The sequence below is a fragment of the Coenobita brevimanus genome, chromosome 96 (assembly GCF_032717465.1).
Source record: "Coenobita brevimanus isolate Jiangsu-jjx chromosome 96, ASM3271746v2, whole genome shotgun sequence".
Lineage (NCBI taxonomy): Eukaryota > Metazoa > Arthropoda > Malacostraca > Decapoda > Coenobitidae > Coenobita > Coenobita brevimanus.
In genome coordinates, this window is record NC_137049.1 from 13,348,320 (window position 1) to 13,420,408 (window position 72,089).

Sequence of the window (72,089 nt, forward strand, 5' to 3'; positions counted from 1 at the left end):
TGTAGTCTAAACAAACAATCAACTGACTGAGGCATTCTTTCGCTACTCGGTTCTCTTTTCTGTTTGAACAAGTCTTATTTAAACTTCTAATTTTTTTTTTTTTATAATAAAAAACCATTTAACCTGGTACAGAGCTTGACTCATATAAAGATACTAATTTAGGTAATGCCACTGGCCGTTCTGGCTCGGTATGGAGCGCTGTCGGCCCACGTCTGCTCTCCTTGGTAGCTACTGTGTGTGTGTGTGTGTGTGTGTGTGTGTTTTACCTAATTGTTCAAATCTAATTATATCTGTTATGCAAGGTGTTTTTAGGTCAACTTCTCGTCCTAGCAACACCAGTTATGGAGTCGGGGTCCTCTTTCGTGACCGGAGCTAGAACATACAAGAAGAAGAGCAAGACAAAAACACTGGAAAACAACCTAACACGTGTATTATCTAAAGTACAACCTTCATGCAATATGGATGGGAGTTATACACGATACACTATTCACTATCAAATTTACTAGACAGACTAGAGGGCTCTGACTGGTCTGTGTGGTATTGGTATCACGCAGTGTTATGCTAGGTGTTTAGGGGTCAGTTTCCCGTCCCTTGAACGCCTATACTGCAGCTGGGTTCCCTTTTTCAGACCGGAGCTTAGTAAACTAAGAGAGACACAGGGCACAAAAACTCAGGGCAATTAATCTTACATGTATATTAGTAATTTCTAATGTGGAACAGGTAGATGTCACAAACAGGAATCTAGGCAAGTATATAACACGGACTGAGATCGGGAGTAGCAGTATCTCGCAGGATACTGTTGAGACAATAGTTCAGGATAAAAGTGTGTAGTACAATGAACAGCACTTAAGGTGTTGGGCAGGGGAATCAGACACTGTAACTTTGAGGGAAATTTACACTGTGGTTGGAATAGGTAGCATGGATATAGGTCTTATGTCGTGGAAGTATTATATTACTAGAACCGAGTTACACATTCACACAAATCACTGTAATCACTGTTCGGCTTCTTTTGCCCTGTCACTGTTTCACTGTTGGCTTACACTCCCGGGCTTGTGACACTGATAGAATTTGGGCTTAGTTTCCCTCTGGTATTCTAACACCCGGCCCGATGTTTTAGGTCACTGTTTCACTGTTTATCTATACGTCCGGTATTGTAACACTGATAGGATCTGGGCTTCTGACACACTGCCCGGTGTCTATATCACCGTTTCACTGTCAGTGCACTTCCACTGTCACTCACTGTCGGGGCTGGGTAGGGTGGCGGCGTTGGCGGAGGGCAGTGTGAGAGCTTACAGCCCGGCTCCTGATGGGGGCTAAGCTCTGCTGGGGGCCTCCGTATCCTGCGGCCACGGGATCATACATAGGAGCGTCCTCTTTCGTCCGGGGCTGCGTGCAGTGAAGGGCCCCACACTGTCGGGGCTGGGAACTGGGGTCCGGCCCTTGGGACTGGGGCTGAAGAGTTTCCTGAAGTGCTCACTCAGGCGCCTGACGGAGGACGAGTGTCGTCTGCGTTGGGGTGGGGAGAGGTTTCGCCCGGGGGTCCTGGGGGCGGCCTCAAGGGCCTGTTGGCTGTGATCTGCTGTCGGGGACACTGTCAGGAGTGGGCTGCGGCGTCAGCCTCCGTCGGAGTCTGTCAGGTAGAGTCCCTCTGGAGCTGGCTGCACAGAGAATAGCCCTGGAGATAGTACAGGGCCTCTCCACAGATCCTCAAGGCTGAGACCTCCCTCCTGAAGGTTGCCTCACTGGTGGTGGAAAGTAGGGTCATCTGCGCCCCAGCCGGTTGGCAGGTCTGATGGCAGAACGCCCTCTAGCAGTGGAGTCACAGGGGGAGAGGGGCTTTGGTGCTCCTCCCCTGCACGGCTGCCGGCCATCACTGGGTTCCTGTGGACGATGAAACAAGAGCAGCTACTGGCCGTCCCTTCGTCGTAGGTGCGGCTTACCGGCCGTCGCCTGGGCCCGACTCCCTGATGGGGATGCAGGTGAAGTGTGGCCGTCACTTGCTTGCAGGCACTGCTACTGGCCGTCACCTGAGCCCCGTATAGAGGACGACGTGCCAATGAGGAGCTGCTTCAGGCTGTCTCCTGCTGACAGGTGTGGCTACCGGCTGTCGCCGTGTCCTGTCCTCTGAGGCAACTACAGGAGGAGAGGGGACGTACCCTTCTCTCCCCAGCGTGGCTACTGACCATCACGGGTTCCTGTAGGGGATTTTAGCACCTGTCAGAGGAACGGCTACTGGCCGTCTCCTGCCGTGGGGCTCGGCTACAGGCCGTGGCCTTTTAAGGGCATGGCTACCGGCCGTCACCTGAGCCCGGCTACAGGCCGTGGCTCTTAATGGGGAGTGGTTACTGGCCATCTCCTGAAGGGAAGAGCGGCAACTGGCCGTCTCTTGAAGGCCTTCTGAGCGGCTACTGGCTGTCTCCCCAAGGGCTGAGTGGCTACTGGCCGTCCTATAAAGGGCACGGCTGCTGGCCATTGCTGAGGTGCTGCTTGGAGCTAAGGAAGTAGCTCCAGCCCGATCCTGCCAGGGGTCAGCGTGCCACAAGGTAGTCTCCGTTTCCTGCTATGGTGGCGGCAGGCGAGTTCCAGGTCATTGGGGCATGCAGCCTGGGTGGACTTATGTCCCTGTCGCCCGGGGTTGGGTCACATTATTTCTGCCCCTCTGTAGGCTCCTCCTGGGGGTGTTGTGCTGCCCTCAGTAACTATCCCCGGCATTTTACCACCGTCGTCGGGGAAAAACTCACGTCCCTGTGACTGGAGGTGATAGACTTTGGTGTTGTTGGTGTGGTACATGGGTTGGAGATGTTGGAGGAGTGCATTCCATGCTGTGGTGGCTGGGTTTTCGTCCATTTGGGTGTTGCAGGTTATGAAGAGGGTGGACGGGTTGGTGGTGGTGCACAGGAGTCGCAGGAGGTGGAGAGGGCCACAGACGTGATGTTTATGTCCAAAGGGCGTGCCCATGTGGCTCGTTGGATTCTCATGATGGTAGGTCTTGTCTCCTTCAGAGAGCTGTGCTGAATGCTGGAGATTGCCAGGGTGTGTGGGGTTTTATGACGGGGCAATGCAGCATGGTGTCTCTGGGGAGCGGTAGTGGCTGGGATTTGTGCTTGGTGTAGCTTGAGTGTGATGGGGCTCGTGTTAGGAGAAGGAGTGTGGTTTTGCGGTGAGGTGGGTGGTGTAGGGGTGGGGGCATAACATGTGAGTGGGCGGGAAAGGTGGCCAGAGCGTGTGATGGTGGTTTTTAGGGCGGGTGTGGGTGGTGAGTTGGGTGCGTATGGGCAGTGTGGTGGAGTTGAGGGTGTTGGGGAGGTTGACGGAGTGCATGGGGGCAGAGATGTGGCGACGAAGTTGGGAGTGGTGATGGGCAGTGGGCAGGGTGAAATGTGAGCAGGTGGAGAAGAGGTTGGTGCGTGATTGGGACACGTGGCAATGGGCATGGGGGATGGGGAGGCAGTTGGGGTGGAGTGATGGTGACGGGGCTGGGGGCAGTAATGGGTGGTGGGCGGGGTGAAGGCTGGGCTGGCAGAAGAGAGGTTGGTGCGTGGGCGGGACGTGGTGGCGGGTGTGGGGGATGGGGAGGACAGCAGGGGAGGGGTGGGGCAGAGGCCGGGAATTTGTGAGGTGTGATGTGGCGTGACTGGGGGAGGAGTGGGAGAGGACAGGGAGGGGGAGGCAGAGAGGGAAGGCGAGGGGGATATGTAGCGGTCGTAGGAGGTAGGGGGAGGCGGGCGGGCTTGGTGGGTGACGTGGGGCACGGGGTACGGGTTGGGGAAGTGGGGGCGTGGAATGGGCGCACATGGCAATTCCTGAGTGTGCGGGGAGTGTTATGCCAATTGACCGTCATTTGGTAGGGGTTGGGGACGTTGGTGATGGTGTGGGGTCCTGTGAAGTGAGGTGTAAGCTTGTGGGGTGTAGGGAGTTGTGCTATCACAATGGTGTCGCCCGGCTTGTATGGGTCGGAGGCGGTGTTAGGTTGGAGGTCTAAGTTACTATGTAGGTGAGAAAGCCGCCTTTTGAGGTGGTGAAGGGGGTCAAAGGTAGGGGAGGTTGCGAGGGGTTGTAGGTGTTGGTGCACTGGTAGGAGGAGAGGCACTTCCCCAAGCACAGGTTCGTAAGGCGAGACGCCATCCTCTTGTGGGCAAGAGTTTATGCCCCATTGCACGATCTTGACGTGTGTGAGGCAGTCATTGTTCTTTGTTTCTTCTATCTGGGTGCGGAGCTGGTTCATCAAGGTATGATGGCTTCGTTCGCAGATGGCGTTGCCCTGTGGCCAGTATGGGGATGAGCGGGAGATGTGATACCCGAAGATTTGAGCTAACTCCTGCCAGATTTTACTGGTGAACTCCGGGGCGTTGTCGGAGTGGATGTTGAGGGGTAGGGCGGGAGGTCAGAAGGTGTCGTATGAGTTGGATGTCCCTGTCCAGGTCTCCTGTCGGGTCGTGGATCGTGAAGTGCTCCTTGACCATGCTGGGGAGGACTCTGAGGAGGGTGTTGAAGGTGTGTTGCTCCCGGGTTTTGCCATCTGCCTCCAAGTAGGCAGCAGTAACCAGGCATCTGGCCTGGATTAAGGTATCATCCAAATTGCCATATGTCAGGCTAGCCAACTGGGATAGTGCTACCACTTTCCTAGTGAGGGTGTGATGCTTTGGATCACAAGCTTCGTGAAGTTTTGCCATGTGAGCCCCGGGACGATTTCTTGCATGATATTTGCTGCCACTTTATCCAGTTGTGGAAGTGTAACTGCTATTTTTTGTCATCCTTGAACTCGATATCTAGTAATGGTTTAATAATTGCTAGATACATGTGGATGTCATATTGTTCTGGGTCGAATTTAGGCAGTTGTACGTGAGGTTTGGTTGCCATTTTGCCGGTATTCCCTGAGTGCCTCTCTCGTATGCCCGGGTCAAGAACCACCGTTGTCCACCAGTGTCATGTTAGGTGTTTAAGGGTCAGCTTCCCATCCCTTGAACGCCTATTCTGCAGCTGGGGTCCCTTTTCTAGACCGGAGCCTAGTAAACTAAGAGAGACACAGGGCACAAAAACTCAGGGCAACAACCTTACACATATATTGGTAAATTCTAATGTGGAACAGGTAGATGTCACAAACAGGAATCTAGGCAATCATATAATGTGTACTGAGATCGGGAGTAGCAGTATCTCGCACGTTACGGTTGAGACAATGGTTCAGGATGGAGTTCCTGTCTGGCAGCGGTGGTGGCAACAACTCCTGTCTTCCCAGCGATGCCTTCTCCACCCGCCTCGGCCTACGACCCGTTGAGGGGGCCCACTACAGGCAGGGAGCAGTTGCCACAAGCTGAGATCATCACAAGGACTGTGAAGTGGTATAACGTGAGGGTGGGGTACAGATTCATCCAGCATCAAGACACCGGCGCCGATGTATTCATGCACCCCCTTGGGATTGTTGCTCCCACTTCACGGCGCCGACAGCGTCCATTAGGCAAGGGCGAGACAGTCGTTTTCCAACTCCACCAGACACCGAAGGGTCACGAGGCTAGAAACGTCACCAGACCTGGGGGTGCGGCTGTGCAAGACTCTGCCTATGCGCGGCGGTGCCCCAGGGCCCAGGGGCGCTGGCCTGGAGATCGCCGATGTACTGGTGGAGTGGATACAATCATCGCTATGTGCATCGCGACAATGAAGTCATTCTGTGGTGACAAGGCTGCAATGCTCGTTTTTTCCCCTCAGTTATTCGAGATGAACAAGTTGCTGCGCCTTGTTATCCCACAGAGCTTTGCCAGTGATTCACAGCCTGTCCCTCATCAGGAGCGTCGAGTCCCCACTCTGCAGCCCCGCACAACACCATGGAAAAGGCTGCAGCTCGACCCACCTTTAAACAGAGTGACTGCTTCCATCACCACTGTGCCACTTCACCAATGGACAGCACAGACAACCAGGCTCACCACACGCCGACAGTAACTAGAGAAAGGTCCCATTCTCCCACCATCTCGATCCATCAAGACGAGGATAGTCCCTCCCCCTCATCCACCTGTCTGCCAAGATCTACCACCTACTGACGACAACCTTCAGTCCTGTTCATCTCCCTCACCACCACCGATATCGAGGAAGGAAGAGCAGCCAAGACCACCGCCTCCAGCTGAGATGGACACTGAAGACTGCACCCTCACTTCCACAGTCCGCATCCATACTCTCCTGCCTCGCAAGAACATCAACAAAGTAGATATCGACGACATCATTAAGACAACCTTCAACCCCGATAAACTTTTAGGACGTCTCAAAGAGACTGACCCAGATCTCTTTTCAAAATTAACCAGCCCCAGCAGTTCCTCGTAGAGGATGCTCCACTCATAACATCTGACAACTCTGGTGGGCTCTCCACCCTGAGCCCGGGTCCATACTATTTTTAATAGTTGGACAAATCTTAACAGCAACAACGACAGTTCAGGATAAAAGTGTATAAACAATGAACAGCACTTAAGGTGTTGGGCAGGGGAATTAGACACTGTAACTTTGAGGGAAATTTACACTGTGGTTGGAATAGGTAGCATGACTATAGGTCTTATGTCGTGGAAGTATTATATTACTAGAACCGAGTTACACATTCCCTCAAGTCACTGTAATCACTGTTCGGCTTCTCTTGCCCTGTCACTGGTTCACTGTTGGTTTACACTCCCGGTCTTGTGACACTGATAAGATTTGGGCTGTTTTGCTCTAGTATTCTAACACACTGCCTGGTGTCTGTATCACCATTTCACTGTCACTGCACTTCCACTGTCACTCACTGTCGGGCCTGGGTAGGGTGGCGGCGCTGGTGGAGGGCAGTGGGAGAGCTCACAGCCCGACTCCTGACAGGGGCTGAGCTCTGCTAAGGGCCTCCATATCCTGTGACCATGGGATCACTTGAAGGGGCGTCCTCTCTCATCCAGGGCTGTGTGCGGCAAAGGGCCCCACACTGCCGAGGCTGGGAACTGGGGTCCAGCCCTCGGGACTGGGGCCGAAGAGTTTCCTGAAGTGCTCACTCAGGCACCTGACGGAGGACGAGTGTCGTCTGTGTCGGGTGGGGAGAGGTCTCCCCCGGGGGTCCTGGGGGCAGCTTCAAGGGCCCGTTGGCTGCGGTCTCCTGCTGTCTGGGATGCCGTCAGGAGTGGGCTGCAGCGTCAGCCTCTGTCCGAGTCTGTCAGGTAGGGTCCCTCTGGAGCCGGCTGTGCAGAGAATAGCCCTGGAGATAGTACAGGGCCTCCCCACAGATCCTTGAGGCTGAGGCCTTCCTCCTGAAGGTTGCCTCGCTGGTGGTGGACAGTCTGTGGTCCAGCCAGTCGGCAGGTCTGATGGCAGGACGCCCTCTAGTAGTGGAGTCACAGGGGGTGAGGGACTTTGATGCTCCTCCCCGGCGCGGCTGCCGGCCGTCACTGGGTTCCCATGGGCAATGAAACGAGAGCAGCTACTGGCCATCCCTTCGTCATAGGCGTGGCTACTGGCCATCACCTGGGCCCGACTCCCTGATGGGGATCCAGGCGAAATGCAGCTACCGGCCGTCGCCTGAGCCTCATATAGAGGATGACGTGCCGACAAGGAGTGGCTGCAGGCCGTCTCCTGCCGATGGGAGCGGCTGCCGGCCGTCACCTGTATCCTGTCCTCTTGAGGCAACTACAGGAGGAGAGGGGACTTACCCTTCTCTCCCCAGTGTGGCTACCGGCTGTTGCTGGTTCCTGTAGGGGGGTATAGCAGCACCTGACGGGGGAGCGGGTTACCAGCCATCTCCTGCCGTGGCGTCCAGCTACAGGCTGTGGTCTTTTAAGGGCGCGGCTACCGTCCGTCACCTGAGCCTGGCTACAGGCCATGGCTCTTAATGGGGAGCAGTTACCAGCCATCTCCTGAAGGGCAGAGCAGCTACCGGCTGTCTCTTGAAGGCCTTTTGAGTGGCTACCGGCCATCTCCTGAAGGGCTGAGCAGCTACTGGCCGTCTCACAAAGGGCGTGGCTGCTGGCCACCGCTGGGGTGCTGCTTGGAGCTAAGGAAGTAGCTCCACCCCGATCCTGCCGAGGGTCAGCTCGCCCGCAAGGTAGTCTGTTTCCTGCTATGGTGGCAGCAGGCTAGTTCCAGGTCATAGGGGCGCATGGTCCAGGCAGACTTAAGTCCCTGTCGCCCGGGGTCAGGTCGCTCTCTGTCTGCCCCTCCATAGGCTCCTCCTGGGGGTGTTGTGCTGCCCTCAGTAACTATCCCCAGCATTTTACGAGGATACTATCCAGTCATAAGGACACTGAATGGACACTGTACAACAAGTGATGGTAGATCTCACACAGTTCGTTCCTTGGGCACTAGTATCAATCTGAATACAAGTGTCTCGCCATATATTAGGCAGTGGTAGGAGCACTAGTAAAACACAGTACACAATATGGATATAGAGGTACACTACATAGTCACTAGAGCATTAGTTTGGCACTGTATAAATCACGAGCACTAGTTGCAATATGTACTGGGCAGTCACTGTTACACTGGGCAGGCTCAAGGACTCCGGCTAGGCTGCAGGAGCCGGGTGGTCCCCAGGTGTCGGCCAGATGTTGGAGGCATTCTGCCTGGTGTCCCATCTCTCAAGGGCCACAGGATAACCCTCAAAGGTGATGTTGTCTGCTGCGGTCTCCGGTAGGGCATGTTGAGAGGCCCTCTACTCATGGATTTCTGGCTGGGCAGTCTGGTTCTCAAGGCTCAGGCCAAACAGCACGAGTAGGCACACTTGTCTGTGCCCACTCTGGGGAGGAGGTAGCCATCATCTAGCGTTGGGGAGGTCATGCCCTGGGGTTACAGGGGCGCCGTGGGGAGTCCAGCGTCTCCGCTCTCCCTCCCGTCAGGCCACCATCAGGATCAGGCTGCAGCGTCACTTCTGGCGGGAGTATATCAGTTGGTCGTCTCCCATGGTCACTGGCTGAATGGCACACACTCTCGGGAACAGTACAGGGCCTCACCACACTTCTTCCAGGCAGGAACACTCCTCCTGAGGGCTGCCTCTGTGGAGAGGACCAGAGGAATGTCCCGCTCAGCTACAGGAGGGTGAGCTGAGCAAGGGTCGTCCTCTGCTGGGGAAGTCTCAGGGGGTGAGAGGCTTTGGTGGTGGTGTCTCTCCTTGGCGTGACTAGAGGCCATCATTTAGGTCCTGTGGGCGACAGGGAGAGGGCTGCTAGAGGCCGTCCCTTCCCTGTCAGTGCGGCTGAAGGCCATCACTGGGGCCTGACTTCCTACCAGGACCATAGACAAGGTGCAGGTGGAGGCTGTCATCTGACCATGGGTGCGGCTAGAGGCCGGGGGAGTGACGTGAAGCCGAGATTCGGGCGGAGGCCGTCACCTGCCTGCTGGTGCAGCTGGAGGCTGTCACCGGTGTCCTACTCCCGGAGGCAGCTGCAGAAGGAGAGGGGACATACCTTACTCTCCCCGAGTGTGGCTGGAGGGCTTCACCGGTTTCTGCAGGAGAAGGGGGGTCGGCAGCACTTGAGCACTAGAGGCCATCTCAAGGCCATCGCTTTTATTGTGCGGCTAGAAGCCGTCACGTTTTGTGTCTGGCTAAAGGCTGACACTCGTTTTGATTGGCTAGAAGCCGTCATGGGGGTGTTGCTCGGGACTGAATCTTCAGCCCCACCTCGAAACTGATGAGGGCTGGAGGGTAATGCCCTCTCACTGAACAGTCCCCACTGGGTCTGTTGCGGGGAATAAGGGCACAAGGTAGTAGGGGACATATCCCATACTGCCTGGATAATGCGTGTGCCCTCAAAGCCCATCCATGGTCTCCTCCTGGGGTAGGGGTCGTGACGTCTTGGTGGTGTTCTGCTGCTACATCGGGTATTTCAACATCTTTACAGGAATGAGTCAAGTTCGTACTGTCCCGTGTATTAAACCATTTTTATCATACATATCCTTAAATTTATGAATAATTTTGGCACACACTATCTCATTCGGTAGTGCATTCCACTGATCAGTTGCCCTATTTGGGAAACTGAATTCCTTGCATCTTTGTCACCTCTCTTTTTATGCAGTTTTTTTTATAGTGACCTCTTGCTGATGCTTCCCCATAGGTTATATATTCATTTATGTCTATGTTCTCTTTTCCTGAGATGCATTTACAGTATATAGCATAATCATGTCTCCTCTTTTCCTTCTCTCCTGTAGTGTTGGTAGAGTCAGTTTTTCCAGTCTTTCTTCGTTGCTTAGATCCCATAAGCTCGGTACTCATCTTGTAGCTGTTCTTCGTACTTTTTCAATCTCATATATGTGTTTTTTGCGGTGAGGATTACAGACTACTGATGCATACTCTAGGGTTGGTCTGATCAATGATGTTATTATCTTTCTCACAAGTCTTTATTTATTTAAGTGAATGCTATTCTCATAGTAAGCAGTGTATACTGTACGTACCTTCTCACTGATGTGGTCAGCCAGAGACCGTCTGTTACTGATAATCAATCCTAGGTCCTCCTTCCTTTCTGATATGTGTAGGGTTGATCTTCCTAACTTATAATCCCAATCTGGCTTTCTTCACTTTTAACAAAGTTAATTACGTGACACTTGTCCACATTAAGTTCCATTTGCCATTCATTGCTCCGTTCATGGAGTTTATTTAATTCTTCTCGTAGCTCTCTGCATGAATCTGTGTTAGTAATTTTCCTTTGGATTTTTGCATCATCCACAAATATATTTAAATAGCTTTCATTTCCACTGTGACTGTCTATGTCATTTTATATATACTAAAAACATAATTGGTGCCAGCACTGAGCCCTGTGGAAGTCCGCTAGTCTCCTCCTTCCATGAGTAATTTCCCCCATAGTACTGCTCTCACTTCCTTTTGTGATAAAATCCTGCAACCAACAGTTCAGGTTGCCTTGGATACCTCTTTTTGCTGGTACAGTTTCCATAAAAGTCATTGGTGCGGTACTCTGTCAAATGCCTTCTTGAAATCTAAATAGATACTGTCCACCCATCCTTCTCTTCTCTGTAGTGTGAAGATGGTTTATCCGAACTTTTCTTATCAGCTTTTCTAGTACCTTACATACAACACTTGTCAGTGTTACTGGTCGGTAGTTGAGTGGATTCTGTCTATTCCTTTTCTTGAATAGGGGAACAATGTTTGTATTCTTCCAAATATCAGGTATGGTAATTTACCTTGACCTAAGGATTCCTTGAATATTAAATATAATGGTCTGCTTAACTTTTCTGCACATTCATGTAGCACCCAACCTGAAATTTCATCAGGACCATATGCTTTTCCTTTGTCTAATTTACTTAACTTTTCCTTTGGATGCAAATATCATTAGGACAGCTCAGGATCAAAGACAAATTGGGGAGACGGCCAAGAAGCTAGAGAAATCTGTTCGTGAGAAAGTTGACGAGAAAAGGATGAAGGCCCCATCCTGGGATGTACCAGGACTAAAAGGGCCAATAGTCTTTGACCACTCCACAGAACAAAATGGGGATGAAAACCTGACAGATAGCTTTCAAGCCAGCAGAACAGATTCAAATACCCATCCCAGCGGGAGACCACAGAAGGGGTGGCGCATCACCCACCCCATGGAGGAGCCACGGACAGGGTGTCACAACACCCACCCCAGGGGGAGACCACAGGGAGGCACATAGGGTGTGCAAAGGGCCCCCTCAAGATGGGCCTATGTCCCCTACTACCTTGCACCCCTCTTCCCCTTAACAGAGGCAGATGAAAGAATGCTGCCCTGTTGACAGCCACCATCTTCACCGGGGGGAGATCGGCCACCATACGTCTCCCTGCTGAGACCCCAGAGAAGGGCAGAACCATGGCGACAGCCATCATCTGTGTCGGGGAAGGATTGTCCACCGTCCGTCCTTCATCTGCCACCTCCTCATGGAGCAGGACCGTGGCAACGGCAACCGCCCACGCCAGGGAAGGGTCGGCCACCATACGCTCTTCACCTGCTGTCCCAGGGGCACATAGAACCATGGTGACAGCCACCATCTGTGCCGGGGAGGGATCGGCCACTGTACGTCCCTCGTCTGTTGCACCTGTGACTACCCTCACGGAGGACGTCCCTTGCTTACCTCACCACCCACCCAGAGGCCGAGCAGGACACCCTTCTCTCCCCACAGAGACAGTTCCCAGGTGCGGTTGCAGCTGGAGGAGATCTGGCGAGGCCCCATGGTGAGTCTGGGGATCTGTGCCCTGCAGCCAGCACCCTGGTGACACCCCTCGCTGTCAGACTCCAGGAGGAAGGGATGCCACAGGCAGCCTCTGATGGCGACTCAACCCGAGCGAGACTGCAGCCCCCAGTCACCCAGGGATGCCCCAGGACTCAGAGGCGTGACCTCCCCAGCCCCATCGGCAAGCAGTCCTCCAGGAGTGGGAATAGACAAGTGTGCCTGCTCACTCTGTTCGGCCCCAGTCCTGAGGGCCACCTTCCCCACCGAAGCCCCACTAGGGAAGGGCCTCCCTCCACACTCCCCAGCAGCCCACTCTGGACGCTTCATCCCCTGGCAGTGGTCCCATGCCTCCTGCGGGAGGGCACACCTGACGAGGTTTCTCCCACACACGGACGACACCTGTGAGCGGCCCAAGTCCACAGCAGCCCGAACCAGAGTCCACCTTTCTTATTGTGACTCATACTTGTACAGTGTGTAATATCAAAATTGTTATGCAACGTATTCTGGGTCCAACTCCTTACTCAGATATGGGCACAGATTTGGGTTCTTTTATTTAGGACGGGGCTAGAGCATGCAAAAAAGGAATAGGGTTCAAACACAGGCTAACCAGTCTTACATGTATATTATCTTACAAACAAATACAGTGGACTTTACACAATTAGTACATGAGGCAACACTATATATGGGGCATAAGTATAGAGTATCTCACAACACTATATATAAAAGGGTGCAAGTATGCCACAGAGTTATGACACTATAGATGGGCTCAAGTATTACACAGGGTTCATGACACTACAACTGGGGCACAAGAACAGTATTACACAGGGGTCATGGGACACAAACATTACACGGGGTCTATAACACGCAGAGTCCATGATGCTATAGAGGGGTCACAAGTATTACACAGGGGTCATGACACTATAAATGGGGCACAAATATAGAGTCCATGATACTATAGAGGGATCATAAGTATTACACAGGGGTCATGACACTATGGAAGGAGCACAAATATTACACAGAGTCCATAACACACAGAGTCCATGATTCTACAGAGGGGTCACAAATAGTACACAGGGGTCATGACACTCGGGATGGGGGTACCAATATCACACAGAGTCTGTAACACTATGGACGGGACACAAGTGTTGCACAGAGTCGATAATACCACAGGGGTGGCAATGAGGTGCACAGAGTCTAAGTCGCAAGTACAGTAAGTGCAAGTAACAGCCTGGTGTGGGAGAAGGGCCTTCGGGAGTGCGCTCTCAACAGAGGTGCTGGTCTCGGGCTGCGCACTCTGGGATCCAATGTAAGCTGGAGGGTGGCATTGTGGGCAGCCCATTCCTGGTGGGGACCTTAGGAGCGTGGTGGCCCTCGGGACTGGGGCCAAACAGGGCTAAGAGGCCTTGGCCATTGTGGGAGTCCTGGAGGAGGGTCTGGGCTGGTCCAGGCCTGGGGTCGGCTGCAGGGCGCCCCTTGAGGTCCGAGGGCTGCGGTCTTGCCGGGAGGGGAAGGCCTTCAGGGGTAGTCTTCAGCCGAGCGCCTTTGAGGAGTCCGTCAGCTGCTGGGGGCTTTGGGGGCTGGGCTCCAGGGACAGGACACCCAGGCTCACAACAGGTCTGCTCCAGACACTCTCCAACAGGAGTCCTGTTGGGGAGCAGACTCCGCCCTTTGTAGAGGAGGGGGAGCAGGAGGGGCATCTTGCTTGGCCTCTGTAGGGGCGGGCTGGGCCGGAGATGACACCCTCGTAGGGAACCTCCGGGGTAGTGGAGGAGGAACGACCGGTGGTCTCTCCCTCAGCCTGGCAGGTCCGATGGACTCCATCAGAACTCCACCCTGGGGCAAAGGAAGGAGGTCCGGTGGACTCTCCTTCTGCCTGGTAGGTCCGATGGACTCTACCCAGGCTCCCTCTCGGGGTAGTGGATGAAGGAGGTGCAGTGGACTCTACCTCGGTCCAACAGGTCCGATGGACTCTGTTGGGGAACCACTCGTCTCGGAGACAACTGGAGGAGGAAGTCCAGTGAACTTTCTGGCTCCCGCAGCAGGTCCAATGGACTCTACCACTCTCCTGCTGCCAGGGGAAAGTTGCAGCTGGGGGACTTCCGGTGGTTTCTACCCCTATGGCAGGTCCAATGAACTCTACCATGGCTCTGTTTCCTTCCCTGGGACTGCAGGTGAGGGTCGTCTGGTTGACAGTCCGAGACGCCTGCTCCCGAAGGTAGGTGGCAGAAGAAGGAGGTCCGGTGAACTCCCCTTCTACGGCAGGTCTGATGGACTTTGCTGTGCCGCTGCTCCCTTGGGGATAAGTAGGACTATGAGGATAGGTGGTCTCTGCCTCTTGGAGTGACAGGTCCGGTGGATTCTGCTATAGAGGGCCTACTTGGGACTGCATGGAAACAAGTCCCACCCCGAATCTGGTGAGTGCTGTCCTTGTCAGAGGGTAATGCACCTGGCCAATGCACTTCCCATGGGTCTGGCTGGGTGGAAGAGGGACATAAGGTAGCTGGGGACATGGGCTGGTGTGGCATTGGACACCTGTAAGCCTCCTCGTGGTCTCCTCTTGGGGTGGTGGTGTCGGGGCCGCTCCGTCGGGTGAGTATTTCAAATATTGTATTCAGTTTTGTGTTGTAACTAAGGCAATATACAGTACGTGTAAGGTTGGTTGACCGGAGTTTTTATGCCCTGTTCCTCTAGTTGCATGCTCTACTGTAGACCTGGTCTCGAAGAGAACCCCAGCTTAGTAGCTCGTGTTCAGAGGACAAGAAGTTGATCCTAGAACACGTAGCATAACACAGATAGTCAGAGATACCTAGGTAAGAAAGTTTATCATAGATGATTTGCCAGTTTGGGACATTGAAGGCAGCTACTATGGTCCTTTCGCAGCAAGAAGTCCGTTCAGGGTGTGGCAGAAGTTGGGATTTCCCCGAGTGCGACGTTGCCAATTTGACCACCAATTATCGGATTATCACTCTGTCTCCCTACCTACTCCCATCACACCTGTTTCTCGTTATATATATATATATATATATATATATATATATATATATATATATATATATATTATATATATTGTATATATTTATTATTTATTTTCAATTTTTTTTCCACACCACTTATGAGGTGAAAGTCTAGGCGCGTTTTATTTTTAAGAGGTTTCCCCTGTAGGCCTAATCCTCTCTCTGATCTTTAATCATAATCTTCTTCGTTATCAGAACTTTCTGTTATATTGACGAGAGAGAGAGAGAGAGAGAGAGAGAGAGAGAGACAGGTGGGATGGGGGTAGGTAGAGAGCTAGTGATAATCCGATAATTGGTGGTCAAATTGGCAACTCTAGGGCGTGGCAACATGGGAAAGAAGCTCTGCCACGTGTCATAGAATTCATTCAAATCGTTGTTATAATTCTAAAAAGTGATACTCAATGTACTATATAGCTTCCTTTACTATATACAGAATATAAAAAACAATTTCAAATAGCACATAGATGGGAAATAAGAGAGAGAGAGAGGCATGTACTACGGTTGATTTGGCAGCATTGCTAGAGGTGATTCACCAGGTGGGCCCCACCCTGAACGGACTTCTTGCGGTGAAAGGACCATAGATCATTAAAAGCAGTACAAGAAGTGGATGGAAAGCATGAGAACAGCTGCAGCCTGGGAGGAAACCCAATAGATGACGAGAGAGTTGCTTCCTAACAAGTTCCCAGTGCCCAGCAGTGTAGCTAGGATTTAAAAAGTGAGGTGACCATGGGTTGACCAATCTTTGTTAGAATGACCCAATGAGAACTCTTCAGGGATGTCTGGGGGTATGTCCCCAGAAAGCTGGGGTGGCCACTTGGTTACTCATGCATATTTTAGGGGTGGCCACTTGGTTACTTATGCATATTTTAGGAGTGGCCACTGCCTTACCAGCCACCTCTCGGCTCCACCTCTGGTGGAGCCTAGCTAAAAGAATTCCCTCTAGGACTTTGTATATGAAGGAAGCGGGGAACATATGACAGAAGTCAGAGGAATCAGTCTTACGGAATAGCATTCAGCCGAGTTAAAGAAGCCACAGTATTAACCTTTGTGCTGAGGTGGGTCTACACGGAGAAACAGCCGAAGAGAGCAGACGTCCCAGCCATGCTGCTAACCTTAAGTAGTTTCAGGAATTTTGTCTGTCCTGTCTCCTAAGGTCTTGTTTTAAATTTAAAATAATGAAAGTTAATAGACTACCAAAAATGTAAAGATTTATTGGCTAGACTGTACATGAATGTTTGTAGTTTTTTTTCGGTAACAGTTGTTTTGGTATTTAACCAAAATCAAACATGGCCGAAAATGTAAACAATGAGGGACTAGAATTTCAAGGATTTGATGCAAATACCAATGTCATGGACCTGGTTAAAACATTAATTATGAGGATTAGTGAACTTGAAAAGAAAGTAGAGAATCTAGTGATAAAGGATGTGTCTGTTGTTACATAGCCTATGATTTCATCATCCTTTGTGTGATTTTTAACGCACAGTTGCTGCATGTTTGATCACGAGCGTGTTCTGCCTCAGTCCCCCCCTTCTACCGTTATAGTAGAGTAAGTCGTTCTCTCTGTTATCCAGAGCGGGATTTTCAGCTCTTTGTCCCCATGGCTTCATTTGCGCGTCCTTCTTACGAGTTGTATCATGCTCTCCTGGCCCCTATATAATGAGCTCAGTCTCTGCATCATTGCCACTTAGATCTGCTCCTCACTTTGTTCGCATCTCTGTCCTCCCCTGTACAGATATTATTATTGTGAGTGCTCAAGAAATCTCCAAACATCTAGCAGCTGTGTGTAATTTGAGTATAACTGTTGTATTTTTTTCTTGTGCTGTGTAGCATAGGGTTAGTTCTTAGGCCTAGTGAGGTCTTGGTGATTGGTGTTGGGTTTTATGTCAGTCATTTTTGATAATGGTTTGTATCTGTAATAATTTATCTGGCATTCACTGAGTATTATCTGGTATCTCATTTTATCAGGGCTGACTTAGATAAATTTACTCTTGCTAATTTCGTGTTAATAGAGGCTATTGCAGTTAACCATATATTTAACCTGTTTATTTGCCATTACATTATCCTTATGAGTCCTGAATGTTTTGTTGTTAGTTTAAGCATTAAACTTTAACTTGTAATTTTACCTAACTCTTTTGTTTTGAACCTGGAACTTTACGGGACAGTAGTGTCTCTTCGTATTCTCACTTAAAGTGTACATTATCTTTCTCTGTTCCGTAACATAAATTTGGCGACCTCATATCAGGATATTCAGGATATTATCATAAGGATATTGCTTGATATTTTGTGACTGTTACTTATTAATTATGTCTACTATTACTACACTTGATGAAGCCAAAGATTTTTTGTCAAATGTGCAAACAGTGTGTGATATAGAAAACAGGATATAGAAAACAGAACAAAGAATGAACTTAAGCTTGTTGCTCAACAATTGGGAATTGCAGTTCACTCTCATCATTCTAAGGATCAAATTGTTGGCATGATTAATAAAAGCTTGTTTAATGTAACTCCTCCAAATGAGCAAACGCAGATTGAATTAGCTAAGTTACAGCTAGCTCTGCAGGAGGCTCGTGCTAAAGAAGCTGAATTTCAGGCAAATGCTAAGCAGGCGGAGTCTCAGGCTCGTATTCAGGAGGCTGAATTTCAGGCAAATGCTAAGGAGGCGGAGTCTCAGGCTCGTATTCAAGAGGCACAGGTACAGGCTCAGGCACAAATTGAACTTGCCAGGATTCAGGCAGACCATGAGTATCGCATGAAACAAGGTGGAACTGGATCATCTAGCTCTGATGATTTTGATGTGGCTAAAAATGTTAAACTTGTCCCTCCTTTTAATGAATCTGATTTAACCAAGTATTTTCAGTTGTTTGAGAGGGTAGCTACAGGTTTTAATTGGCCTAAGGAGTATTGGCCAGTACTCCTTCAAACTGTTCTCACCGGTAAAGCTCAAGTAACTTATGCATCTTTGCCTCAGGATCAATGTGATAATTATGATGTAGTTAAGAGCTTGATTCTTAAGGCCTATGAGCTTGTTCCTGAAGCCTATAGAGTAAAATTTAGGACAACTTACAAGCAAGATAAGCAATCCCATGTTGAGTATGCAAAAATCAAAGAAGATCTGTTAGAGCAGTGGTTAAATTCTAAGAATGTGGATTCTGATTTTGACAAATTTAAGCAGATGATTTTGCTGGAGGACTTCAAAAGGTGTATTTATAAAGATGTAAGCCTATATCTTGATGAGAAAAGAATAGATAATTTGTCTGATGCTGCAGTTTTTAGCTGATGAGTATGTTCTCACTCACAAGAGATATTCTAAAGAAAAAGGGAAAGCTGAGAGTAAGTACATTGCCTCTACTCAGAGTACAGGTAACAGGAAAGAGAATAAAGATGATGTTTCTCAGGAAGTAAATACCAGCTTCACCTCTAGATTTCAGAAAAGTAAATGTACTTATTGTAGTAAGCTTGGTCATACTACGGAGAGATGTTTCAGGAGACAGCGTGATGTGAACAAAAAGGAGTCTTTAAATATTCAGTCAATTGGTCTAGTGTCCACTCTTGAGAGTTCCCAGAATTCTTTAACTGAGTTAACTGAGCCTGCTTTGAGGGGTAACTTAAATTCTCATGATGGAGCTCCTCTTTTGAGCAGTAACGTGGGTGACACTCTCAAGAGTTCATGTGCTAATTTCCTGTCTGATGGTTTTGTCAGTCCTCTGGACAGTAATGACAGGAAATCAGTTCAAATATATCGTGATACAGGTGCTTGCCAATCCCTTATGCTGACCAGTGTTCTAGGCTCTAATGTTAATTCCTCTGATGAAACAGTAATCTTACAAGGTGTAGGGAATAATTACTTCTCCGTCCCTCTGTGCAGAGTGAATTTAGAGTCTGGTTTTGTTAATGGTTCTGTTATGGTTGGGTTGGTTGAGTCACTCCCAATGTCAGGTGTAACTTTCTTACTTGGAAATGATATTGGTGGAAGTCAAGTGTGTCCAGCTCCTCAGTTGTCTAGTGAGCCAGTGGCTGTGTCCCTGGATTGTGATGTCCCTGATGTGTTCCCTGCATGTGCTGTCACTAGGGCTAAGTCTAAAGTTACTGGTGATTTAGAGGATAATGATGATGATGATGTTATCCTAGCTGACACTTTTCTTGCTAATTTGGACCACTCACCAGATGAGGCAGTACCCCGTAGTGTTGATAATTTGTCTCGTCAAGAGTTGGTTGAGTTGCAGGTTGCTGACCCTGAGTTGAAAGGTCTAGCTAACTCTGCTTGCAGTGAAGAAGAGTCAGCCGGTGCTTCTACTTGTTATTATGTAAAGTCAGGAGTACTTATGAGGAAGTGGAGACCCCCAACAGCATCAGCCGACTGTGAATGGGAGGTTGTACATCAAGTTGTCATCCCTCGTGTTTGTAGGCAGGATATCATTCGAGTGGCTCACGATTCCAGTTTGGCAGGACACCTTGGAGTGAGGAAGACTGTGGCACGCATTTTGAAACACTTCTACTGGCCAGGTATCTTCAGGGATGTTTCCTGGTATTGTAAGTCTTGTCACACCTGTCAAGTTGTGGGGAAGTGTAATCAGACCGAAAAGGTTGCACCTCTAGTTCCCATTCCTCCTTTTGAGGCGCCTTTCACCCGTGTGTTGGTGGATATTGTGGGCCCTCTTCCTAAGACTTCTTCAGGATTTTCTTATGTGTTGACCATGATTGATATGGCTACTCGTTATCCTGAAGCCATTCCACTTAGAAACATCTCAGCAAAGAACGTGGTTAAGGAAATGCTAGGGTTCTTCACAAAGTTTGGTCTGCCCAAGGAGGTACAGTCAGACCGGGACAGTAATGTCATGTCAAACGTTTTCAAGCAGTCTCTGAAAGAGTTGGGCATCACCCAGATCACGTCTTCAGCTTACCATCCCCAGACCCAAGGAGCGTTGGAGAGATATCATCAAACACTCAAATCGATGCTCAAGAAATACTGTTTGGAACATCAGAAAGACTGGGATAAAGGTCTTCCATTCGTTGTGTTTGCCGCAAGAGAATCTCCAAATGAATCACTGGGCTTCTCACCTTTTGAACTACTGTTTGGCCATGAAGTAAGAGGACCCCTTAAGTTACTCAAGGAATGCTGGCTGTCGGAGGAAGATGACGTCAACCTGCTGGAGTATGTGATGAAGTTCAAAGAACGGCTGTCCACTGCTTTACAGCTGGCGAGAGAGAATTTAGGAGCTGCTCAGGAGAAGATGAAGACTTGGTATGATAAGAAGTCCAGGTTACGCCACTTTCAGCCAGGAGATCAGGTTTTGATTCTGCTACCAGTTCATGGGCAACCTCTTCAAGCCAAGTTTAGTGGTCCTTATTTCGTGGAGAAGAAACTCAGTGATGTCAACTATGTCATCGCCACACCAGATCGTAGAAAGAACAAGCAACTATGTCACATCAACATGCTAAAGTTATATCACAGGCGGGACGAAAATAATCCAGTCTGCACTGTAGCTGTTCCACCCGAGTCTGCAAGTGAAGCTCTCCCATGCAGTATGAGCCTGAGTGATAGTTTGGGGAAGAATCCTGATATCATGAATGATCTCCAGACTAAGCTTTCTCATCTACCTCCCAAGGAAAGGCAGGAGTTTTCGGCATTACTGCAGGAGTACCCGCAAGTGTTCCGTGCTACTCCAGGAAGAACCACTGTGTTGATGCATGATGTCGATGTTGGAGACGCAAAGCCAATTAAATTGCCTCCTTACCGTGTGAACCCAGTGAAAGTTCCTCTCATCCAGAAGGAGCTTGGCTACCTGTTGGACCACAAGATGATTGAGCCCTGTCAGATCGAGTGGAGTTCTCCTGTCACTCTGGTCCCTAAGCCAGGTGGGTCACAGCGGCTTTGCATTGACTACAGACGTGTTAATCAGATAACCAAAACAGACACTTACCCTCTCCCTTGCGTGGAAGATTGCATAGACAAGATCGGAAAGGCTAGGTACATAAGTAAGTTTGATTTGTTAAAGGGATACTGGCAAGTACCTATGACTGAACGTGCTAGGGAGATCTCATGTTTTGTAACACTAGGAAAGGCTTTTGCATGTTCTGTAATGCCATATACAGATTGTTTTAGAGTAATAAGAAATTTCCTTTGTAAATTTCTTTTTTCTTTGTGGGGAGGTGTTACATAGCCTATGATTTCATCATCCTTTGTGTGATTTTTAACGCACAGTTGCTGCATGTTTGATCACGAGCGTGTTCTGCCTCAGTCACCCCCTTCTACCGTTATAGTAGAGTAAGTCGTTCTCTCTGTTATCCAGAGCGGGATTTTCAGCTCTTTGTCCCCATGGCTTCGTTTGCGCGTCCTTCTTACGAGTTGTATCATGCTCTCCTGGCCCCTATATAATGAGCTCAGTCTCTGCATCATTGCCACTTAGATCTGCTCCTTACTTTGTTCGCATCTCTGTCCTCCCCTGTACAGATATTATTATTGTGAGTGCTCAAGAAATCTCCAAACATCTAGCAGCTGTGTGTAATTTGAGTATAACTGTTGTATTTTTTTCTTGTGCTGTGTAGCATAGGGTTAGTTCTTAGGCCTAGTGAGGTCTTGGTGATTGGTGTTGGGTTTTATGTCAGTCATTTTTGATAATGGTTTGTATCTGTAATAATTTATCTGGCATTCACTGAGTATTATCTGGTATCTCATTTTATCAGGGCTGACTTAGATAAATTTACTCTTGCTAATTTCGTGTTAATAGAGGCTATTGCAGTTAACCATATATTTAACCTGTTTATTTGCCATTACATTATCCTTATGAGTCCTGAATGTTTTGTTGTTAGTTTAAGCATTAAACTTTAACTTGTAATTTTACCTAACTCTTTTGTTTTGAACCTGGAACTTTACGGGACAGTAGTGTCTTCGTATTCTCACTTAAAGTGTACATTATCTTTCTCTGTTCCGTAACACTGTAAATATGGAAACTACCATACAGAGTCTGATCCAATCCAATGAAACAGCGAATGAAGAGATTAGGAATTTGAAGCAGGAAAATGTTGAATTGAGGAGGAAACTAGAAGAGAGTACTAATAAAACGGAGAAGGTGAGTAATGTATTAGAAGAACATAAGGCAAAGTGGGCACACGTAGAAGAAGAATAGAAAGAAGTGGTCAGCTTAAGAGAGATCATCCAGGAAGAAAGGGAAATGAACAAGAAAGAAACGGAAGAAAATGTAGTGAAAATACTGAAGAAAAAAGAGAAAATAGTGAGAGAAACTGTAGAAAGGAGCAGATGTGTGGTAGTATTTGGAAACAGGGAAGAGGAAGAAAAGGTTAGGTTCGTAAGACTCGAGAGAGACACGAACCTGGTGAGAGGAATATTAGGCAAGATTGACCCCGAAGGAGACAAGTGGGTAAAAGAAATTGAGGAAGTAAGGAGGATAGGGCCTTATAAGAAAGGGGAAACAAGACCAATGAGAGCCAAGTTTACATCAGAAAGTGTAATAAATGAGATACTTAGAGTGACCTGGAAATTAAGCAAAGAGGCAGGGATGGAAAATATTATAATAAGAAAAGATCTGAATGAAGAAGAAAGAGAAGTCTTAAAATCATTAAAGGAAGAAGTAAAGGAAAAAAAATGATAAGAGGACAGAGGAAGAATGTAATACTTTTTTTTGGAGAGTATTGGATATGAAAGTAAGGAAATGGTATTTAAGGAAATAGAAGTGAAGGAAACTAACGGGGATGGTTGTGAAAGATCAGAAGTTGAGGAAGTGGTACGGAAAGAGAGTAGGAGAGAAGAGGGTATTAAAAACGTCAAAAATAATTTGAAGGTGATATATATTAATGATGATGGTTTCATATCGACAAGGATCGAAATTAACGATTTCTTGAGAGAACATGAACATGATGTCATGTGCTTTGTAGAGACCAAATTAAGAGAAGATATTGATGTTCATTTGGGAGATGGTAAATACAAACTGTGGAGAAAAGACAGAAAAGAAAAAAAGGGAGGAGGAGTGATGATAGCAGTGAAGAACAACATAAATGTAGATACTGTGGAAATGGGAGAAGGCAGGGCTGAAGTGATATATATGAAATTAGAAACTGGAGAGAATGTTAAGAGATATGGCGGTTGTGTATGTTCCCCCAAAGACGAGAGCATGGAAGGATGACGAATACCAAAAGATGTTGTCAGATACGGCTAGCTATTTGCAAAAAATAATTGAGAAAAGCAATAATATAATTTTGGTGGGTGACTTTAATTGTAAAGAGGTGAACTGGGAGGAATGGTACTCGGGAGGTGGCGAGGATTCGTGGGACACTATGTTATTAAATATAATAATGAATAATGTGATGACGCAGTGGGTCAAAGAAGAGACACGGTTTCGAGGTGAGGTCACACCAGCAAGGTTAGATTTACTGTTCACCAAAGAACCCAATGTAATAGAATCATTGGAATATCTCTGTCCTCTGGGAAAAAGTGATCATGTGGTCATTGAGTTCCAGATGTTAATAGGAAACGTCGAGCCAAGAGACGAGCTTCATAGACAGGGAAGATACAACTTTGGGAAAGCAAATTTTACAGGATTGAGAAACTTTTTTGAAAATGCGGATTGGAGAAATTCAGAGAAACAAGAGAGATACAGAGGAAGTGGGATATCTTTCCAGACCTCTATAATTTGGGAGTGGAAAACTTTGTACCAAGAGTAAGAGGGAAAGAAAATAGGAAAAAAGGAGAGAGATAAGGCATGGAACAATTGGAGAAAGAGAGGTAACAACAGAACAAAGGAAGAATATAAAAGAACAAGAAATGAATACACAAGAATACGTAGAGAAGAAAGGAATTTTGAAAAAGGTATAACTGACAAATGCAAGGATGAACCCAAACTGTTTTATAGATTTGTTAATGGCAAACTGAAACAAAAGGAAGGAATCACCAAACTGAAAGTAGGAGAGGTCTTTAAGGATGCGGCAATGCAAGCAGAAATAATGAACAAACGTTTCCAGTCAGTTTTCACTAAAGAAAAGGAGCTTGTGGAAGGGGAGGGAGTGATTAGAAATGTTCCGGTGATGAAAGATGTAAAAGTGGAGGTACAGGAAGTGTATAAATTACTGGAAACTCAAGATGTAAGGAAAGCCCCAGGACCTGATGGAATTTCTAATTGGGTACTGAAGGAATGCAGAGAACAACTGGCGGATAAAATTCACAGCTTAATCGTATGCTCACTGGAAGAGGGGAAAGTGCCAAAAGAATGGAAGAGGGCAAATGTGGTACCAATTTACAAGGGAGGAAACAGGGAAGAACCCCTAAATTATAGACCAGTGTCTCTAACCAGCATGGTCGCAAAATTGTGTGAGAGAATCCTGAAAGACAGATGGATAAAATATCTGGAAGAGATGAATATTTTGGCTGAATGTCAGTTTGGATTCAGAAATGGAAGGTCATGTGTTTCTAACTTGTTGAGCTTTTACTCAAGAGCGATTGATGTGGTACAGGAGAGAGATGGTTGGGTGGATTGTGTGTACTTAGACTTAGAGAAGGCCTTTGACAAGGTACCTCATAAGAGACTAATGTGGAAACTAGAATATATAGGAGGACTAAAGGGGAAACATCTGGAATGGATGAGAGACTTTTTGAGAGACAGACAAATGAGGACAGTAATAAAGGAAAAGATGTCTGGATGGAGGGAAGTAACAAGTGGAGTCCCTCAAGGCTCAGTGTTGGCGCCAGTAATGTTCCTGATTTACGTAAATGATATGGTAGATGGAGTGAACAGTTATGCAAGACTGTTTGCTGATGATGTAAAGATCTTGAGGAAGACAGAGGTTGAGGAGGATTGTAAAATACTGCAGGATGATTTGGATAGGATACACAATTGGAGCCGGACGTGGGAAATGAAATTTAATGTAAAGAAATGTAAAATATTGGAAATGGATAAAAGTACCAGGAGACCATCACTGAATTATTTTTTGGGTAATGAATTAATCACAAAAAGGAGAGAAGAGAAAGATTTGGGAGTGCTGGTCCAAGATAGTTTGTCACCAGAAAAGCACATTAACAAGATAGTTGGAAAGACTTATAAACTCTTGACTAACATAAGAGTAGCATTTCATTATATGGATGAGGAAATGATGAAAAAATTGATAGTGGCCATGATCCGCCCCAGGTTAGAATATGCAGCGGTAGTGTGGTCCCCACACAAAAAGAAAGATATAAACAAGATTGAGAGAATACAAAGAACAGCAACCAAGATGGTCCCCAGTCTGACAGACCTGTCATACAGAAAGAGGCTGGAAAAACTGGATTTGCCTTCGTTAGAGGAAATGAGCAAGAGGGGAGATATGATTGCGGTGTTCAGGACCATGGTGGGAGTAGATAAAATTGACCGAGAAGATCTGTTTGTATGGGATAAGAGAGCAACAAGAGGACACGGAATGAAATTGAAAATGTCAAGCTGCTTGAAGGATATCAAGAAATATAGCTTTCCTTACAGAAGTATAGACTTATGGAATAGCCTGGACAAAGAGATCGTCCAGTCTAAAAACTTAAACGAGTTTAAAGCTAAATTCGACTTACTGAGAAACTGCAACGGAAACCCACGAGCATAGTACATTCCGTGTATATCACAATTAGGTATATTAGGTAAATACTTAAATATCTGGAACGACTTAGACAAAGAGGTGGTGCATGAGAAAAACATTCATGTGTGTAAAGGTAGACTTGATAAATGTGGATATGGAGACAGGACAACACGAGCATTGCTCAATTCCTGTATACTACAAATAGGTAAATACAGCACTTGGGTATTTTAGTCAGGCTATGGTTGGAAGATTTTGTTCAACCGAGAAAAATTCCAACATTCATGGGCTTCAAAAACGATCGCTATTAACACTGGTTTACAAAAAAAAAAAAAAAAAAAAAAAAAAAAATCGGGCAAGCATGTGAACAGGTGTTTTTGACTAATTTTGATATGCTTAATTCAAATTTCTAAACAGTTTTGCTCTATCACCTCTAGTTTTTTTTTTGCTTTCACATATCCCGTTTTATTCTTTTTATTGTAATGCATATATTTATAATATAATGCGTTTATTTCATATATTAAAATGACATATTACAGAACGAAACAAATCAGACACAGAACACTGACAGGACTAAATATTATTATTACTTGGATATAAGCATAAATATCCATCATAGTACTACAGTCAGAAGTGAGTTTTGGACGATCTGGTATACTTTGCCTCCGGGATGTCGTGCAGGATCATCCAGCAAAAGTTCCCCATCATGCTGGGGTTCCACTTGCCTTGGTAATTGCTCTCCATCTCAGTAATATCTTGGTGGAACCTTTCCTCATGTTCATCATGTACTGCTCCTAGGTTCTGGGAGAAGAAGTTGAGGTGGGAATGGAGAAAGTGAATCTTGAGAGACATTTGGGACCCCACATCCTGATAAGCCTGCAACAACTTCTCGACACGCTCTTGGTAATCTAGTGTCCGTGTGTTACCAAGGAAGCCATGGCAGTCTGACTTAAATGCTTCCCATGCTCTCGGTTTCTTCAAGGTGAGCTTCTCCCCGAATTCCTCATCCCTCAGCACCTCCCAGATCTGAAGTCCGACGAAGATGCCCTCCTTTAGCTTAGCAGAAATGAGAGCTAGAAACAGAGTGCACAGGTATTGGAAGGCAGTACCATCCTTGTCCATGGCCTTCACAAAATTCTTCATAAGGCCAACCTTGATATGAAAAGGGGGAAGAAGCACATTGTTCATGTCCACCACAGGATTTTCTTGGACACTGTTTCCCGGTGTCATATGCACGGAGTAACTTATGCTGGAAGTTACCGTTCCGCTCAGTGCGCATTCGCCGAGTGGCCGTTTAGCTTCTGTTTTGAAAGTATCCGCATGTTATCTCAAATTTTGTGCCATTTATCAACAACATTGTATGAAATACATGTGCCAGGAAGATAGTTGGATGTCTTATCGACCTGCAGGTAACTATGGGTCGATATATGGTTATATATTAATAAAGATATATATGTATGTTACAGGCAGATTGTGAAATTTGTCATTTCGTGAATTAAGATTAGTTTAATTTAGGTTTATTTAGGTTAGGTTGATCTAGGATAAGGTTAGGTTAGGTTAATTTAGGCTTAATAGAGAAGGGAACGGTAAGTTCCAGTATAAAGTCACTCCGTGCATATGACACCGGGCACGAAAGTGCTCCTAGACCCCCAGTAAGCTACTGGTGTTCCCAGCCACACAATGCACATGTTTGACCTTGTTGTGGTGCGAGTTTTAAGTTCCAAGAAAATAGGACGGTAAATGGATTTCTGGCGAATATTTTGGGTCTAGGCCTATATGTATACATGTCTGTACATGTATACATGTATATCTCAAAAACTAAAGGTGATGGGTGAAAACGGATTTCGAATCTGAAATTAAAATGCCCGCCGCCGGGCCTTCCGCCCCGCCACCCCCCACTCCACCACCGGGCCCCCACCACCCGAGGAAGAGATAATGGGGAGGTTAATGACCCAGGGCAAAAGGGTCACCCAACCACCACTGACCTGTGCCCCTTCTCCCCGCAACTGCCCCAACGCCAGGTGAGCCTAGATCCGCAACAATTTCAACGGCGGGTTGACCATCAACAGCAGTGGGGTGGGACTGATATAAAATCAGTCCCTGGTAGCTTTTTGGTGACGACCATAGTTACACCCTTTAAGGGCAGGAGGTCCCTTGGTGAGCCACGAGGTGTCCCCACCTCTGCCACAGTGAGCCACGAGGGAACACCACCCTCTGCCACAACTCTGGTGAGCCACGAGGGGCTAGTACCCTCTGCCACAGTGAGCCACGAGGGAAAAATACCCTCTGCCACAAACAGGACAGGAGGTCCTTTAGTGAACTACGAGAGAGAAACACCCTCTGTCACAAACAGGGCAGGAGGCCCAATAGTGAGTTGTAAGGGGCCAGCATCCTCAGCCACCCCAAGGGTAAGAGCCCCTTGTATAAAGCCAAAAGTGGGTCCCAGGGTAAACCAACCTGGAGCCATGGCTGTGACGGAGACAGGAGAGAGAGTCGCCTCCGTGCTACCCTCCCTGTATAAGAGAGAGAACACGGTCTCCGTGTGTCTTCTATCTTCAGCAAGCTCCTGCAGGAGTAGCTGGACACCACTCGGGAGAGTTGCCCCGAAGGTGTCGCCGGAGCAGAGACCAAGTCCCAGTCGGGACGTGCCTCCTACTCCCGGGAAATTCTTGTTTCCCCCAGGCACCCGCAGGAGACAAGGCCGCAGCCCACACCTGACGGCGCGTCCCCTGGCAGACCTCCACAGCCCCAGGACCCCCAGGCGAGCCCAGCAGCCTACCAACGCTGTCCTCCTCCCACCCCGGAGCCTCCGACGCCAGATACGCCTCCTCCGCCTGTTTGGCCCCAGTCCTGAGGGCCACCACACCAGGTCGAGGCCCCACATAGGTGGGCCTCCCTGCACCACGACGACAAGACCCCGAGAGGAGGGTCTACATCAGGTCGAGGCCCCACATAGACGGCCCTCCCTGCACCACAACGACGAGACCCCGAGAGGAGGGTCTACACAAGGTCGAGGCCCCAGGCAAGAGGGCCTCCCTCCAACGCCTCAGCGGATCGGACCCAGGTAGAGTCTCCCCCCAGCGGGTACGGTGATTCCCACCACAGGTAGAGCCCCCGGAGGTCCCCCCTATAAAGTGACAGAGTGATATCGCCCCAGAAAAACGGGTAAGATCAGTGACACCCCTTCTAATACCCGAGAAAGTGGAACCGAAACAGTGACAGAGTGACAGTGCGATCTAGAGGAATTCAACCGATAAGTGCTCGTGATTCCCACAAACTCACCTGCCCCATGTTACAGACAGTAATTCTGAAATAGTGAATCTAGTATTATTCCCCCAGCCCAGAATAGAGGAGTTCCCCCTTGTCAGCGTGAATGGCAGCCGGACGCACGGGCGAGTGCCGCCGCGCCTAGATGAACAAGTCAATTGTCGTGATCCATCCCCTGCCTTTTTATAGTAATATTCCTCCCCTAGACAATTAAACCTGTATATTCCTCTTGTGACTGTGAACAGAGACTTTTTGGGCTTTGATGAAAGACAATCACCTCCACTTATAGAACCCTGACCCATTGTTAAGTGTGATTACAGTGTATGTTGAATATCCCGTGTTATCCTAACGTAACTCTGTATATCTGTATCCCCTGTCCAGAATATCATTCTGTGTAATATTGTAACGGTGTTAGAATTAAGGTAATAGATGTGTTAAGGTGTACTGCCTAGTTTTTATGTCCTGTTCCTTTGTTGGTGCTTTACTTCCGGTCCGGAAAGAGGCCCCCACTCAGTCGCTAGTGTTTTTAGGACGAGGAGAACACTCAGCATAACACTGGTGGCAAGCGGTGGTTCTGGATCCGAGTAAAAGCATGGAGGAACATAAAAGGAAACTTGCACAATGGCAGCTAAACCGCACATTCAATTACCAAAATTCAACCCGGACCAATGTGACATGGATGTTTATTTGGATATGATCAAACCCCTTTTAGACATAGGGTTTGACTCGGATAAGGAGAAAATTGCAGTCACACTACCTAATCTGGGGAAAATTATCACAAATGTCGCACCCAAAATAGTCCCAGAACTGTCATGGGACCAGTTCACTCAAATAGTGAAACAGGCTTTTATGCCTTGCATGGGCAGAGTTGTCGCTCTCTCACAACTCGACGCCCTCACCTACGACGGTAACTTGGATGACACTTTCATCCAGGCTCGGCGCCTCGTCAGCGCTGCTTATCCCGAGGCAGAAATAAATACTCGGGATACCCATACATTCAACGCCCTGCTGAGGATTCTCCCTAGCATAGTCAGGGAACACTTCTCAATTTATGATCCATCAGGAAACATGGATCAGGACCTGCAACTCGTCAGGCATCTCCTCGCTGCCCGTCCCACACCACAACCGCTTCGTGCAGTAACAAAATTCCCCACAAACCACAACCCCCCACCAAAACCCAAGCCGCCACCTAACCAGTCGCCTGCAGAACCGCCTCCCACAGTACCCAGGGCTTACCTGCAAAGGAAGGGCCATAACCCCAGGGAACAAGGTAACTTAATTAGTATAAACCCTTGGGAGTTCACAGCTTGCAGCCGCACCTGCCCCCTTCATGATATAAGGGAGCAACTCAAGGCGAATAGGCGCAAGAATCCCCAACAAGGCCGTAGGAAAGTTTCCTCCCTTGACGACGACGCCCAGGAGGACGATGTGCCACCACTGCTCTACCAAGGACCGGACGACGACGAGCATGACGACTACACCCATCCTCAGCAGATGGATTTTTAGGCCCGCCCCTGCACCTCCCCACGGTGGCGGGGGCCACCTCATATAGCTACAGGCCCCCAGTCTACGACAAGATATGGCTGAACGGGGTCAAGGCAAGATTACTGGTGGATACGGGAGCAGCCAGGTCTTGCCTCTACTCCCATTTTTACTCCCGCCACATCTCAGCGTTCGGCCCACTCCTCCCCACTTCAGCCAACCTTGCAGACGCGGGGGATGGCCCCCTACCCATCCGAGGGGAAACCAGGGCCTTACAAACCACCACCCACCAACGAGTCTCTACCAACCACCCATTCATCATTTTTGACTCCTCACGTAGCCAATATGATGGATATCTTGGCCTGGACCTCCTTCAGAAACTCCACGCGACCATTGATTGGTGTCAGCGTCGCCTCCACTTCGGTCCGGCCCACCCTAACCAAGCATCCACTGACAAGGAAAGAAAAAAAAAAGGAAGAAAAAACAACACCTCCCCCACACCGCCCACACACACACCACCCTACAACACTCACCCTCCCCAACCCACCTGTACATGTAACCCCACCCTAACCTCGCTAAATGCCTCGCTTCATCCCCCCTCCAACCCCATCCCCTACTCCACCCTTGCTACCCCAGACTTCCTCATTCCCTGCCACTATTGCTTCCACCATTACCATTCCACCTCACCACGAAGTGTGGGTCACACTCACCAGACCCTCAGGCACATCAGTCCTTTTTTCACCGTCCATCCCCACCGGACCCCTATCATCCTGTTTAGTCTCCCCCTCTTTCCTCCCCCCCCCACGCCCACCAAATCCGTATTGCAAATCTCGCCACAACACCATTAACCCTGCCTCGAGGACTCATCATTGGTGATACAGAAGAGGCAGAACCATGCTTAACACGACCTCCCAATCACCCCACCTTCCCCAACATACCACCACATCTTTCCCCTTCCCAATCAAACAGCCTCCACCAACTACTCCTGGACTTTCAGGACTTATTCTCCGCAAGCCCGACCGATCTTGGCCATACCACCTACCTAAGCCATGAGATCCATACTACAGGACCTCCCATTCGCCAACCATCTCGCAGAAAAAATCCCAAACAACGGGCAGAAGACTGGCAGTTCCAGGAAATGCTTGATGCCGGTGTCATATCAAACTCCACTACCTCATGGTCCTCACCTGTAGTATTCGTGCGAAAGAAGGACGGAACCATGCGTTTCTGCGTCAATTACCGCAAAGTGAATGACGTTACCATCAAAGACGCTACACCACTACCCAGGATCAACGACTCCCTAGACTCCCTCCACGGATCGACATGGTTCTCTACCCTAGACCTGCAATCAGGCTATTGGCAGGTTCCAGTCCACCCCGACGACAAACACAAAACCGCCCATTCAACATCAAACGGGAAGCACTACGAATTCAACGTCCTTCCCTTCGGACTCTGCAACGCCCCTGCTACATTCTCCCGCCTTATGGAATCTGTGCTGAGCGGACTCACCTGGGAAACCTGTTTGGCTTACCTGGATGACGTAATAGTTTTCAGCCATACCTGGGCCGACCACCTCCACTGCCTCAACAGGTATTCCAACGCATACGCCAGGCCGGACTCAAGCTAAAACCCACAAAATGTGTTCTAGCTGAGCGATCAGTTTCCTTCCTCGGACACCTGATCAACGCAGAGGGCATCTCCCCCGACCCCAACAAGCTACGTGCAATCGCCGACATTCCACCACCCCGCGATGTGCACAAAACCAGGGCCTTCCTAGGACTAACCTCCTATTATCGGCGTTTCGTGAAAGGTTTCGCGAACATCGCCAAACCCTTGCACGACCTTACAAAAAAGGGAGAACCCTTCGTCTGGACTGAACCCCGAAACAATGCATTCACCACCCTCAAAGCCAAACTTACCTCCGCCCCAGTCGTCGCCTTCCCAGACTACAACCTACCATTCCGCCTGTATACTGACGTCTCACTCCACGCCATAGGGGCGATCCTTGCACAAGTCCAAGACGGCCGCGAACACATCATCGCCTGTGCCAGCCGCACCCTGAACTCTGCGGAAAAGAATTACATGGCCACCAAACGTGAATGCCTAGGGATAATATGGTCACTCGAGTACTTCCGCTCGTACATCTCAGGCACCCATATGATCGTCATCGCTGATCACCAGTCCCTACAGTGGTTGCGCCAATCCGACACCACAAACGCCCAGCTCACGAGATGGCGAGAAACCCTCGAAGAATATGATTTTGAAATATCGTATCGTCCAGGCAAGCTCCACAGGAACGCCGACGCACTATCAAGATTACCCATCAATGCCATCTCACCAGAACCAGACCTGATCAAGATGTGGCAAGATAAGCAACGCCCTACCTGGATTCCACCGAGCATTTTCGGCAAACTCCACCTGCACGGCGAACACCTGTTCGACTAACGGCCACATCGTCCTAAGCCCCACCACCGCCCACGACACCATGCTGCACCTTCACGCCAACAACGGCATTCACCTAGGCACCAAGAAACTCACCCAAGTGTTCATTGACATGTACTGGACACCGAACCCCACCACCATCGCCAAGAACATCATACAATCCTGCCGTGCCTGTGCTCTAGGAAAAGATATCACCCGCACCCGAGGCCCATCCGGAAAACTAACGGCAACAAAACCCTGGCAACTACTATCCCTCGACATCGTCGGACCACTCACCCCCAAAGCAGGATATAAATATATAATCACCTTCGTTGACGTCTATTCCAAATTCATAATAGCATGTCCCGCAAAAGATCACAGTGCAGTGTCCGTCGCAGATGCTCTGACCCGCCACGTATTCCCATACTTTGGCATTCCTCAGGCGTTACACTCCGACAATGCACTGGAATTCACAGGAAAAGTCTGGCAAGAAATAGCTAAAATATTTGGATTCCACATCTCCCACTCATCCCCCTACTGGCCCCAGGGTAACAGCATCTGTGAAAGAAGCCATCGCTCCCTCCTAAATCAGGTCTGCACTCGCATTACGCAGACAGGAAATGAAGACTGGCCTGCTCATGTCAAAATTGTTCAATGGGGCCTAAACACATGCCCGCGAGAAGACGGCATAACACCACACGAGCGAGTATTCGGAGAAACCCCGCTCCTCCTCCCGCTCCGCCACCACCTCCAGCCACCCTCCCCACCCTCCACCACCGACCCCCTCCACCATCTCAAACGCCGCCTCCACCACCTCCAAGCACAACAAAACCTTACGCCTGACACCAACCACATCAACCCCTACAAACCTGGCCAATCCGTTGTCGTCGCCCAACTCCCTAATAATAATAATAATAATAATAATCTGGCCTTTTGTTTCTCAAAAGCGCCAGTTCTTCCTTTTGGGAATTCACTAGCGCTCGTTATTTTTACAATTACAAGAATTGTGACATTTCTTGTATATAATACAAGCTACATCATATATACATGAAAGTGTCAAAAATTAAACCCTATAATCATCTGTCATAATACCTCTCTCCAGATCGTAGCATTCTGAAAAAAGAAAGGCTTTCAGCTGTCTCTTAAAGGATTCAACAGTAGAGAGTTGTCTTATGGACAATGGCAATCTGTTATATAATCTTGGGGATCTATATGCAAAAGAACGATCAGAGAAAGATGACTGGTGAATGGCTCCTGGCTCATCAAGACGCAAGGAATCATCTTCACTGCGTAACATCACACCCGGGCGTGTCGATGGGAGTTTTAACAATTCAGCAAGATACTTCGGTTCACCAAACTTAAGAACCTTGAATGTAATTAGACACAGTTTAAATTCAATTCTAGCCTTTACTGGTAACCAATGCAACTCAATCAGAAACAGGGTAGTTGAGGTTCTCGGGGGGAGACCAAAGATAAGCCGTGCCGCCCTGTTCAACACAGACTGAACTTTTGTTAGTATATTATTTGGAAGACCAACCCACAGTGAATTACAATAATCAACACGAGACAAGACCACTGCATGGACCAATGTTAGGAGGCACTGTCTATTCAGGAATCTTCTCACAGAATACAGATTTCTGATATGCAAGTTACACCCTCTTACAACCTGATTAATGTGTTCTTTGTAATTTAACTTAGAATTAAAATAAACACCCAAATTTCGAACAGAACTGACTGGATGCAGCTGTGACACGCCAATGTTCAAAGCCAGGGCATTGTCAGTGTCATCACCCCTTCTGTTTCCTCTGATGATGATGATCTCAGTTTTACCATCATTCAGCTTAAGTTTCCTCTTAGCCATCCAAATCTTAATATCAGACATTAGAGATTCAAACTTTATCTTAGTATCGTTGATATCTGACATCTTAACATAGAGCTGGGTGTCATCAGCATAAAAATGATAGGACACATCATGAGCATCAAGTAAAGACGATAAACTACTTGTGTAGATAGTAAATAGAATTGGACCCAAAACTGATCCTTGAGGAACTCCAAATAGAAGAGGAGCAGAATCAGAGCTAGCGTAATCAACAACCACTCTCTGAGATCTGTCCGACAGATACGACTTAAGGAGCAAAAGGGCACTATCACGAACGCCATAAAAATACAGATCATCCAACAATAGTTTATGATCTACTGTATCAAAAGCTGCAGACAGATCCAAAAGAACTAGGAGAGAGGACATCCCACTACAAGTGTTTGCCACCAAGTCGCTCTGAATCCTTATTAGTGCAGTTTCAGTCGAATGGTATTTTCTGTATGCTGATTGAACAACAGGAACAACTCTGTTGTGTTCCAGTAGTGGTAAGAGTTGGTCAAGTATGGCCCGCTCAATAATCTTGGATAAAAAAGACAGGTTAGAGACAGGACGATAATTTGTCATGCTCTCGACATCAGGGCCAGGTTTCTTAATTAGGGGCCTAAGCAAAGCACGTTTCTCAGACCGCACAAAATTACTTTCTAAGAAGCATCTATTTATTATGTTGCAGATAAAGTCTGCAGCATGCTCATACACATCAGGCAGTTGTGACATGTTACATGGATCGAGTGAGCAAAATGTTTTATTAAGTTCTCTGATGTAACATTTGACTTTGTTTACATCCAGTGGATGAAATGTTGAAAGCAAATGATCCCCGGTGCACCGTGGCTGGAAGTCAACTGAGTACACTTCACTAGGAGAACTGCTGTCTAAATCACTTCTTATGCGAGATATCTTACTTGTAAAAAATGAAGCAAAATCAGAAGCCAAATGGGCATCAGATAAAGAAGTTGGTTTAACAATTACATTCCTCCGACCAACCAAATTGTTCACAACTGCAGACAATTTTTTTTTATCACCACCACATGAATCAACTTTATTTTGATAATACCTAGCCTTTTGGGCTTTTACAGTGTGAACGACTGCTCTTCTCGCAAAAACATAACGCAAACGAGTTACTTCGGTCCACTGCAAGCGCCACTCACGTTCTGCCCTTCTACGTTGTCTACGCAAAGAATTAATGGATGGACCATACCACGGAGAATTATCACGTACAGTGATTGTTTTTACTACCTCAGGACAATAATGGTCAAAAATTGACCTGAGCTCGTTGTTGTAAATATCAACCAATTCACCAGAAGAAAGACTTGAAGAATCGATGGAGTTTAAACGTTGATCAATTTCAAAACACATCAACTGGCGGTCAACATTGTTGTAATTTCTGAACCTGATGACCATTTTATATGAAGGGGATTTTGGGACATCAAAACTAAGAGTGATCAGAGCATGATCAGAGATGAGGGGGTCAAATGAGTCAACCTCCACATCTGATACGCGCCTGCAACCAACAGGGGACAAGATCAAGTCAAGGACATGTCCTGAGACATGAGTTGGATTACTCACATGATTGAAAAAATTGTTCTGGGTGATCAACTCAAGGAATTCTGAAGAAAATGGTTTTGACTCTGGACTGTCAACCCAATAATTGAAATCACCACAAACAAGAAGTCCTCCAGGTTTAAGAGAAAACCCTTCAAGAAACTGCCCAAACTCCTCCATAAAACCTCGATCTCTGCCCGGATGACCTGGTCGATAGACAACTGCAACTCTAATGGTATTCTGATGGAAATTTATTGATACTTCCATAAATTCAAATGATGATGGGGTCAGGTCTGAGTCAATGAGAGAAACGTTTGCAAGTGCTGCAGAGTAGATGAGTGCTACGCCTCCTCCTGGATAGTCAGCAGCAGGCCTGGGAATACTAATAAGAGAATGTGTCTTAGGCAAGGCATTACGAATAATATCGATATCAGACTCATACAACCAGGTTTCAGTCAGGCACAATATGTCAAGCTCGTGCTGATTTAGGGTTTCATTAATATAGTCTATCTTATTACGGATGGAACGAATATTTAAAAGACCCATCCTTAACTGGTTCAAGAGGGACGTAGTCAGTTTTTTGAATGGTCAAAATTGGTGTTTTCAATCAATCTATTCCTATGAGAAATCATAATTGGACATTCTCTACTTGAAGCAAAATGGGCAACCACCTGTGACTTTGAATTAGCATCTTGATGTCTTAAAGAGGAGCAGTTGATGCATTTGGGAGAATTTCTGTTACTACAGTCCTTAGATTTATGGGCTCCAGCACAAAAGACACATTTAGGTTCATCACTTTTCCTAGAACATCTCTCAAATGTATGACCAAAGCCTTGGCAGTGATGACACTGTGTAACCCAGAATCTGTCGAAAGCGCGGCATCTTGTAAGATCCACATAGATGTAACTGCCCTGTTCTACAATGGAGGATCTCACCTCTGGCGACATCTTCAAGACAGCAGTTTTGGTGTCATTCCTTGTCCTTGTGAAGAGAAGGTTGAGGGTACAACCTCGATCAACGAGCATCTTAATTTTATTGTTTTTTCTCAGAATATTTGGGATGATGTCAGAGTCATCCAAGGAAGAGGAAAGGCCTGTCACGGTCATTTTAGGCAGAATTTTCTTTGGCTCTGATATGCAAAAAGTGCCCTCAGAGCCAAAATGATCAGTCAGCACCCCAGTTGCTTCCCCCTTGGCCTCAGCTGACGGAAACTTCATTACCAGCCCACCAGCCTTGGTCTTAAGGCAGCTGTCACCCGGTACCGAGTTAAGTACGCCTCTGATGTCTTCTGGGCCCATCTGATTTGTCAGGGCACTAGCGCCACTCTCTGGTTTCACAATCAGTACATGCTGACTATGAATGGCTTTTTTCTGGCCATGAGCACTGATCTCAATCACGCCCCCAGGCAGATCCTTCCCTCCCCCCACGACAGACCCACGAACAGCATCCGCAAATGACTTGGCCTGATCTTGTGTGACCGCCATAGGTGATGAGACCTTGGTCTCTAGTGCCTCGAGTCTATTTGATACGTCTCTGATTGCTTGAAAGATTGGCCCAATAACTTTATCTTCATACTCCTTCTTGGTACTACTTCCTCCACCAGCCAAGACCTCGTCTGCTGGTGCAACACACTGGCTACACAGCCAGCGAAAGCCCAGCTGGTGGCTCCTCTTCATGAATGGATAGTCGCCTGCATCAAAATTTTCGCAAGCTATATGAATCCACTCGCTGCAGTAGGCGCACTTCAGTGCTTGTGCACTTTTTGCTACAGACCTACTGCAGCGAGGGCACTAGTGTTGTCTACTCATGATAAGGGAGAACAAAAAAAACAAAATGACAATAACAGCAAAACGTATATACAATACTACCCGGGAAAAAACCAGGGTAGCGCCGCCCCCGTTTGTGTCACCCTAATTTAGGAGGAAAAAAGAAAACCGAAGGAAAAAAAGCACAAAAAACAGAAATGGAAAAAAAAACAGGGTGTCTGCGAGGTCACCACGAGCAGGTGGGGTACGACTTAACTACCCTTCTAGGAAAGGTAACCCAAACCGAAGTGCCGCAGAAGTGCTGAGATGGTATTGAAAACTTTTCCCAATTTCGAGCTTTACAGCAGCAACAAATACGTCACTTAGGCAAGACCTCATTGGTTACGATACTGCCACTGCGCAGTAAGTAAGATTTCACCCCGATTCATCGGACCCTTCACCATAACCCAAGTCCCCAACCCGTATCAAGTGATCATCAATCAGCAAGGCCAGCAACGCACGTATCGCAACCGCCACGTGCGACCTTTCCACCCACCCAACAATGACCACCCCCGCACCCGCACGCCCCGCACCTCTGCCCGACCACCTGGCCACGACGACACTTCCGGGAATTATCCCCCACACTCCTACGCCTACTATTTCTCACCCCCACCCAGCACCTCACCTACAACCACACCACCCCCCACCACACCGGATCCTGACTCACCTCATCCACCACCCTCACCACCATCCCCACCCAGCACCACCACCCACTCACCAAGTCCCACACCTCCCTCTACCACCCACCCCCATACCACCCTCCACACCACGTCGCTTCCATCACGTGCCTCACCACCGCCACCCCAAACCACTACCTCCTCAAACTGCACTCCTCAACCCTCACCCACCTGCGCCCGCACCACGCCCATACCCATCCCAGCAAATGCTCCCCCCCTCCCCAGCGACCATGCTCACTATACCCGCCACACCGCACTGCCACCCACCTCACCCCCCAACAGCCGCACACCCTCACCACCACCACGTGCTCAACCACCCTCACCACCCACACCCACACTCACCACCACCACTACCAGGTCTGGTCGCCTTTCACGCCCACCACCCAGATACACCCCAACACCACCCCCTGGTAACCAACCAGCCCGCCACCCACCACCACAAACCCCCCCTACCCCAGACACCTCCCCCATCACCCTCCCTCTCCACCAAGCACGATGGAAAACTCCCAAATCCCAATTCCCCAAAGTGAAATCCTCCACCCACAGACCCATCCCCCATAAAATCACCTACCCACCAACCCTCGCCAGCATTCAGCTACGGCCGCCCCACCAACCACCAACCACCAACATAAGGATCACCCACGGCCAGTGGCTACCCTACAGCCAGCCACCCATCAAAATCCGAGAGACGCCTCAGCTTCTTCGCCGCCTACGCCACACAAACCGCCCATCCTCCATCCACCTCTTTTTCAACCCAGCCCAAGAACTGAACACAATGACCAACCACTGGATCAACTTCCTGCAGCACCTCACCCCGATCAACAAGACATTCACCACCATCACCTACCACCTGCAATCACGAGGTCGTGACTTTTTCACGAACGACGGTGGTAAAATGCCCGCCGCCGGGCCTTCCGCCCCACCACCCCCCACTCCACCACCAGGCCACCACCACCCCACCACCCAAGGAAGAGATAATGGGGAGGTTAATGACCCAGGGCAAAAGGGTCACCCAACCACCACTGACCTGTGCCCCTTCTCCCCGCAACTGCCCCAACGCCAGGTGAGCCTAGATCCGCAACAACTTCAATGGCGGGTTGACCATCAACAGCAGTGGGGTGGGACTGATATAAAATCAGTCCCTGGTAGCTTTTTGGTGACGACCATAGTTACACCCCTTAAGGGCAGGAGGTCCCTTGGTGAGCCACGAGGTGTCCCCACCTCTGCCACAGTGAGCCACGAGGGAACACCACCCTCTGCCACAACTCTGGTGAGCCATGAGGGGCTAGTACCCTCTGCCACAGTGAGCCATGAGGAAAAAATACCCTCTGCCACAAACAGGACAGGAGGTCCTTTAGTGAACTACGAGGGAGAAACACCCTCTGTCACAAACAGGGCAGGAGGCCCAATAGTGAGTTGTAAGGGGCCAGCATCCTCAGCCACTCCAAGGATAAGAGCCCCTTGTATAAAGCCAAAAGTGGGTCCCAGGGTAAACCAACCTGGAGCCACGGCTGTGACGGAGACAGGAGAGAGAGTCGCCTCCGTGCTACCCTCCCTGTATAAGAGAGAGAACACGGTCACCGTGTGTCTTCTATCTTCAGCAAGCTCCTGCAGGGGTAGCTGGACACCACTCGGGAGAGTTGCCCCGAAGGTGTCGCCGGAGCAGAGACCAAGTCCCAGTCGGGACCTGCCTCCTACTCCCGGGAAATTCTTGTCTCCCCCAGGCACCCGCAGGAGACGAGGCTGCAGCCCACACCTGACGGCGCGTCCCCTGGCAAACCTCCACAGCCCCAGGACCCCCAGGCGAGCCCAGCAGCCTACCAACGCTGTCCTCCTCCCACCCCGGAGCCTCCGACGCCAGACACGCCTCCTCCGCCTGTTTGGCCCCAGTCCCGAGGGCCACCACACCAGGTCGAGGCCCCACATAGGCGGGCCTCCCTGCACCACGACGACAAGACCCCGAGAGGAGGGTCTACATCAGGTCGAGGCCCCACATAGACGGCCCTCCCTGCACCACAACGACGAGACCCCGAGAGGAGGGTCTACACTAGGTCGAGGCCCCAGGCAAGAGGGCCTCCCTGCAACGCCTCAGCGGATCGGACCCGGGTAGAGTCTCCCCCCAGCGGGTACGGTGATTCCCACTACGGGTAGAGCCCCCGGAGGTGCCCCTATAAAGTGACAGAGTGATATCGCCCCAGAAAAACGGGTAAGATCAGTGACACCCCTTCTAATACCCGAGAAAGTGGAACCGGAACAGTGACAGAGTGACAGTGCGATCTAGAGGAATTCAACCGATAAGTGCTCGTGATTCCCACAAACTCACCTGCCCCGTGTTAAAGACGGTAATTCTGAAATAGTGAATCTAGTATTATTCCCTCAGCCCAGAATAGAGGAGTTCCCCCTTGTCAGTGTGAATGGCAGCCGGACGCATGAGCGAGTGCCGCCGCGCCTAGTTGAACAAGTCAATTGTCGTGAACCGTCCCCTGCCTTTTTATAGTAATATTCCTCCCCTAGACTATTAAACCTGTATATTCCTCTTGTGACTGTGAACAGAGACTTTTTGGGCTTTGATGAAAGACAATCACCTCCACTTATAGAACCATGACTCATTGTTAAGTGTGATTACAGTGTATGTTGAATATCCCGTGTTATCCTAACGTAACCTTGTATATCTGTATCCCCTGTCCAGAATATCATTCTATGTAATATTGTAACGGTGTTAGAATTAAGGTAATAGATGTGTTAAGGTGTACTGCCTAGTTTTTATGTCCTGTTCTTTTGTTGGTGCTTTACTTCCGGTCCGGAAAGAGGCCCCCACTCAGTCGCTAGTGTTTTTAGGACGAGGAGAACACTCAGCATAACACTGGTGGCAAGCGGTGGTTCTGGATCCGAGTAAAAGCACGTAGGAACATAAAAGGAAACTTGCACAATGGCAGCTAAACCGCACATTCAATTACCAAAATTCAACCCGGACCAATGTGACATGGATGTTTATTTGGATATGATCAAACCCCTTTTAGACATAGGGTTTGACTCGGATAAGGAGAAAATTGCAGTCACACTACCTAATCTGGGGAAAATTATCACAAATGTCGCACCCAAAATAGTCCCAGAACTGTCATGGGACCAGTTCACTCAAATAGTGAAACAGGCTTTTATGCCTTGCATGGGCAGAGTTGTCGCTCTCTCACAACTCGACGTCCTCACCTACGACGGTAACTTGGATGACACTTTCATCCAGGCTCGGCGCCTCGTCAGCGCTGCTTATCCCGAGGCAGAAATAAATACTCGGGATACCCATACATTCAACGCCCTGCTGAGGATTCTCCCTAGCATAGTCAGGGAACACTTCTCAATTTATGATCCATCAGGAAACATGGATCAGGACCTGCAACTCGTCAGGCATCTCCTCGCTGCCCGTCCCACACCACAACCGCTTCGTGCAGTAACAAAATTCCCCACAAACCACAACCCCCCACCAAAACCCAAGCCGCCACCTAACCAGTCGCCTGCAGAACCGCCTCCCACAGTACCCAGGGCTTACCTGCAAAGGAAGGGCCATAACCCCAGGGAACAAGGTAACTTAATTAGTATAAACCCTTGGGAGTTCACAGCTTGCAGCCGCACCTGCCGCCTTCATGATATAAGGGAGCAACTCAAGGCGAATAGGCGCAAGAATCCCCAACAAGGCCGTAGGAAAGTTTCCTCCCTTGACGCCGCCGCCCAGGAGGACGATGTGCCACCACTACTCTACCAAGGACCGGACGACGACGAGCATGACGACTACACCCATCCTCAGCAGATGGATTTTTAGGCCCGCCCCTGCACCTCCCCACGGTGGCGGGGGCCACCTCATATATCTACAAGCCCCCAGTCTACAACAAGATATGGCTGAACGGGGTCAAGGCAAGATTACTGGTGGATACGGGAGCAGCCAGGTCTTGCCTCTACTCCCATTTTTACTCCCGCCACATCTCAGCGTTTGGCCCACTCCTCCCCACTTCACCCAACCTTGCAGACGCGGGGGATGGCCCCCTACCCATCCGTGGGGAAACCAGGGCCTTACAAACCACCACCCACCAACGAGTCTCTACCAACCACCCATTCATCATTTTTGACTCCTCACGTAGCCAATATGATGGATATCTTGGCCTGGACCTCCTTCAGAAACTCCACGCGACCATTGATTGCTGTCAGCGTCGCCTCCACTTCGGTCCGGCCCACCCTAACCAAGCATCCACTGACAAGGAAAGAAAAAAAAAGGAAGAAAAAACAACACCACCTCCCCCACACCGCCCACACACACACCACCCTACAACACTCACCCTCCCCAACCCACCTGTACATGTAACCCCACCCTAACCTCGCTAAATGCCTCGCTTCATCCCCCCTCCAACCCCATCCCCTACTCCACCCTTGCTACCCCAGACTTCCTCATTCCCTGCCACTATTGCTTCCACCAATACCATTCCACCTCACCACGAAGTGTGGGTCACACTCACCAGACCCTCAGGCACATCAGTCCTTTTTTCACCGTCCATCCCCACCGGACCCCTATCATCCTGTTTAGTCTCCCCCACTTTCCTCCCCCCCCACGCCCACCAAATCCGTATTGCAAATCTCGCCACAACACCATTAACCCTGCCTCGAGGACTCATCATTGGTGATACAGAAGAGGCAGAACCATGCTTAACACCACCTCCCAATCACCCCACCTTCCCCAACATATCACCACATCTTTCCCCTTCACAATCAAACAGCCTACCTAAGCCATGAGATCCATACTACAGGACCTCCCATTCGCCAACCATCTCGCAGAAAAAATCCCAAACAACGGGCTGAAGAAGACCGGCAGTTCCAGGAAATGCTTGATGCCGGTGTCATATCAAACTCCACTACCTCATGGTCCTCACCTGTAGTATTCGTGCGAAAGAAGGACGGAACCATGCGTTTCTGCGTCAATTACCGCAAAGTGAATGACGTTACCATCAAAGACGCTACACCACTACCCAGGATCAACGACTCCCTAGACTCCCTCCACGGATAGACATGGTTCTCTACCCTAGACCTGCAATCAGGCTATTGGCAGGTTCCAGTCCACCCCGACGACAAACACAAAACCGCCCATTCAACATCAAACGGGAAGCACTACGAATTCAACGTCCTTCCCTTCGGACTCTGCAACGCCCCTGCTACATTCTCCCGCCTTATGGAATCTGTGCTGAGCGGACTCACCTGGGAAACCTGTTTGGCTTACCTGGATGACGTAAAAGTTTTCAGCCATACCTGGGCCGACCACCTCCACTGCCTCAACAGGTATTCCAACGCATACGCCAGGCCGGACTCAAGCTAAAACCCACAAAATGTGTTCTAGCTGAGCGATCAGTTTCCTTCCTCGGACACCTGATCAATGCAGAGGGCATCTCCCCCGACCCCGACAAGCTACGTGCAATCGCTGACATTCCACCACCCCGCGATGTGCACGAAACCAGGGCCTTCCTAGGACTAACCTCCTATTATCGGCGTTTCGTGAAAGGTTTCGCGAACATCGCCAAACCCTTGCACGACCTTACAAAAAAGGGAGAACCCTTCGTCTGGACTGAACCCCGAAACAGTGCATTCACTACCCTCAAAGCCAAACTTACCTCCGCCCCAGTCATCGCCTTCCCAGACTACAACCTACCATTCCGCCTGTATACTGACGTCTCACTCCATGCCATAGGGGCGGTCCTTGCACAAGTCCAAGACGGCCGCGAACACATCATCGCCTGTGCCAGCCGCACCCTGAACTCTGCGGAAAAGAATTACATGGCCACCAAACGTGAATGCCTAGGGATAATATGGTCACTCGAGTACTTCCGCTCGTACATCTCAGGCACCCATGTGATCGTCATCACTGATCACCAGTCACTACAGTGGTTGCGCCAATCCAACACCACAAACGCCCAGCTCACGAGATGGCGAGAAACCCTCGAAGAATACGATTTTGAAATATCGTATCGTCCAGGCAAGCTCCACACGAACGCCAATGCCCTATCAAGATTACCCATCAATGCCATCTCACCAGAACCAGACTTGATCAAGATGTGGCAAGATAAGCAACGCCCTACCTGGATTCCGCCGAGCATTTTCGGCAAACTCCACCTGCACGGCGAACACCTGTTCAACTAATGGCCACATCGTCCTAAGCCCCACCACCGCCCACGACACCATGCTGCACCTTCACGCCAACAACGGCATTCACCTAGGCACCAAGAAACTCACCCAAGTGTTCATTGACATGTACTGGACACCGAACCCCACCACCATCGCCAAGAACATCATACAATCCTGCCGTGCCTGTGCTCTAGGAAAAGATATCACCCGCACCTGAGGCCCATCCGGAAAACTAACGGCAACAAAACCCTGGCAACTACTATCCCTCGACATCGTCGGACCACTCACCCCCAAAGCAGGATATAAATATATAATCACCTTCTTTGACGTCTATTCCAAATTCATAATAGCATGTCCCGCAAAAGATCACAGTGCAGTGTCCGTCGCAGATGCTCTGACCCGCCACGTATTCCCATACTTTGGCATTCCTCAGGCGTTACACTCCGACAATGCACTGGAATTCACAGGAAAAGTCTGGCAAGAAATAGCTAAAATATTTGGATTCCACATCTCCCACTCATCCCCCTACTGGCCCCAGGGTAACAGCATCTGTGAAAGAAGCCATCGCTCCCTCCTAAATCAGGTCTGCACTCGCATTACGCAGACAGGAAATGAAGACTGGCCTGCTCATGTCAAAATTGTTCAATGGGGCCTAAACACATGCCCGCGAGAAGACGGCATAACACCACACGAGCGAGTATTCGGGGAAACCCCGCTCCTCCTCCCGCTCCGCCACCACCTCCAGCCACCCTCCCCACCCTCCATCACCGACCCCCTCCACCATCTCAAACGCCGCCTCCACCACCTCCAAGCACAACAAGACCTTACGCCTGACACCAACCACATCAACCCCTACAAACCTGGCCAATCCGTTGTCGTCGCCCAACTCCCTACCCCAAGTAAGATTTCACCCCGATTCATCGGACCCTTCACCATAACCCAAGTCCCCAACCCGTATCAAGTGATCATCAATCAGCAAGGCCAGCAACGCACGTATCGCAACCGCCACGTGCGACCTTTCCACCCACCCAACAATGACCAACCCCGCACCCGCACGCCCCGCACCTCTGCCCAACCACCTGGCCACGACGACACTTCCGGGAATTATCCCCCACACTCCTACGCCTACTATTTCTCACCCCCACCCAGCACCTCACCTACAACCACACCACCCCCCACCACACTGGATCCTGACTCACCTCATCCGCCACCCTCACCACCATCCCCACCCAGCACCACCACCCACTCACCAAGTCCCACACCTCCCTCTACCACCCACCCCCATACCACCCCCCACACCACGTCGCTTCCATCACATGCCTCACCACCGCCACCCCAAACCACTACCTCCTCAACCCTCACCCACCTGTGCCCACACCACGCCCATACCCACCCCAGCAAACACTCCCCCCCTCCCCAGCGACCATGCTCACTATACCCGCCACACCGCACTGCCACCCACCTCACCCCCCAACAGCCGCACACCCTCACCACCACCACGTGCTCAACCACCCTCACCACCCACACCCACACTCACCACCACCACTACCAGGTCTGGTCGCCTTTCACGCCCACCACCCAGATACACCCCAACACCACCCCCTGGTAACCAACCAGCCCGCCACCCACCACCACAAACCCCCCCTACCCCAGACACCTCCCCCATCACCCTCCCTCTCCACCAAGCACGATGGAAAACTCCCAAATCCCAATGCCCCAAAGTGAAATCCTCCACCCACAGACCCATCCCCCATAAAATCACCTACCCACCAACCCTCGCCAGCATTCAGCTACGGCCGCCCCACCAAGCACCAACCACCAACATGAGGATCACCCACGTCCAGTGGCTACCCTACAGCCAGCCACCCATCAAAATCCGAGAGACGCCTCAGCTTCTTCGCCGCCTACGCCACACAAACCGCCCATCCTCCATCCGCCTCTTTTTCAACCCAGCCCAAGAACTGAACACAATGACCAACCACTGGATCAGCCTCCTGCAGCACCTCCCCCCAATCAACAAGACATTCACCACCATCACCTACCACCTGCAGTCACGAGGTCGTGACTTTTTCACGAACGGCGGTGGTAAAATGCCCGCCGCCAGGCTTTCCGCCCCACCACCCCCCACTCCACCACCAGGCCACCACCACCCCACCACCCAAGGAAGAGATAATGGGGAGGTTAATGACCCAGGGCAAAAGGGTCACCCAACCACCACTGACCTGTGCCCCTTCTCCCCGCAACTGCCCCAACGCCAGGTGAGCCTAGATCCGCAACAACTTCAATGGCGGGTTGACCATCAACAGCAGTGGGGTGGGACTGATATAAAATCAGTCCCTGGTAGCTTTTTGGTGACGACCATAGTTACACCCCTTAAGGGCAGGAGGTCCCTTGGTGAGCCACGAGGTGTCCCCACCTCTGCCACAGTGAGCCACGAGGGAACACCACCCTCTGCCACAACTCTGGTGAGCCACAAGGGGCTAGTACCCTCTGCCACAGTGAGCCACGAGGGAAAAATACCCTCTGCCACAAACAGGACAGGAGGTCCTTTAGTGAACTACGAGGGAGAAACACCCTCTGTCACAAACAGGGCAGGAGGCCCAATAGTGAGTTGTAAAGGGCCAACACCCTCAGCCACCCCAAGGGTAAGAGCCCCTTGTATAAAGCCAAAAGTGGGTCCCAGGATAAACCAACCTGGAGCCACGGCTGTGACGTAGACAGGAGAGAGAGTCGCCTCCGTGCTACCCTCCCTGTATAAGAGAGAGAACACGGTCTCCGTGTGTCTTCTATCTTCAGCAAGCTCCTGCAGGAGTAGCTGGACACCACTCGGGAGAGTTGCCCCAAAGGTGTCGCCGGAGCAGAGACCAAGTCCCAGTCGGGACGTGCCTCCTACTCCCGGGAAATTCTTGTCTCCCCCAGGCACCCGCAGGAGACGAGGCCGCAGCCCACACCTGACGGCGTGTCCCCTGGCAGACCTCCACAGCCCCAGGACCCCCAGGCGAGCCCAGCAGCCTACCAACACTGTCCTCCTCCCACCCTGGAGCCTCCGACGCCAGACACGCCTCCTCCGCCTGTTTGGCCCCAGTCCCGAGGGCCACCACACCAGGTTGAGGCCCCACATAGGTGGGCCTCCCTGCACCACAACGACGAGACCCTGAGAGGAGGGTCTACACCAGGTCGAGGCCCCAGGCAAGAGGGCCTCCCTGCAACGCCTCAGCGGATCGGACCCGGGTAGAGTCTCCCCGCAGCGGGTACGGTGATTTCCGCCACGGGTAGAGCCCCCGGAGGTCCCCCCTATAAAGTGACAGAGTGATATCGCCCCAGAAAAACGGGTAAGATCAGTGACACCCCTTCTAATACCGGAGAAAGTGGAACCGGAACAGTGACAGAGTGACAGTGCGATCTAGAGGAATTCAACCGATAAGTGCTCGTGATTCCCACAAACTCACCTGCCCCTTGTTAAAGACAGTAATTCTGAAATAGTGAATCTAGTATTATTCCCCCAGCCCAGAATAGAGGAGTTCCCCCTTGGCAGTGTGAACGGAAGCCGGACGCGCGGGCGAGTGCCGCCGCGCCTAGTTCAACAAGTCAATTGTCGTGATTCGTCCCCTGCCTTTTTATAGTAATATTCCTCCCCTAGACTATTAAACCTGTATATTCCTCTTGTGACTGTGAACAGAGACTTTTTGGGCTTTGGTGAAAGACAGTCACCTCCACTTATAGAACCCCGACCCATTGTTAAGTGTGATTACAGTGCATGTTGAATATCCCGTGTTATCCTAACGTAACTTTGTATATCTGTATCCCCTGTCCAGAATATCATTCTATGTAATATTGTAACGGTGTTAGAATTAAGGTAATAGATGTGTTAAGGCGTACTGCCTAGTTTTTATGTCCTGTTCCTTTGTTGATGCTTTACTTCCGGTCCGGAAGGAGGACCCCTCTCAGTCGCTAGTGTTTTTAGGACGAGGAGTCGACCTCAAAACACTCAGCATAACAGAAATCAGCACCCCAAAATTAGGTTAGAACACCTAATATCATGCTTGCCTAAAAATTTTTTGTAAACCAGTTTAACCATTTCCCTGCTACTGGTACAACTCAAATTTCATTTACACTAACATCATAGTTATTATTATAAAGGATCCCTGCCAGTTGACAAAAACAAGTTTCGATAACATTTTACTACGGCGTTATTACCGATCATTTTAGGAAAAGAGAGAATGGGTTCATTACCTAAAAGTCTAGGAGTAACACCAAAGTGAATATATCCTGGTCAGGAGAGCTAATAGGAGGCTGGTGAAGGATGTCAAAGTTGCGAGCAATAGGTGTGTGCAGCATCACATGACATGGTTCTGAAGGAGCAGGTGATGAAGAAGATGACCTATGCACCCAGGAGGAAAATATGGAAGCTAAACAACCAAGTAGTATGGAATATTTTACCTTCTATAGCAAACTGAGTAATGTCGTGGGTGAACCGGGAACTGTAGACAGAAGTGTTAATGAGCAGTACAGAGCTCTCACAAACAATCTCTTGAGAGTTAATGATTCAGTGTGCTGATGGACAAAGACTCTCCAAGACAGAAGGTGATATAGTGCTGGGATGAGGGTGTAGAAACTGCAGTTAAGTAAAAAAGAAAACTCCAGGAATGGAAATTGGATGGTAAGAAATACTTTGCTGTCAAGCATAGGGCCAGAAAGGAGGAGATATGAGTCTTTTACTGGATAACCTAAAATTTTCCAAGAAGAAAGTGATATTTACTGTAAGGTGGCAAATCAGATGAAAAGGGAAAAACAGGGATATCATAAGTGAGCAGTGTTAGAATAATGATGAAAGAAAGGTAGTGGTGGACAGTGAGGATATTAAAGATGCCTGAAGAAAGCATTATAACCAACGATTGAATGAGGAGTTTGACTGGAACAGGGAAGGTTTGGAGTCAGCAGATCTAGTGTTTGGCCCTTGGCCTTGGATGCTGCTACTGTGATCAGGGCAATAGGCAACTGAAGGTGGCAGGTGTGTGTGGATTGACTGCTGAAAGATTGAAGGCCTCAAGAACTATAGGAGTGCATTTATTTACTGACTTGATAACTTCTGTTATATATGAGTGCGCTGTCCCAGATGACTGACTGAAGGGTGTGACTGTAAATGTGTATAAAGCAATGGATGATGCCCTGGAAAGCGGATATTTTACAGGCATAAAACTTTTAGACCAGATAAGGAAGGTGATGGATAGAGTCCAAAAAGGAATGATAAGGGAAAGAGTGAATACTGATGAGAAGCAATTTGGGTTTATGCCAGGCAAAGGGACTAATGATGCCGTATTCACCGTCTGGCAGCTTCAAGAAAAATATATAGGAAAGATAAGGGAGCTCTGTACTTTGTTTTTGTTGATATGGAGAAGGCCTTTGACAGTGTCCCTAGGGAGGTGGTGAGGTGAGCAGTGAAAAAAATCAGACTCGAGGAGTGGCTGGTAAGAGTGGTTACAGCTATATATGTGAGTGCTCGCACCCAGGTGAGAATGAATGGAGATTTGAGTGACGAGTTTTCAGTGAGTTTTAGTGTGCATCAGGATCAGTCTTGGGCCCCATATCATCTGTCATGGGGCTTGAAGCTCTCTCATGTGGCTTCAGAAATGGACTCCTGTGAGAAATGTATGCTGATGATGATGCTGATTGCAGAGAATGATAGGGGAGTGAAGGAAAGATTTAAGAAGTGGAGAGACGGAAGGGAGCACAAGGGTTTCAGAGTAAATGCGGAGAAAAACAAAACTGATGATATCTAGGGCTGGTGGCAGTACTGTAAAAGTAGAGGGAGTGTGGCCATGTGCAATTTGCCACAAGGTGTGATAAGTAACTCCTTGTGCAGTGTTTGTGATAAGAGGGTGGATATGACATCGAGTGGTATTAGAGGTAGGCTGCAGAATAATGCTGATTTCATGTGTGTGGTGTGTCAGGGAGAGCATGTAAAGATTGACAGGTATGAAAGGACTCATCTTGCTGGAGTCTCTTGAGTGTGTGGAGTTTTGTTATTTGGGGGACTATGTGCAGGTGGAGGGCTGGAGGTCGTAGCTATGTGGCTAGGTAATGGAGTGGTTGGAGGAAGTTCAGGTAGCTATTGCCTCTCCCTCCACGCTAAGGGATCTTTGTATGTGGGATGTGTTAATGTAATGCTGTATGGTAGTGAGACCTGGGCAGTGAAGGAAGAGGCTATTCGCAGGCTCAAACGTACAGAAATGAAAACTATTAGATGGATGTGTGGTGCATCCTTGAATGCGAGGCCAGTGGGGGCTAGGATTGTTATTGAAGAGTTCAGAGGAAGGAAGGATTTGAATGTATCGGTGCTGTGATTAGGAGTGGTAGACTGACATGGTTTAGGGATCTTGAGAGGAAGGGGGATGATAACTGGGTGTAGGTGAGAAATGTGAATGTTGAGGGCAGGGTTGTGAGAGGCATACCAAAAAAGTCCCGGGACGAGGTCATAGTGTGTGAACTCAGGGATCAGGGACTGAATAGGGAGGCTGCCAGAGATCAAGCAGCATGGAGAGCTGCCATCAAGTAACTAAGGCTGAGACAAGCATGCATGCTGAAGCCTTTACAATGTTAAATCCCCGTCCCACACTGCCACAAGCTCCAACAGCAGTAGATCAGTACAGGAAGGACGCTGCCCGGTGAGTTGTTCTTCCTAGAGGCAGCCTTTCGGTGTACAGTACACAGGATCAGCTCAGGTGTTATAAATAAACACTGGCTTCTTAAGTTCACTGTTTTTATTTACCAAGTAATTACACTTAATGCTTTCCAACTCACAAGCACTGGAACTTTACTAACTGCAATTACACTTAATGCTTGGCAGCACTTCACTGTTTTCACAAGTACCGATGATATACAAACTTCAGTAACACTTCACTGTTTGCCAGCAACACTTCACTATTTTCACAAGTACCAAAAATATACAAATTTCACTGACACTGCACTAACCTCAAACTGAACTGAAAAACCGACCGAACTTGCTCTAGTCTCTCCCCCATCCTTATATAAGCTTGCATTGTTGTAGAATGATCAACATTCTAGGAGATGCAACAGTTGCCAACTCGGAGATATCCAAAACATGCCAGAGTTTTCTTGCATTACATAACACTGTAAATTATTTAGCATAGACTTAAATTACATAATTTAACAATCACATAAATACATCATATTGAGAAAAAGAGCATAAAAATTTATACTGTACAACTTACGATAAAACTACGCTTGCAGTAGCGGCTAACTGGCAACTCTGACTCGTACCAGAACTACCATAAACATCAGGAATAGGTGAGAAACTTTGAGACTACCTAACTACCAAATCCCGCTTCTTAGCACTACCCCCTCCCTAGTTCTTTGTAGTCCTGACAAAACTACACAATATATACAAACATAAACCTTAATCCTAATGAAACATCTATCTATACACAAAATAATCCTTCAACTTATCAGGTCTTCTTCTATGCCACTTCCGATGACGTCCTTGCTTCTCTACTACAGTCCACTCCTCCAGGAAGGTTGGTCCTCTTCCTGATTCATCCTCGGCTGCAGGAGAGCACAGTTCCTCAGAAACGTCCCAGCTGTACTGTCCTGGCCCATGGTACTGCCACAGACAATTCACGAGTTCCACTTTTGGGCAAGACTTCCTGCCTTCCAGAATCCGATATGTTATGGCTGATTGGCGGTCCAACACAGTGTAAGGCCCATCCCATGGGCTTTGCAGCTTCGGCGACTGTCCCTTCTTTCGCTGAGGATTATATAACCAAACTTGGTCATCATCTTTGAAGCTCACCTCACCTCACTTGCCTTGGCATCATACTTGCACTTCATCTCTTCTGAAAACTTGAGGGTTCCTCGCACTTGACGTACCTCAGCCAGCCTTTCCTGAGGCTCCTTCACATAGCTGGAGGTGTCTGTAGGCAGCTTTTCACCAGGTGGTCTTCCCATTAACAAGTCAGCAGGTAAGCATAACTCGTGGCCCAACATCAGTTTTGCAGGAGTGTAGCCGGTAGACTCATGGGACAAAGACCAATAGGCCATCAACAACGCAGGTAACTTCTGGTCCCATTCTGTTTATCCCATTACACAGTAATTGGCCAGTTCTTGTCCTAGGGTCCAGTTGAATTTCCCCACCATCCCATCTGACTGTGGCCTTAGAGGGGTCGTCCTGGTCTTCTTGCTTCCCAGTAACTTGCAGCACTTATGGAATACAGCAAACTAGAAGTTTCTACACTGGTCTGAATGCAGCTCTTGTGGCATCCTGAAACAATGGAAACACTGGTCAACCAGCACCTGAGCAACAGTTGCAGCTTCTTGATTGGGGATGGCATAGGCCTCTGGCCACTGTGTGAAGCAGTCCATGGTGACAGAGACTGTATATAACGGTTTCTTCTTTCAATGAGAGGCAGAGGTCCAGCAATGTCCACCGTGACTCTTTCCATCAATGCACCCACTTGGTATTGCTGAAGAGGGGCACAACCACGTTTCTTGGGTCCCTTCTTGACACAGCACACATCACAGGCCCGACACCACTCTTCAACATCCTGGCGCATGCCAATCCAGTAGAACCTCTGCCACAGCCGGCTTAGAGTTTTCTTAACACCCAGGTGCCTAATAGTGATCTGGTTATAGGACTTATCCAAGATATCAGACCTCATCTTCATCGGAACCACCAGTTGCCAATACTTGCTAAGGCCATTGGGTGTCTCCCATTGATGCTCCAGTAGTCCATTGCTCAAATGAAGAAAGTCTCACTGACTCCGGTAGCTCTTGGTCGCAGGGCTTAAGCTGGAAATTTCTTCCCAAGATGGTCGCACTGTATTCTGTTGCAACCACTCTAGCACTGGTTGTAAATTTGCATCCCCTTCAGGTCTTCTTCAGCTGACTCTGGCCCTGTCACTGCAGTACAGCTGCAATCCTTGTTACGATCTTCTTTTTTAGTACACTGCTGGCACTCTAGGTCACATGGCCGATGACTCAGGCTGTCAGCATTGCCATGTACCCACCGAGGACGATACTGCACCTCATTTTTCTTTTTTTAATGCAAGGAAGAAGGAATCAAAGGCCAGGGACCCACAAACTGTTCCTTCCCCTCAAAAAAAAAAAAAAAAAAAAAAAAAAAAGCCAAATTCAAGATCCGTTCATTTCGAGATGCCTGGACATACTGCATTCAAAAGACTGGAGATCATAGGAAGTAGGAAATACAGACAGAGGGAGACAGTTCCAATTCCAGAGTTGTGCAGGTCTAGCTTCCTGAGCCAGCATGCTAATGTCCCTCTGGATTCTTTAATGTCTTCAGCCACTTCACTGCAAGATGGTCTGTCCTGATGAAGAAGTGGGACCCATACAAGTACGGATGGAAGAAATCAAGGCTCTACATCACTGCCAAAAGCTCCTTATCGGTCACACACTAGTTCCGCTCTGGTGGGCTGAGCTTCTTACTGTAATACACCACCACATACTCCTTGTCCTCCTTCTTCTGCAACAGGACTCCATTAATACCTTGGTCACTAGTGTCACAGTCCAAGATAAATGGCTAACACTGATCAGGGCATGGCAATACTGGGGAGCTGGCCAAAGCATGCTTAAGTTCGTTGAAGACCTTCTGAGTCATGGCAGTCCACATTAACTTCTGCCTCTTCCCCAGCAACTCGTGCAGAGGTGCAGCTGTTGTTGCAGAGTCCCTGACAAAATGTCGATGGTGGGTGCACAAGCCCAGGAAACTCTGTAGCTCTTTCACCCAAGTTGGAACTGGCCAGTTTTCCACAACTGCCACCTTCTCTGGGTCCATACAGACACCACCCTTGCCTACAATGTGACCCACGTATTTCACTTCCTTCTGAAACAAGTTGCACTTCTTGGAGTTCAGTTTGAGGTGCGCCACTCGGATCCTGTTCAACACCTCTAATAGCCTCTCCAGTTCCTGGTCGAAAGTCCGTCCAAACACAATTACATCATCCAAATAGATAAGAGCTGTCTGCCACTGCACATCTTCCGGCACGTGATCCATGAGACCCTCAAAAGTAGCTGGGGCATCACAAAGGCCAAATGGCATCACATCAAACTGCCATAAACCCCGCCTGTATGAAAAGGCTGTCTTCTCTTTGTCCTTCTCTGCAACCTCTAACTTTCGCTCTGTTGAGCACCACCTCTCCTCCTCTAAACCTCAAATTCTTTCCTTAACTGAGACTCAGCTGTCTGAGGCAACTGACAACAAACCCTTTTCTGTATCCTACTACTTTCTCTATACTCATTTCAAAGCCAAAGGTGGCTGTTGTGTATATATACGCAATGACTTTTCTTGCTCTCGTGTTCCTGAACTTGATTCTTCTGAATTCTCTACACTCTGGCTTCGGCTTTCCTGTCATCCTCTGACTAAATGTATCTGCACTTTACTTATCCCCTAATGAAAAATTCTTTGACTATCTTACTTCTACGGTGGAACACATTCTATCCATTTCTCTTTTCTCTGAAATCTCCATTCTAGGAGATTTCAATGTTCACCACCACCTTTGGCTCTCCTCTCCTTTCACTGATCCACCTGGTGAACAAGCCTACATCTTTTCTATCCTTAATGACCTAGAGCAGCTTGTGCAGTACCCTACCTGTATCCCTGACCGCCTTGGAGAGAGCTCCAACGTACTTGACCTCTTCCTTACAACTAATCCTGCTTACACTGTTAATCTTTCCTCTCTGTTGGGCTCCTCCGATCACAACCTTATTACCTTAACCTGTCCTATCGCGCTGGTACGGCCTGTGGACCCACCAAAGAAACATCGACTGTGGCACATTGGAGCTGCAGATAGGGAGGCCCTCAGGCAGTACTTCTTTGATTTTCCCTGGGATGATTATTGCTTCCATGGCCGGCAGCCATCTGAGTGTGCCTTGTGCATTACAGAGGTTATTCTCTTGGGCATGGAGGAATAAATTCCCTTCTCATATCCTTTGACTAATGCAAGAAAGCCTTGGTTTAATCGCACTCGATCTAATGCTGTCCGCAACCAGGGGAGGGCTTATAAAAGGTACCAGAGCCAGCCCACCACTGAATCACATCTTTTTTATGTTTTTGCCCGGAATCGTGCTAAGTCTGTTCTTCGTTCTGCTAAAAATAAGTTCATCCGTACTAAATGCTCTCTACTCTCCAACTCGAATTCTTCCCACTCCTTCTGGAACCTTGCCAAAAACCTTTCTAACAACTTTACCTCATCATCCTTCCTTCCTCTTTTCTACCCTGATGGTTCTGTAGCTATTTCTTCTACTGATAAAGCAGACCTCTTTGCTCAGACTTTCGCCTCCAATTCCACCTTAGACGATTCCGGTGCTGTTCCTCCCTCACTTCCCCCCTCTGACTTGCTCATGGCTGACTTTAAAATTTCTTCAGCTGATGTATTTTCTGCCATCACAGGCCTCAATACTAACAAGGCATATAGGCCTGATGGAGTCCCTCCTGTTGTTCTCAAGAACTGTGCTTCTGTGCTTACACACTGCCTAGGTAAACTCTTACGCCTTCTGTCTATCAACTTGTACCTTTCTTTCTTGCTGGAAGTTTGCTCTCATTCAGCCAGTCCCAAAGAAGGGTGACTGTTCCCAACCCTCGAACTATCATCCAATTGCTTTAACATCCTGTATCTCAAAAGTTTTTGAGTCAGTTCTTAATAGAAAAATTTTAAAACATCTTTCCTATCACAACCTTCTTTCTGATTGTCAGTATGGGATCCGTCAGGGATGCTCCACTGGCGATCCTCTCACCTACCTTTCAGACTCCTGTTCATCCTCCTTTCGGGACTTTGGCGAAAGCTTTGCCATTGCACTTGACATCTCAAAGGCTTGCGATTGAGTCTGGCATAAATCTTTAATTTCCAAACTGCCCTCCTAATGTTTGTATCCTTCTATCGGTGCCTTCATCGCTAGCTTCCTTTTTGGTCATTCTACTCGTATAGACAGCCATCGTTCTTCACCTAGACCTGTCAACAATGATGTTCCTCAGGGCTCTGTCCTATCACCAACTCTTCCTCTTATTCATCAATGACTTTCTAAGCTGTACATCTAACCCTATCCACTCATACGCTGATGACTCCACCCTTCAGTTTCCACAACGTTAATCTCAGCTGTTACTTCAGCAAACAAGGGATGAGGCTATGGCACACCTAATGTCTGACTTGGCTCGTATCTCTGCCTGGGGTAAAAATAATCTTGTTTTTAATGCATCAAAGACTCAGTTCTTACACCTATCAACCCAACAAAATCTTCCACACGAGTACCCACAAATATTCAGCTTAATCCTGCATGATACTTGAACCTGCATGGCGTTTCATTAACTCGGGACTTATCTTGGAAAGATCATATTACATCTCTTGTAAAATATGCTTCCAAGAGATAAGGCGTGCTAGGCCGACTCCGTTCCTTCTTTACCCCTGCACAGTTGTTGACTTTATACATGGGTTTTATCCATCCCTATGTGGAGTACAACTCTCATGTGTGGGGAGGCTCCCCACATACAGCTCTTCTCAATAGGGTGGAGTCAGAGGCTTTTCATTTCATTAACTCTCCTCCTCTTACTGGCTCCCGTCAACCTCTGTCTCTTCACCGCACTGTTGCATCTTTATCTCTATTCTATTGCTACTTCAATGGTCACTGCTCCTCTGAACTGTCTGATTGCATCCAACCACCTCTACGACGGGCGCGTAGCACCCATCTAGCAGCAAACTCCCATCCCTTCTCTACTCAACTCTCTAATGCAAGAGTTAACTGTTACTCCCAGTCTTTCATTTATACAACAGGTCAACTCTGGAACTGTCTCCCTCTGACTGTATTTCCTGCTTCCTATGATCTCCAGTCTTTCAAACACAGTGTGTCCAGGCATCTCGAAATGATTGGATCTTGAATTTGGCTCTCTCTTGTATTTTGTTTTCTCTTGGAAGGAACAATATTGCAGGCTCGTGGCATTTGGTTCCTTCATCCTAGTATAAAAACAAAAAAACTTGACATGATGATATCCTGCCTTCATGTCTAGGGTGGAAAACCACTTGGCATCTGACAGAGCATGTCATCAATTCTTGGCAAGGGGTATGCATCCTTCACTGTCACTTCATTCAGGGCTCGGTAATCAACACAGCACCTTACAGTGCCATCCTTCTTCCTTACCAGAGCCACTGCTGATGCCCAAGGACTGCTGGACTTTTCTATCACTCTTGACTGGAGATTCTCCATTACCTTCTCCATTTCTTGCTGCTGGGCTGGTGCCATCCTCCGTGCTGGCTGTTTAATCGAACGGTGATCCCTGGTGTCCATCCTATGTTCCACCAGATCAGTGCACCCCAGGTCAAGGTCTCTGATGGAGAAGACATCAGCAAACTTTGTCAGCAGCTGCCTCAACTTCAGCACTTGTGAGCCATCCAGGCATTAGCAAATGCTTGGAATTATGTCTTGTAAGTGGTTTGGCAAGTACCCATCTTCCTTGACTAGGCTTCTTTTACAGGCCTTCCTCTGGTATCACTCAGGGTCCACTGCCAGGCACAATGCCACACTTTCTCCCTCGTTGATCTGCTGTGGCTCACGGGAGAAATTGGTCGCCACAACTGGCACTTCACCTGCTCCTGTTTCCACCAAAGTTCTCCCCACCATCACTCTGGCCTTCATCTTGCACCGTACATCAGGCTCCACCACCCCCTACACAGCTGTCAAAAGAGCCACTCACCTTGCACTGGAGCAACAGTCCTGATTCTGGGGGTATAACTGTAGTGCGGAATCCCCTCACCTCACCACCAGAACTGGTACATCTCACTGCTGTGACAGGAACCGACTTTCCTCGAACCATCAACTTCATGGAACGGAAGTCCAGTTCACATCCCATGGACATCAGATATTCCAGCCTCTGAAAGGAAGGATCCTCAATCTCAGCTATGTAGCTGGAAGCATGGCCTCTTGCCCTGCCACTTCAATCCAGACATCCAGGGGTCCCCTCAATTCTGCGCAGTGCCCAGTTACGCCACACAGTTCTTCTCATGGCTCAGGCAGATACTGATGATGTAACACATCAGGCCTCACAAATGTCTGCTCTGAGGTTGAATCAATCACCAGAGAACACTTCCTTCCATCTAACCTTCCGTCTACTTGCACAGTGTCGATTGCAGTTCTCTTGCATTTTCTCGGTGGTGAGGCTGCATGGGAAAAGCTGGCTGGTGGTTGCCCCTTAACACCAGCCTCCACTAGTTTTCCACTTCTTTCTGGTCTTTTACAGCCTTCTTCATATCCTCCATTTTCATCTTTGGACACTGAAAACTGAAGAGTCCCACCTCACTAAATGTCCAACATGCTTTTGTCACACTTGTAGATTTCCTTGCACTGCTCTGTTCTTGCTCCTTCTTCCATCTGTAACAATCGTCCTTCTTGTGTCCCAGCTTCCCACAGAACCAGCAACCTCCTGCGGTCTTCTCCTGTTCCCTGTTCCACTTGTAGCAGTCCTCTTTTCTGTGTCCTGGCTTTTCACAGTACCAGCAACTTCCTTCAAATTTTTCCTCCTCACATACCTGCCCCATTCTTACCTTGAATCTTGCACTATGACCTGTCTGAAAAGTGGACGTACTGGACCTAACGTAGGACTCAAACTCTAGAGCCCTGGCTTGGGCTTGCTGCATGCTCCTGGGTTGTACCTGCTTCACTTGCACTTTCAATTCTGCACTGTCAAGAGCATCGATGAACTGGTCCCTTGGAAGAATAGCCAACAGGTTGGGTGCTGCTCCAGGGTATGCCTTGTATGCCATACTTTCCAGGTCATGAGCAAGCTGCTGTAGGGATTCGCCTCAAGCCTGTACATGGCTCCAGAATTGTGCTCTGTAAACCTCAGTCTGGTACATAATTCCATATCTGCACTCCAGTACTATTCCCTCATTAATCTTCAGCTGGTCGTCTACATGCTTCACCTGGTCATCTTGATGCTGTCTGAACTCCATCACATTATTGCTTACCTCACACTTCTGCTGCTGTAGCTCAGTGTATACTTCCTCCTGCAACTGCTGCTGCTCTTCCTTCATTTCCCCCATGAAAGCATCTAGCTGTCCTTGCATCCTCAGTTGTAATTCCCTCTGTTGCTCCTGTAATGCCTCCTAAAGCTGTTCATATCATTCTTTCTGTTCTTCATTCTGTGCCTGTAATTGTTCTTTGAGTTAATGTGTCCTTCATTCTGTGCTTGTAGTTGTAAACTTTGTGCTTGTAAATGTTCTTTAAGTTCTTTCTGCCCTTCGTTTTGTGCCTGTAACTGTTCTGCGAGTTCTTTCTTTGATGCTTGTAATAGCTTTATAATTGCAGCCAGGGACACTTCCTCCTCCTGCCCAGCTTGGCTCCTTGTCTGCACACCCCCCTTGCTCCATGTTGAAGATTAGACTATCTAAAAATACACACTCCTGACACCAGTGTTACATTCCCATCCCACACTGTCACAGGCTCCAACAGCAGTAGATTAGTATAGGAAGGATGTTGCCCAGTGAGCTGTCCTTCCCAGAGGCAGCCTTTTGGTGTACAGTACACAGGATCAGCTCAGGCGTCATAAATCAACACTGACTTCTTAAGTTCACTGTCTTTATTTTCCAAATAATTACACTTAATGCTTTCCAACTTCACTATTCTCACAAGCACTAGAACTATACAAAGTTTACTAAGTGCAGGTACACTTAATGCTTGACAACACTTCATTATTTTCACAAGTACCGTAAAACGCCATAACTTCGGACGGCATCCAAACTTCGGACATTTCGCAAAAAAATGTAATAATTCAAGTTTATTGGAAGAGAGTGCGATATTTGCAAAAAATAATGATGTGGGTAGGTAGGGTAATCCTCTAAGACTATTATGTATTAATCCTATTAAACTAGCTTGAATATGTGTGGGTGAAAAAAATTCGTGAATCCATTGGAAAAAATAACTGAATTTTCTTACCCTGCAAAACTTTGTTCACACAGAACAAACAGTTTCAATTGTAAAAAAGTGAACAGTACGATTATATGTAGAAAAGTGCTGTAAGTACTGGGAAGTAAACTGTTTCAAAATATATGCATGGATAATCTTGCTATGCCTGCTTTAACGAATACTTCTTTATTTTGCAGAAAAAATTCCTAACTTCGGACAGACAAATTATTTGAGCCAAATAAAGTCCAAACTTCGGACAGACAATAATATTAATGGTAAAGTGATGCTAATTATATAAACAGAAAAACATGGCTAAAACAGAGAAATCTCCTATAAAGAGAAAAAGAGCCTACACAAGTAAAGTGTCCAAAAGTGCCCTGGAAAAGGCTAAAGATGACATAAATAACAAGAACACGAGTGTGCGCAAAGCAGCTGAAAAATATAAATTAAAAAAGAGCACATTACATGATTACCTGATACAAAAACATTGCAAACAAGTGGGACGTAATACTTCATTGAGCCATGATGAAGAGTTACTGGTGTGTCAGAGAATCCTCACATTGGCAGAATGGGGATTCCCACTCGACAATTTGGACTTGAGGATGTTAGTGAAAGCATATTTAGACAAACGAGGGGTTGTTGTGTCACGATTCAGTAACAATGTACCTGGTGTTAAATGGGCCCATTCCTTCTTCAAGCGCCACAAACAAACCCTTAGTAGACGATTGTCCCAGAATATAAAGACTGACAGAGCCAGAGTGACGAGCCATGCTAGCCGAGTTCTACAGTAACCTGAAAAAATCACTAGGTGTGCCTCCAGAGAACATAATAAATTTTGATGAGACCAATCTTACTGATGATCCAGGTAAAAAGAAAGTCATAGTGAGGCGGGGCACTAAATATCCAGAGAGAATCATGAACTCAACAAAATCCTCAATATCTATTATGCTCTCTGGAACTGCATCTGGTGTGTTACTCCCTCAATATGTGGTGTATAAAGCTATCCATCTTTACGATACCTGGACTGAAGGGGGCCCTCCTGGAACACTATACAATAGGTCCCCCAGTGGATGGTTCGACTCGTGTTCATTCAATGACTGGTTCCACAAAATTATCCTCCCCTATGCTAAACGCAAGACAGGTAGAGTTGTCATTATAGGAGACAACTTGGCAAGCCATGTATCACCCAGTGTTATTGAGTCATGTGAGAAACATAATATCTCCTTTCTTCTCTTACCACCTAACTCCACGCACTTGACACAACCTCTCGATGTTGCTGTGTTCCAGCCTCTAAAAGTGCACTGGCGTAAGATCCTCGAGAACTTCAAGAAAACTACTGTTGGTAGGCTGAGTGCTTCATTACCTAAAGACTGCTTCCCAGCACTACTGACCGAACTGGTGGATAAAGTTAAAGGGACCATTGCTGACAACCTACGTAGTGGGTTTAGGAAGTGCGGCATTTATCCTCTTGATTCACAGAAATCCATCTCAAGACTTCCAGAAGATTCAATCCAAGATACAGCTGATACTGGTACACCAGGACCATCTACTAGTACTGCCTTAGACAGCTCAGTGTTGGAATTGTTGAAGGACATGAGGCATGGAACCAGTCAGTCAAGCTCAAGTCCAGCTATAGCGAAACCAAGGCGAAAGAAAAGGTTGAATGTGTCACCGAGCATGAGTATTACTACAAGGGCACTACAAAATGAAACAGAGAGCCAGCATGAAGAGTGTAAAGTTGATGATCCACAACCCCAGCCACTGCAGCCACAAGAGGATACAGCAGAGATAGCAGCACAGCCTTCCACTTCCACATCTGCACCCAACCATGAAGCACAAGCATCTCCCCAGTCACCTCTACCCAGATTATTGGGGATAAAGTTGTTCCCTCAGATTGGGTAGTTGTGAGGGTTCCCTTTGATACCAAAGACAGATATAGGCATTATATTGCTATCATTGTTAAGGTAAAACCAGAAATACATGTCAGGTTTCTCAAACACGTTCAGGGTACACCTCACACATTTGTATACCCAATGGTTGATGACAGCAGTGACATAGACAAAGAGGATATACTGAAGGTGTTACCAGAACCAACAATTGACCGAAAGCAAAGGATGATCTTTGATGTAGACGTGAACCTTTGGCCTAAGTAATGATAATAATTTTGATATAGATCTGTAAGATACCATAGTCAGTACCACCAGTACCAAAGTTATTGCCAATAAGGTGCCTTAACCAGTAATGAGGTTTGTTTTAAAGAAAAAAGTGATACTATATATTTAGTTACAGTATTTTATACTGGTAGTTAAGGAATAGTTTTTTGTACTGATGTACTACAGTTAATATGTTCCATGGTGCCTTCATAACATGTGCCAGTGTGTGCGTGTGTCTGTTGATTTGTATGTGTGTGTTCTTACCTTACCTAATTGTTCTTACCTAATTGTATCTTTACAGGAATGAGTCAAGCTCGTACTGTCCCGTGTCCTCTTTCAGTACAATAAAAGACTACTAATGCAAAATAAATGAGGATCTTGGAGTTCATTTGATGCTAGTCTAGCTGGATAAATATTTTTTACGTATTACTATGAAAAGAATAAGTAGTTTGCCTTCATTTCTTCTCAATTATTTGAGAAAAAAATAATTCCTCTACACATTACAAACATTAATTTGAATCATAAGTCCACACAAAAATATATTATTAATGATTCATGAGAGTGCGACTGTTCACTGTCAGTGGCAGGCTCGACCACTTCAATGGCGGCTCCAAAGCACCCCATTGTATCTTTACAGGAATGAGTCAAGCTCATACTGTCCCGTGTCTTAAACCATATTTATCGTACATATCCTTAAATTTGTGAATTGTTTTGGCACACACTATTTCATTCGGTAATGCATTCCACTGATCAATTGCTCTGTTTGGGAAACTGAATTTCCTTACATCTTTATCACCTCTCTTCTTATGCAGTTTTTTGCAGTGTCCTCTTGCTGATGCTTCTCCATATGTTAAGTAATCATTTATGTCTATTTTCTCCTTTCCTGATATGCATTTATATAGCATTATCATGTCACCTCTTTTCCTTCTCTCCTGTAGTGTTGGTAGATTCAGTTTATTTAGTCTTTCTTCGTAGCTTAGGTCCCTTAAGCTTGGTATCCATCTTGTTGCGGCCCTTTGAACTTTTTCAATCTTGTCTATGTGCTTTTTGAGATGAGGACTCCAGACTACTGATGCATATTCCAGGGTTGGTCTAATGAATGATGTTATTATCCTTCTTAGCATGTCTTCATTTATGTATGTGAATGCTATTCTCATATTTGCAAGCAGTGTATACATGCTCCGTACCTTCTCGCTGATGTGGTCAGCCGGAGATAGTCTGTTATTGATAATCACACCTAGGTCTTTCTCTCTTTCTGATGTATATAGGGTTTTGTTTCCTAACTTATAATCCCAATCAGGTCTTTTTCCACTTTTACCAAACTTGATTACATGACACTTGTCCACATTGAATTCCATATGCCATGTACTACTCCATTCATGAAGTTTATTTAATTCTTCTTGTAGCTCTTTACAAGAGTCTGTGTTAGTAATTCTCCTTTGTATTTTTGCATCATCTGCAAACATATTCAGATAGCTCTCATTTCCAGTGTTACTGTTTATATCATTTATATACACTAAAAACATGATTGGTGCCAGCACTGAACCCTGTGGTACTCCACTAGTCACTTCTTTCCATGATGAGTAGTTTCCTCTTAGTACTGTCCTCATTTCTCTTTTTATGAGAAAGTCTTGCATCTAATAAAACAGTTTGCCTCGAATTCCTCCTTGATGGTACAGTTTCCATAAAAGTCTTTGGTGTGGTACTGTGTCAAAAGCTTTCTTGAAATCTAAATAGATACTGTCCACCCATCCTTCTCTTTCCTGTATTGTGTTTGTTACTCTGTCATAGTAGCTCAACAGATTAGTAACACATGATTTTCCTTTTCTGAAACCAAACTGTCTTTCTATTATCATACTGTGTTCTTCTAGATGATTTACCCAAGCTTTTCTTATAAGTTTTTCTAATACCTTGCTTACAACACTGGTCAGTGATACTGGTCGGTAGTTGAGTGGATTTTGTCTATTTCCTTTCTTGAATAAGGGGACAATATTTGCTTTTTTCCAAATATCTGGTAGTTTACCTTGACTCAAGGATTTCTTGAAAATTAAAAATAATGGTTTACTTAACTCCTTTGCACATTCTCGTAATACCCAACATGAAATTTCATCAGGACCACTTGCTTTTCCTCTGTCTAATCTACTTAACTCCCCCTGTATTACTTTTTCTGCTACTTGTATATCTGGTAGTATGTGTGGACATGCGTTTTCCACATAGTCCCTCTCAAAATTTTTTTCTTCTGTAAAAACTACTTGGAAATTCTTATTTAGTGCTTCACAAATATCTTTCTCTTGTGTGTAAGTGATTCCCTCGTCCGTAATGGATTGTATTATATCTTTTACTTTAGTTTTGCTTCTGATATAGCTGTAAAACAGCTTTGGTTGATCACTACTTTTATTTATTATATCCTCCTCAAACTGTTTTTGGGCTTCCCTCCTTATTCTTGTATAGTCGTTTCTTGCCTGTTTGTAATTATTGTATGCCCTTTCACTATTGTGTCTTCTGTATCTATTCCACAACAAATCTCTTCTTTCTTTTGATTTTTTACATTCTGTATTGAACCATTTCTGTATTTTCTTATCTGCTTCTTTGTGCTGTGGGATGTACTTCTGGACTCCTATTTCATAAAATTCACAAAATTTTTTATATACAGCATTTAAATCTTGTTCTCTAAGCTCATTTTCCCAATCAGCTTCTAAGAAATACTTCTTTAGGTCTTGATAATTTCCCTTTTTATAGTTTAGGCTCTTTTTGTAACGATCATTGCTGTTTACTATGTCATATGCTATCCTGAAGTTATAGTTTAGTACTGCATGATCGCTTTTGCCGAGTGGAGGGTGATATATTAAACTGTCAATATCATTTTCTTGCCTTGTAAATATTAGATCTAGCACTGAAGGTACATCGCCCTCTTTTTCTGGTGGTTTCCCTCACATGCTGCGTTAAGAAAAACTCTTGTACGAGATCCAGGAGATTTGGTCCCAACAGCTTTCTTGGCTATTTATATCTAGAGTATTCCAATTTATATTTGTATTGAAGTCCCCAGTTAGTATAATTCTTTCCGATTTCTCTTCCATTTTATATAGCAATGATCTTACACTCTGAATTGTACTCTCTGCCAGGTCCTCATATTCGTCTCTTTCCCATGTGTTTGATCTGGGTGGCATGTACAAATTGGCTACAATTACTTTACCTTGAGATGTGTCGATCTCTACTGCAATCAGTTCTACTTGTGATGGTATATCTAGTTTTATTTCCTTGACTTTTAGATTCTTATTAGTTAATATTATAATTCCTCCTCCTTTTTTTAAATATCTGTCTCTTCTCCATATATTGTATTCCTCTAAGTTTAGTATGTCATTTGATATCCTTGGTATTAATTTTGTTTCAGTTAGGCATATTATTTGTGGTTCATTTTCTCTGACATAATCATTCATCTCTGGTAATTTAGATACCATTCCATCCACATTTGAGTACATCAACTTTATCATCTTGTTTATATACTTGTCCTGACATGGTTCTACTGCCTTCCTCCTTTTTCTTCCATCCTGTTTGTGTACCACTTTCGTACCTGCAATCCTATTACTTTGTAAAAAAAATTTCTTCTTGTCCTCTTCTGATCTTCCCTCATTTTTTGTTTTTGCTTCCTCCCTTTTCTCTTTCAGTAATTCCATTTCCTCTTGTGTTAGGCATCTTTTTATCCATATATTTTTGAACTCTTCTTTTTCCTTAAGATTCTTTGCATTTTTTAGTATCTCTTCCACAGTGTTTACACTCTGGAAGGTCACCTTTAGAGGTCTTGTCTTGCTTTTCTCGTATTTCCCTAACCTTTTGTGTTCCTCTATGTCTTTACTACAGATTTCCTCTGATACTTCTTTCAGTAAGCTCATTACATGTGCCATTTCCTTTTTGTCTCTTGTGATCTTATTTTTAACTTCATCCTCTTCTATACCAGTGATTACTATTGATTTGTTTATCTCCACTGAATCGCTGACTAATTTTGGATTGTTTTGGATTATTCTTTTCACCTCCTTTTTAATGCTTTTTTCCTCCACCCTTGTTTCTAAGTCTTTCTTTACTTTCACCATTTCTGCATACGTGGTTTCTACATCATTTTTGTAGCTTTGCACAGCTTCATTTACTTGTGTTATCTTCTCCTCAATATCACTGCTCTGGTCAATAAGACTGCTAACTTGTCTCTGTGTCATTTTTAAAGTCTTCCATAACACTCTTGTGATTGACTACCGTACTTGCCATTTCATTAATTTTCTTCCTAAGTGTACTCAATTCCACGGTTAGTTCACTGATGGTTGTGTCTTTCTTATTGGCCTCCCTTCCTAGTTTTTCTATTTCTTCCTTTTGCAAGTGCATCTGCTTCTTTATTTCATCAATTTCATTTTTGAAAGCCATTTCTAGTTTGTTTACACGTTCAACCAGTCTATTGTGGGTCTCTACTTCAACCAGTTCTTGGTAGAAATCATCATTTTGCTTTTTACCTTTATCCCTTTTCTTTTCCAAATTTGTTTTACTGAAGTATGTATCCATTTTGCAATACTTAAAGTGCAAAGCATATACTTACAGTCTCCGTCTTGTTGTAAACAAACCTCAGAGATGACTCAGCGTATTCTTTCGTCTTGGTTCTATTTCCTGTTTTTACAAGTCTTGTTGAAACTTATTATTTTTTCCCTTTTTATAATGAACACTGGCCGTGATGATTTGGTGCGGAGCGCCGGTGTCACACGTCCACCTAGCTTGAATCCCTCTGTGTGTGTGTGTGTGTGTGTTCTTACCTAATTGTTCTTACCTAATTGTATCTTTACAGGAATGAGTCAAGCTCGTACTGTCCCGTGTCTTAAACCATATTTATCGTACATATCCTTAAATTTGTGAATTGTTTTGGCACACACTATTTCATTCGGTAGTGCATTCCATTGATCAATTGCTCTGTTTGGGAAACTGAATTTCCTTACGTCTTTATCACCTCTCTTCTTATGCAGTTTTTTTGCAGTGTCCTCTTGCTGATGCTTCTCCATATGTTAAGTAATCATTTATGTCTATTTTCTCCTTTCCTGATATGCATTTATATAGCATTATCATGTCACCTCTTTTCCTTCTCTCCTGTAGTGTTGGTAGATTCAGTTTATTTAGTCTTTCTTCGTAGTGTGTGTGTGTGTGTTTCTTTAGAACCTGTAAGAAATGTTCAACATCATATTATGTTATTTCGGTATGCATTTGTTGAGTCAATGAGGTAGATACTTGATAATTAAGTGAAGTTTTGTTTAGGAAAATGAGGACAGTTCCTCTTACAGTTTTGGGTATATGCAGTGCATTTTTATTTTATTTTTTCATCTCAAAAAGTTCGTGAATAGTTCTTAGTTCTATTTACGGCCAGAATACCTCACTACAATGTGATATGATGCAATTTAATGTGATATGAAATTACGAGCTCCAAAAAGAAGATATTTTGGGATACTTCTCTATATACTGTATATGTATAACTCTGGTCACGAGTGCCCAATATTTTTTTTTACATTTTTTAAAAACTTCTCAAGTGTCCGAAGTTTGGCCAGTGTGTCCAGAGATAGATCCCATTAACCATTCTCATGTTTAATTGGAAAATACATGGATGTCCGAAGTTTGGAAGAGCTGTCCGAAATTAGGAAATTTGTTCCTAACTTCGGACACTTGAAAATGAAAAAAAAAAAAAAAAAAAAGCAGAAGTTAACTGCACTACACTCAAACTGAACTGAAAAACCAACTGAACTTGCTCTAGTCTCTTCCCCATCCTTATATAAGCATGCACTGTTCTAGAATGATCAACATTCTAGGAGATGCAACAGTTGCCAATTCAGAGATATCCAAAACATGCCAGAGTTTTCTTCTATCACATAACACTGTAAATTATTTGGCATACATACAAACATAAATTAAATTACATAACTTAACAATCACATAAATAAAATATTATTGAGAAAAAGAGCATAAAATTAATGTACAACCTAAGAAATAACTACACTTACAACAGCAGGCTAACTGGCAAAGTTGACTCGTACCGGAACAACCGTAAACATCGGGAATCAGTGAGAAACTTCGAGACTACCTAACTACCGAATCCCGCTTCTTAACAGTAAGTTATGCAATTGTGTTAATTCAATATTCATTCTAATTAGACTGGAAGGCATTTAGTAGCAGCATGAATGGAGACAAGTATAAGGAAACAATCTGAAACACATGTTAAGCTTAGACAGCACAATGAGTATGTCCCATGATTATTGTAATGCTGAGTAGAAATTGGCTCGACTTCTCGTCCCAAATCAATTCAACACGGAGCGGGGTCCTCTTTCGAGACCGGAGCTAGTGCAATGAAGAGAGGCAGGACATAAAACCTTCGGCAACACCATACACGTGTATTATTTCAGTCAGGCACAAGACATTTCAGTAGACATTACATCACAATATAGAGCAATACAAAACCTTATCTAAAATATTGTGTATCTCACAGGATACTAGCTTCCTAGATATTAATGACAATACAACAAATCTTAGTATTAGGAGTACAGTAAATACCCGTGCGCGCGGAGCGCGTGAGGGGAGAAGGGGAGGGGTTTGTGATCTACCAGAAGGGGGGGAAGTAGGGAGACACGGAGAGTGACTTAGAACGGCGAGGGAGAAGTTATGGTAATATTTAATGGGGCCCGATATTTAGCAAGGGAGTTTAGGTGTTTTCTGTTGGCAAGAATTCTTTGACAATTAACTCTGGTTCTTATTTGGACTTTAAGAACGGGGGTGAGGAATGGAGAGAGTTTTTAGGGATAGCGTGCGGAGCAGGGGAATATAGTTATTACTCGCTGTCCTCGTTGTTTTGGTGACACTAGGTTTCTGTCGGCACAACTTATATATTACACATCTCCCCGGTATGTTATGTAGACTCGCACTTCCCAACGCGTAACAAAGTCGGAACCCTCGTAAATTCTATTCCACTATATTACTCAGAGCTTAGCTAATAGCACTCCAATAATGTGTTAGTCTTTCTTCGGGCTCTAGAGAGGTCCTTAGAAAACTTCGGGATGACACTCGCACGTATTTTCACTTGAGGTCTCTACCCACATTCTCGCCCTTTAACGGAGTATTATGTCCTGGTTTATCCCAATGGAAATTACATGAAATTACTGCACTAGTCTTATTCTAAGAGGAAAAGAATCACACTAACCTACTTCACGATTATTACAGGATCCCTCGTATTTCTCGTGGAGAGAAACACGGTTACCTCAGTGATGATCCGGTCGGACTGAGGGCGTCGTCAGGGTAGGGCGAGCCGGGAGGGCACGGGGCGACTCGCTAGGGCGTCCTCTCACGTCCGGGGGTTTCCGGACTGGGCTTCGGTGTAAGGCCTTTGGGACTGGGGCCGAAGAGGGCTAGGAACCTCTGGGTCAGGTCCCGGCGTCGCGGGGGCGTGGTGAGGTCTCGCCCGGGTGTCCTGGGGCGGGCCGGAAGAGGCGACGGACTGCGGTCTCCTATGAGCAGGGGCGCCGACAGGGGAGGACTGCGGCAGCGGCTGTCACGGGGGCCCGACAGGTGGGTCTTCTCAAGGGCCTCGTGCAGGGAACAGAGGCCGGGGGAAACAGGGAGGTCTTTCCTCCTTACTATACCCTGGGAGCGACCATCGATCGTCTCTACCGGAGTGCTGAGGGAGCGACCGTGGATCGTCTCTACCTGAGCTTTCAGGGAGCGACCATTGATCGTCTCTACCTGACTTTTATGGGAGCGACCATAGATCGCCTCTACCTTGTTTTTATGGGAGCGACCATTGATCGTCTCTACCGGAGTGCTGAGGGAGCGACCGTTGATCGTCTCTACCCGAGCTTTCAGGGAGCGACCATTGATCGTCTCTTCCTGATTTTTATGTGAGCGACCATAGATCGTCTCTATCTTTTTTTTATGGGAGCGACCATTGATCGTCTCTACCGGAGTGCTGAGGGAGCGACCGTCGATCGTCTCTACCTGAGCTTTCAGGGAGCGACCATTGATCGTCTCTACCTGATTTTTATGGGAGCGACCATAGATTGTCTCTACCTTGTTTTTATGAGAGCGACCATTGATCGTCTCTACCGGGTTTTGATGGGAGCGACCATAGATCGTCTCTACCTTGACACTATTAGAGCGACCATAGATCGTCTCTACCTTAGGGGCGCTGCCTGGAGTATAGTTTCTGACTCCACCCCTAGCTAACTCAGTGATTCCGCCACGCGAAGGTAGTGTCTTTCGCCTACGGTGGCGGCGGCATGGTGGTTGAATGTCACAGGGGCGCACAGCCCGGGCTGACATGCGTCGTTGTTGCCCGGAGTGGTGATGGCTAGTGGCGGCTACCCCGTGGGGTCCGAGTGGGGGTGTCGGCATTCTCGTGGGCGAACTCCGTTGTTTCTGGTTCGCCCTGTTGTCGGGGATACTATGGTATTCTCCGGGATATTCTGGAGTACCGTATGTGTGTCTGTTAAAGCCACGCATTTCAATTATTTTATTTAGTTATGAAAAATCCTAGAAGTTAATGGGTACATGAACAGATTCAGCTTCACGTAAAAAATATTTATTTAAAAATGACACAACTCTTTGCTTTAATGTACATAAAAATACTGTAACAAAAAACAGAATATTGCTGATAACTATGGCAATCATATCATTGTTTTTACCACTTATCAATATGATCAATATGTGTGTAAAAGGCGCTGAAGTGGAATGTCTTCACAGAGTGGCAGCGACATAACTGGCCAGCTCAACTGCTTAGTGGGCATGGGGTAACAGTACTATGTAACAGTAATAGAAACTTACAACATTTTTCGTGTAATAGTAACAGTCTGAAATATGTGTGCCTGTAATAATAATAGTAATAGCAACAAAAAGCAAAGTAACAGAGCATTGTACCAGTCTATTACTTTCTATTCCATCTGTTCGCTGCAGTCTCAACTGCAAATGACACCACGACCAGAACATTACAGCCGTGAATCTTGGTAGTGCTCCAAAGAATGTCAAACAATCCGAGCTGACAACAATCAACATTCCTTTTTTTTTTTTTTTGTCCAACTCTGGGCAAAGGCTTCAAGGCC